The sequence below is a fragment of the Stegostoma tigrinum genome, chromosome 43 (assembly GCF_030684315.1).
Source record: "Stegostoma tigrinum isolate sSteTig4 chromosome 43, sSteTig4.hap1, whole genome shotgun sequence".
Lineage (NCBI taxonomy): Eukaryota > Metazoa > Chordata > Chondrichthyes > Orectolobiformes > Stegostomatidae > Stegostoma > Stegostoma tigrinum.
The window spans coordinates 5,597,594-5,669,682 of NC_081396.1; the positions used below are offsets into that span (position 1 = coordinate 5,597,594).

General features: G+C 40.1%; 1 protein-coding gene across 1 annotated transcript; it reads left to right on the forward strand.

The window, feature by feature from the left end:
* The first annotated feature begins 1,713 nt into the window (after positions 1-1,713).
* On the forward strand, positions 1,714-46,601 carry LOC125448912 (uncharacterized). The gene is given in 15 exon segments (XM_059641728.1): positions 1,714-1,756; positions 1,887-2,160; positions 2,938-3,005; positions 8,451-8,779; positions 17,476-17,588; positions 17,853-18,075; positions 21,729-21,912; positions 23,007-23,320; positions 26,583-26,724; positions 27,401-27,489; positions 33,408-33,651; positions 39,540-39,638; positions 39,770-40,076; positions 40,813-40,880; positions 46,195-46,601. Coding segments are annotated over 15 exon segments (2,904 nt in total).
* The last annotated feature ends 25,488 nt before the right edge of the window (positions 46,602-72,089 follow it).

Consider the following 72,089-nt stretch of genomic DNA (forward strand, 5'->3'; position numbering starts at 1 on the left):
ATACATGGATCTAAATCGAATTGTCATGTTGAGATTTTCTTATCTCTGGATTGTCAGAGATTGGACACAATGATCCCTATTTCCTGGAATGACCCGATGCTCTGATTATCTGTGCGTATCTGTGAAATTAGAACATCTGAAATGCAGATGCAATCTTCTTACAATCCGCCCAGGAAGCCTGTACTTCTGAGGTATCAATGAGTAAATATGCTATCGGCCTTTTAAAGTGAAACAGTTTAACAAATGCTCATTTGGTTCTTTTGGAATGTCTCGAATTCCATTTCGAGTTAACTGCTCATTCAAGCGCTGCTGTTCATCGATTACCCAAATTCTATTCATAGATTCACAATTTCTTAGTCTCAGGACAAGGCCATTCAGCAGCTTCGTGTCAATTTCATGAAATTTCCAGACACAACGTGTACATTTGTTCAAGGTATAATAGCCCAATGCCCTCCTGAATTAAGCCAGCCTCCAGCTCCTTCTAGGCTGTTCACCTCAAAATCGGACGATACTTGGGTGAAAAAGCATTTATCACATTTATCTCACATTTCCTTCGTTTGCAAAATACCTTATCCCTGTCGTGTGTAGCTCTCAAACTTTAATGATTGGGAACAGTTTCTCCACTTCTGTTGTGCCCAAACATTTCTCCAAAAGTGGCGATTTTATGCTTCAGTTATGCAGGTTTTTTGAGGGGGAGTGTTGTGTGAGCACAATTGGCGTTCTATGTGCGGTACTACACACGTTATTTAAGAAGATTGCGAATCTAATGAAAGCAGTTCTTCGAGTTCCTACTGAATGAAGGCCTCGAATGGAGGACAGATTATTGAGGTCAGAATGGACACTTGAGGCTTGTCCATTAGAGGCTATCAGAGGAAGACTCCATTTGACAGACACATATAATACTTTCAGGGGGAGTTTGATCCCAAGTACATGGTAATAATGTTCTCTTTTGTTGGTGAACCTTGAGCTCAGGATCCCAACTTGATGATGCGGAGTCGAACAATTAAGACACAGATAAAGACTACTTCTTTTTTTCAAAGAGACGATAGTGAGTCATTGGAACTCTGTTTCTCAAAAGGCGTTATAGAAAAGATTGGGATAATTTAAAGCAGAGTGAGATACATTGCTGATCATTAAAAAATAGCACGAGTAGAATTTGGAGTCAATGCGAAAGTGAAGGAGTCTGATTGGCCTCGATTGTTTTGAATGGTCGAGCAAACTTGAAGCATTGACTCGTGCTGTTAACCTATGACTTCATAAGAGACAACAAGAAGGTTCGAAGGTGTCTGCATGCTCTCTTCTGGGGTATTGACAATTCGACTGCGCTATCTCACATTTTAACGTGACTTTAAAAGGTTGCACTGATACTGGTTGATTGAGTCTGAGGAGACTTACCCCGATTGAAAGTTGGACCTGGTCGCATGTTTAGAGGAATATGAATGACTTTTTGGCAGTAATGGAATCCCAGCTCTTATCACTGAGTGCATGGTGGATAGAAGCCTCTGTTCATAGAACAGGTTCCAAACCCACCCACTGTACGTCAGACTGAGGTAGGAGGGGATTTCACATCGCATCAAGGACAGTGCCCTTTACAAATGATCGCAATCATTCTGCTGTATTTCAGTCCCGCTCTGAGACCCTGTCCGAGAGCAGCTTTCATCTTTCATGATTTATAGTTCATATAAATCATGTGTCGGACAAACCAATAGCAAAATGGGACTCGTGCTTATCTTCACACTCTGTGCCTATTTACACCGTAAGTAGAGATCAAGCAACATAACATTGCGGGCAGTTTGTATGAATCTCCTGTGTCCATTAAAACAGCAGGCGTTGTGTTTGGTCCAGGTCACTTAAAGCCCATTAATGTATCACTCTTTAATTTTCAGGATCTTTCAGTCAGTCAGTGGTACAGACACCGCCAACGGTAGCCACGAAAGAGTGCCAGTCTCTCATCATCAACTGTGTTTTCTACGGTGGCTTCTTCCGTCGTCCTTTAACTGAAGGGACTTTCTTCAAACAACGCCAGGCTGGATCAGAGTGGGAGCGGCTCTCGGCAGGGGGGAGATTTAATGTGAGGATAAATAAAGCAGAAAAGACATTTTCGCTGGAAATTCAGGATGTGAAAGTTGAAGACACCGCCACCTATTATTGCAAAGCAGAGTACGAATACAACACACAATGATGGGGCTCAGCTTCCCGTGACACAAAAAATCTCTGTCTGTAAATTATCACAGAAACATGTGAAAATCCCAAGTCTATCTGCCCTGAACACCCCATACTTTCACCTCTCAATGCCACCTCCGCAGTCCTGTTTATATTAGAACCGGAACATCACTGTTGCTATCTTCAGTATCATAAATGCTGAGTAGTCTGATGGTGATGTCTTCTGTGGGATCGTTGTCAGTGTATCAATGTTGGGAATAACTGATCCCAATCATTAGTCACTGATACTGGAAGGAATCCATTTCTGAAATTGGCACTGGAGCCACTGTTTAAACAAAGATTCCACATCTGAGTAATATACCAGCTGATTTGGTGCTGACTGGAAACATTGTGTGATTTGGGGAATTTCACAGTGAATGAGAGCTGATCAAGTATCATGTACAATTAAAATGCAGATTCTGTCGGCCTGTACCAAGTTGTGTGTTGGTAGAAATCCACACATTTGTTTAATTTTATTTATTTTTCTGACTTCTGTTACTGTTCGTTTACATTGTTCCCAATTTCTACAAAAAGGTCATCCCCTGCTCGTCTCCTTCGGTCATGTCGTGAAGATTTTAGAGTTTCTGCAAGAACAGCTTGAACTGATGAGTTATATCAAATTTGGGAATAGAGTATACTGACACAAATCTCCGCGATAACGAAGCAGAGTCGACTAGTGATTTTTTTTTCCCAGGAAATTGGAGCGTGAGTAGTTTTTGCATTCGGGTGTCTGAGAATGGTGTCACTGTGTTGGTACTATGACACTGCAGATGGGTCCGGTTCAGAGGTGACTGTTACAGCTGGTAAGTGACTCCAAACTCGAATGTATTCGACACTCTCCAGGAAACCGGGTGCTTTCACTGTATTCCTTTGATCTATAGTCCTTCAACACAATTTCAACAAAGCAGTTTTCTAAGGAAGGCTTTAATTGTAATTTTAGATTTGAGAGCAGAATTAGCAGCATTAGTCAGATCTGTGATTGAAACTAGAGACAAGACAGAACAGGCTGTGTGATCCGATCTTGGATATCCTTGGCCCAAAGGGGGCATCAGATGATAAAACCAGCATCCCAGTCCCTCACGGTCATTCAATTTGAATTGTTTTCAATGGACTCAGTTTATAAAACATCTAACTCGCACTCACACGAGTTGAGTTGGACTTTCCCGTGAAAAAAGGAGCGCAGTCAAAGTGTTCTCTCCTGTACAAAGGATTTTGGTCTGAGCAATCAATGGGAATGAGGCACTGGGAAAGGCAATTTTGCTCTGCAGTAATTGATATGTGATCTGGAGGGACACAAAGTCTAGAAAATGACAGTTGGGCTTCTGAGATGATGGTTGGAATTCTGGTGGAATTTCATTTTGGGGCAGTCAGTGACTGAATTTAGTTTTATTTATCCCAACAGTTCTTTCAATTGCTTTAATAAAAACAATCATTTCCTTCCCTCCCTCCTTTTGACCAAAACGTGCTACTGCAGATACGCGACCCCTCGTGAATATTAATGCTCGAGAGAATGGTGCTGACTTTTCTTCTGCTGGGTTCTCGAATTTTGTGACAAAGTACAAACAGCCAAATTAGAAACTCATACAACCACGCTTTTCTTTCATTAACTATTGAATTGCTATAAAGCATACAGGCAACACAATATCTAACCATAATCTAGATAGCTGTCGTGTGTGATGAACTGGTTAGTTTTAGTCCAACAGGTCTTAGTCTTCTCTGAGTTTCGAATTCTGGGTCGCTGTTTTGTGATGGTCAGTTTCAAGATGCTGCTGGATTTGTCACTGTAGGTACTTCTGCTGTGCTTTTTTATATGTTTCTTTTCTGGTCTTCCATGTGTTCGATTTCATGCCTTTTTTGAACAAGACTCTCAGAGCGGTATGCTCATTTTTCTGACAGTCAAGTAAACAGGAGATATATGTATCCATTGTTTGCCCGAACAGTCCAATTATGCAACTATGCAACTACAGATGCGCAATAAACGTGAACATGTATATATATATATCTATGTGTGTGTGTGTGTGTGTGTGTGTGTGTGTGTGTGTGTGTGTGTGTGTGTGTGTGTGTGCGTGTGTGTGTGTGTACATGTTCACGTTTATTGCGCATCTCTAGTTGCATAGTTGCATAATTGGTCTGAACAGGCAAACAATGGATAAATATGTTAACTTGACTGTCTCATAAATGAGATTACCGCTCTGAGAGTCTTGTTCAAAAAAGGCATGAAATCGAACACTCAGAAAGACTGGAAAAGAAACATATAAAAAAAGCACAGCAGAAGCACCTGCAGTGGCAAATCCAGCAGCATCCATATGAAACTCCACCAACCATTCCTTGATCCATCGAAACGTGTGATCACGGTCCCGTTGTGTTCTGACGTAAACTTTTTCTTTGTCTACTATATATGTACATACATATGTATGAAATGAATGCAGACACAGGAGGCCTGGATAGTAAGATGGGAGGTGACACTAAAATTGGTAATGTCGTAGACAAAGAAAAGGTTTACCTCAGAACACAACGGGACCATGATCACACGTTTCGATGGATCAAGGAATGGCTGGTGGAGTTTCATAAAGATAAAAGTGACATTCCGCATTTTGGTATGGCAAATCACAGCAGGCTTATGCACCTAATTCTGAAGTCCTGCAGAGTCCGGCTGAACAAAGAGAACTTCGAATGCAGTTCGTGCTTCCTTGAAATTGAAGTCGGAATTAGACAGTGCAGTGAAGAAGGTGTTTCATATGTTTGCAGTTTTTGGTCGGTGCATTAAGTCTGGGAATTGAGGGGTCACATTGCAGCTGTACATGATGTTGTTTCGGTCATTTTCGGAATACTGCGTTCAGCTATGCTCTCACTAATATAGAAAAGATGCTGTGAAATTTAAAAAGGTTCAGAAAAGACTTACATAGATGTTGCCAGGGTTGAGAGTTTGGAGTACAAGGAGAGGCTGAATAGGCTGAAGATAATTTCCATGGACCATCTGAGGTCGAAGGGCTACCAGACCGAGCTTTATAAAATCAAGAGAGGCATGGATAGGGTAAATAGTCAAGGTCTTATCCCCGGGGTAAGGGAGTGTAAAACCAGAGGATAAAGTTTGAAAGTAAGAGGGTAAAGATTTAGAAAGGACCTCAGGGACAAATGTTTCGCTCACAGGTTTAAACATGTGGGGAATGAACTGCCAGAATAAGTGGTGAAGCCTGGTGTGATGACAACATTGAAAAGGCATAAGGACGGCTGTATTAACAGGTAGAGTTGAGACGAATATGGGACAAATGGTGGAAATTAGTAAGAGATTAATTTTGGACACCTAGTCGGAATGGACGGGTTGGAACAGAGAGTCTGCTTCCATGCTGTACATCTCTATGACATCGAAGATCAACTGATCGGTGTGGGGTCACAGATATATAGAGGGGTACACTGGTTTGTATTACATAAATCAGAACTTAGAAAGAAAAACTACATTGACTTAATTAGAATGTGTGCAACACTTCAGGGATCTAATGAGGAATCCACACTCTTTGCTAGATGTTTGAATTTGAAGGAGGTCAATGTGTTTGGAAAGCGCACGGAGCACAATGTGGAGAAAGATCAGCAGCCCTGATATTCCTCAATTTTATGGCCCTTTTTCAGAGAGGTATGGCCTCTCTTGTTCAGTATTTTTATACACTTTTGCACCATCAGCTTTGATTTGTTTTTATACTACTCAATAAAGGGTTGCGCAGAATTAAACATCATTTAGAAGGTTTAACAGCTTCCTCTCGAAAGTCGGGCACTTTGAACAGCACCCATAGAAATCCTTGACCGTGGGCTAAAGGCCGAATGATATCAACGTGATGACATTGCTTCCTCCATATGTCGCTCTGGAATAAAGTGCTGTACAATACAAGTCAGCACCGACACAACTGACAGAAATATTCGGAGGAATGCATTTCTACACAAACAGGTCAGAATGTGGAGCTGCCTAACACGTGCAGTGTTTGGGCCAAGTGTCTGAATGTGGTGATGAAATCATTTCAAAATAGAGAAGGAAAAGTGGAAGGAAATAGAAGGAAACAGGAATGAGGTCTAAATGAGTTGGTTACGATTCAGAATGGAGGAGGCATTTGCAGAGGACAAGAACAGGTGCAGACAATTGCACTCAATGGACTGTACGTGAACTGCAGATTCCAAAAGATGCAAATCTCAGAGAACACTTTGCCAGAAAACATGGATAACAGTTCATCAATCCACCAAGGGACTTGAAATTTCAGACACCCTGACAACCTCGTTCTCCATAGCGGTGAAACCTCAGTGTAAATTGCACTGGCTGAGCCCAAACGCTAATTGTCTGGCTTCGGGATCAATTCACATAACGGAAAATAACAAAGAAATATCACAAAGTGTGAGGTATAGATTTTGAAACGAAAATACTTCAAAAGCACTCAGGAAAGTAAAATCGAGTGAGATTGCCTCCCTGATTTATGAAAAGGTACATAGTTGCAAAGGTAGACTGGAAGTACAGTGTGGTTATAAAAATGTCGAATCAGTGCATAAAATAGAATTAGTATCATGGAGGTTACAAAATAATGCATACTGTTTAGTAAATTTTATTAAGAGGGACATTGAGGCAAAACTCAAATAAATTGCATAAATCCGTAGAACATGCTTTGACCCCAGAGAGAATTTTTTTTCAGGCATGCACAACGTCCTTTGGGGCGAAAGTGAAGACACAGAAGAGCATGCAAAATCGACAAGAATGATTACACAGCCCACAGAGGTCGGAGAGAAAGAGCTGAGGCGAAGAAGTTGGGATTATTTTTCTTCAAGAATTGGAGTTTGAGAAAAAAAATGGACTCAGCATAAAGAATAATGCAGCAAAGGAACGGCCCCTCGGGTCCTCTAAGCTTCTGCTGATACGTTTTACGCTAACATACTAAAACTGCCTTCACGCACAGGATCTGTATCTCTTTATTTCCTTCTTATTCATGTATTTGTTCAGGTGCTTTTTGCAATTCTGCTACAGTGTCTGCTTTCACCATCTCCTCTGGTAGCGCAATCCAGGCATTCTCCACCCTTTTTATGAAAAACGTGCCACATACCTTCCATTCTATCCATGCTATTCATCATCTTAAAAAATTGTCTGTGAATTCGCACCGTAGCCTTCAATTTTCCAATGAAAACAAACCTAACCCAGCTAAACTTTCTCCATAACTAATATCCCGCATACAAGGCAACGACTTGGTATACTGTTTGTATACCTGCTCCAAAGAGTTCACATCCTTTCTACTTAATTACCATATTCAAAATCATGAGGAGTCTGAACAGAACAGATAAAGTGAAATTGCTGCCATTGGTGGAAAGATCGTGAGCCAAAATGTATTCATGAACAGAACTGGTAATGGCTACTTCAGAAAAAGGACTTTCAAGGTGAATGGTTGTGATCTCGCATGCATTTCCACATCATAACAGCCCAGCATAGAAAGGCAAACTCGATCAAGGTGTTCAAGAGGATATTGGAAAATTACTTTAGAATGAAGAGTATTTAAGGCTGCTGGTAGAGAGTAGTAAATGGTAGTTAATGAATTTCTCATTCAGAAAGGCAGCATGTACATACCAGGCTGAATAGCCTTCTTCTGTGTTGTTACTGTTCTTTGACTCTCTTCCCTGATACTCTGACGTGCAAACACATACACCCCATCCAGGTCGATTACTGCGGATGAGTTTTATGACGATTTGTTGGAACTTAGTGATGTAACACACCAGAGGTTTTCATCGGTAAAACAATTCTGGAAGCTGATCATCTTATTGAGGAGGAGAAAAACCGATTGAAATATTTTCCCAGATGTACATTTCACCAGAAATACACAAGAAGACTTTAACAAAATCAACGGAAGCAGACAGCACATCTGGTTATCACACTGTCCGTAGTGCAGTTGCAGATAATTAGAAAAGCAAGAAGTTTGTTTTCCGTTTCTGTTACGTTTGCCTGTTCCCATGGGTGTCATTCCCGGTTGTAGTGTGTTGCCAATTATGGTTTGAGTTTTAGGCTAGATTCTGAACTCTCCTAACCCCTTCTGACATTTCAGCAAAATCATGGCGACTCCATGTCAACAACAAGAAATTGCAACATTTCAACACTATTTCATTAATTGTGATAAAGACAATCCCAACACAGTCAAATTTACAAAAGTATCTTAGTATCAGAGGTGTTTACATGATTGCCAAGTTTCTGCTATAATCAGTACAAATAAACTTTTTTTTAAATTCCACAGATTCCCCTTCACTGGTGTCCCGCAGTCCGGCTGTACAAAGCTCTGTAACCGGAGACACTGTTACTTTAAGCTGTGAATATTCAGGATTCTGTCAGTACACAGTTTCCTGGTACAGGCAGTCCCCAGAAGAGGGTCTGAAATATTTGCTTCAGAGCTACACATCAGGAGATCAGAATAAAGAAAGTGCAGCTGGAGGCAGAATTTCTGCTGCTGTTGACTCCTCGACAAAAATCAGTCGATTAAAAATCTCCACAATACAACTGAGTGACTCTGCTGTTTATTACTGTGCACTGGGTCGGCGCTCAGCACACACAGTGATCGAGAACATGGTCAGAGCAGTACAAAAACAGAATGGGAATTGCATACCAAATGATACAGAACATGGACACAGCTATGAAAACACATGAACATACTGGCGATTATGGCATAGTAATTCAGAGCACAGACAGAGCCGTACAAAAACCTGAACAGAATGGGAATTAGAGATAAAATGATACAGAGCATGGAGGCAGCAGGACAAACACATGAATACATTGGCGATTACAACCCGGTAATGCAGAGCACGGAGAGAGCTGCACAAATACCTGAACAGAATGGGAATTGCAGGCAACATTATGCAGGACACGCACAGAATTGTATAAAACTATGAACACACTCGAAAGAGCCATACAAAAACCTTCACGGACTAAAGATTACAGATACGGCAAAGCAGAGAGCAGCGAGAGCAGTACGAAAAAAGAATGTGTGCAGTGGTTTGCAGGTGTACAATGTGGGAAATTTGAGAATCGAATCTGCACGATATAAATGGCACTAACTGTTTAGTAATGCATTATGTATAATGAAACAGTCTTTTCTTTCAATAAGCACTTTTGGTGTTTTGTGAAAATTAACTTCAATTATCACTTACTGAAATTTTGAACACTGTTATTGTAAAATTGGTCGACGAGACAGATGGTATTTTTTTCTGCACAGGGAGTGGGAGGAGAAAGCAGATACAATGAGCACTTGGAAAATTGTATTAAAACTTCAGACATAACGGATATTGACAACGTGACAGATGCATGAGCATTTGATTTTAAATTTTTATTTATGTTTTCTTGCGTACGAATAAGCTCAAGTTTAATTGCAGTTGGACAAATACTATCGAAGAAGCTTTTTTAATGCAAAAAGTATCTGAAAAGTGTTTCTCACTGCTCACATGGAGGTTTAGTAAAAACAATAGATTCAGTTCAGCTGAGCTTCAGTCATCAAGAATTAATCATTTCTATTTGCCAATTTGATGCATCATGGAAGCGATATTTTTCCATCAAGGATGTTGATTTTTCAACTTCGCCTCAGATTGAATTTACAAGGAGATTTTATTTTAACTGATTTTATTTCTGCAACTTATGTGGCGTGTTTGAGATTTGAGGTCATCGTGAGAACTTACCCTACGACTCGGAATTTTCAGTTAGTTTCAGTTTGTGTATATTCTGCTGTGGTTTTACTGTCACTCCCTGGGAAGTGCATCTGCTGTGTCCTGGCAACTTAAATTTCCTACAACCAATTGTTTGATTCGACCACATTTCCCTGAGCCGCTGAGGTTTACATTACGTAAAATATATAGGTCAGGGTTAATCAGCCATCAATTTGAGAATGCCAGACATGTGCGCTCCACACTACCCTGTCACCCCTCTCACAACAATAAACCCTTTCCACAAAAGCACTTTTCTCTTCTTTTCCATTTTCCCTCCTGCATTATTCCTGCTCCTGATAACTGCATCAAATCCACCAGTTCCATGCTCTAAATTTATCAATGAGTTCAATATTTTAAAAGAGTCCTCTTTTTAAAAAAATTAAATTCTTTCTCTATCTGCTACGTTTTTGAACTTGTGCATTGATAGTTTTTTATCCTGCAATCATCGACAATATAAAATTTTCTACCACCACCTCTTTGAACTCGTTCATTATTTAAAATATTTCGATGAAGTCTGCTCTTCATTCCGTCTGTTTCAGTGAAACGTGGACTAGTTTGTGTTCACTCTTCACACCAGTGTGCATTTCTGTTGATCGATCTCTTTTCTCAAGCACAGAGGCCAGTCATAGTTTGGAAGATGTGAATATCAGAAACAGACACAAGCAGGACATTCCACCTGAAAGCCTACTCGCAGTCAACTCTGAAGAACAAACATTTTACTTTATTATACATTCGTGGGTGCGTGAATCATTAGCTAGGCCTGCAGCTTTTGTGAAAAACTAATTGCTGTGGACTCGGAAGTGGGGCAACAACCTACTTCAGTCACAGCAGACCTCACGAATAAGAATACCCACAATTCTGGTGAAGAGAGAGTTCCAGAATTTTGGCTCACAGTAAGTGTGGAAATTGTTTCGGTGAGTCAAAGTTTTTGTGATGAATTTGTAATAATTAGTTGCTACTTATACTGAGGAAATATTGGAAATCTCGTGCTCTTGTTATAGGAACTAACGCCCCAGATTAAATTACCAGTGTCGACGTGGATTAATTATTCAAGAAATAAGGATTCAGGAATAAAGTTTATAAGTGGTGCAGTAAGAGTAGACTGAAAAGATGTATTCCCTTGTTTGAGACGTTAGTGAAACAGGTGCATTGTTTTAAAAGTTTTCCATAAAACATTGAGAGGAAAGAAGATAATGTTTTTAAGCTGGACCCTGTGTGTGGTCTGGAACTAGCTGGTTGAAATGACAGCAGACACATCACACTTGAACCCGCTTAGCAAAGGTACATATACCATACATTTTGAAACTTCATGCTTATTGCAAAAGGAAACGTAATTAAGGCAATACTGGGAAATTTAACGAGGTTTGATGGCTTTTTTCTCAGTCAGCGATGGTCAGAGTCGTTTATTTTTTGCTATGAAATTGTCGATATTTTATTACTGTTCTATATGTCAAAACATTTCAACGTTCTCTGACACAGGGGTTTCATATTATGCACTTTGCTGTTGATTGGAGCTGGAATGGATACATTGCCTTCTTCTGTGCTGCACTTGCCATTCAGATCTTTTTGAAATTTATGACTTCCGTGATAATCTGTAGGTGTTTCATTCGGCATCAGCCATCATTGCGTTGGCATGTGATCAATTATCAGATACTTCGACTTGTTCAGAGATTGCTGCACACTCCAGGAATAGGGACCACTTGAACCAGGATGTTTGGGCTCATATTTGACCGAGAACTCTTGGCTTCTTGTAAAATGTAGCAGTGATAATTACACAAGACATTCTCTGAAACAAGTGATTGTCTCAATTACTTCTTCAGTCACTTATCTTCTTGTTTATATTACTACACACATTCGTATTTCTTAGTGCTTAATACAGTACTCAGAAACCCAGACACATTCTGGTCGTGTTGCACGAAACAATGTCATTGTTCCTATTTCAAATGACTTTGCCTCGATTTTTGTTTCAGTCAACCCTACTTTTGATTCTGTTACTCCAGCTTCTTTCTCTGTTTATGTTGCAAGAAACTGTGCTGGTGTGAATACTCAGTTAGATAAAGTGCCTTTGTATGTTGCATTAAAATCAGTGCTTCCAAACTCTAATGTACCATTCTGTCTTGCTCTCAGTATGTCTGCTGTACTGATGGGCTACTCTGAACATGACGTCTGATTATTTTTCATGATTACCTAAGGGTAAAACACTGGGCTACATTATGTCTCTAATCTCTTCAGCCTGTGTTTTTGAACTGAGTAGGCAATTTGTGAATCTCCACAGTTCACCATGTTTGTTTTCATATTGCACTATGAGCTTTGTTAGCTTTTGGTGCAAGCGGTCATCTACTGTTAATGCCACCTGAGAGCTTGCAATGACCGATGTTACATAAATCTTGTAGCCATCACTCGTACATTTGATGCTACAGATCTAAGCCATACATCATATATGACGTCACGTAATACAAACCCTCTTTACACTGCACCAGGTATTTGTAAACTTTAATTCCATCTGATATCATGGTGCACATTCAATCATTTGCTGCACCTTCCGACATGTGTTGTTTAGAAGAAACAAAAACAGATCTGCAGTTCCCCTTGGTACAGAAGTTGCTTTCAATATTCTCATTTCGTACACCCTACTACGTATTGAATCATGATCGCAAATAGATGTGATTGTAACCTATTGAAATGCTTACGTGATGTTAATGCTGAAATATTAAAATAATTCAAAATAAACTAAAGTTACAAAGCTGTCTAAATGTCAAGGTCTTTAACCCATTGCCATTGTATACATGTGCCTTGCATAGTCATCAGCTTCCTACAATTTAGAACATGGAACAGATGGGAATGGACTGAATTAGGTTCGTGAGAAGATCTAATGTCTGCATCTAGAAAAAGCAATTACACTTGCTATTGGCTTAAAGACGTGGTTTATGGTGAGATTGAGACAGACAGCAGTTCAGCTACAAGTATAATAACATCATCCTCTTTACAATATTGAAAAAGAAAAGTACAGAACCGTGATTCAAACTGGGTGTTCGATAGATTGCAATCAAACTGCATTGTGCGTCTCACCAGGAATAAATGAGGGAAAACATGAATATTTGGCAGAGCCGAGCTGCACAACTTTGGGAAATACTTTCATTTCTGAAAGACAATGCACGGACAAGCTATTCTTCCCCTTTATGCCGTTTGCTATCCGATTATCATTGGCATTAGCATTCCTGAGAAGGAGTAGATCTCAAATAAGTTATTCACAGTGGTATGAAACGCTGGAAGTGATTTATCTCCCCTTTCAGGACCTGGGTGCATTGTTCTGACATACACCACTGTCTGAACATTAGGGATAGTAACCAATTACCAAGATATGTATGTGCCTTACATAATACTGAACTTGGTAATGATAAGCTACAGTACATCACTTAAGCTTATATTTCAATTTATTATGATATATTTATGAACATTCTGTTTATTGTATGGCTGAAATATGGAACTTCGTGTGTGGCTTAGCGATGTCAAATTGTTGTTGGACATTAGGTTCCACCCTAAGGTGGAATACTGCCGTTTTCTTTTAATTATTATTATAATTATGGGAAGTAATTGCATATCACAATGTGGCAGCTTACAATTTCTACCGTTGTCTTATCACAGTGTCGGAAATAGATTATGAGAGCTCAATGACGATATTAGCTGCAATTTAAGATAAAAATGCTTCTGTTGCTTACAAGAATATATAGCGCGAACATTGGATTGAAGTATTAATTATCGTATAGTTAGATCCAGCTGAGTTTCTTCATTGTTAATGCAGGCTTTGGAATTAAGAATTGAAACCTTTAAAAGATGAAATTGCAGTTGATAGATTTTAAGTCCATTGTGCATGTGGTCTTGATCAATGCATTTGTTCATTTTGGATAGCCATATTTTCAATCATTAGTGCAACGGGAGTCTCCCATGGTAATGTCAACCTTATTTGGCAATCTCCAGTGCTCCACATTAGTAGAGAGAGTTGTGCCAGCTGTAACACGAGGGCTGAAATTCTTACAGGAGATTAACCAAGCATAGCTTGCGCACAAATACATAATATTAAACGGAAACATCCTTGAGGTAGAAGTTAGATGATAAGTAATGTCCAAAACAAAGCAGGCATGTCATTGAGAAAGTAATCTCAAAAGACTCAGGCTTCAGCCGTTAAATGAATTAATGACACAGGGATTGATTTCAAAATCAGGAATGCAGAACAGAAAAGAATTAGAGGGACACTGAGATGCGAGAGGTATTTGGAGTAGGGCTGGGCTGGCATTGGGAAGATAAAGATAGCGTTTTAAAAGTCGAAAGATGAGCTCATTACTTCTTTCTTTCTTTTCGTCTTTCTTTCTCTCTTTCTGTCTTTCCCTCTTTCTCGCTTGTCTTCTTTCTTTCTCTCCCTTTTTATTTCTTCCATCTCTCTTCCTTTCTTTCTCAGTTTTGTTCTTTCGCTCTTTCTTTCTTTCTCTCTTCCTTCATTTCATCCTTTCATTCTTCTCTTTCTTTCACTCTTTATTTCGTTTTTCTTTCTCCCTCAATCTCACGCATTCTCTCATATTCAAAATCCCTCTCACATGCACAATCACTCTGTCAAAATCATCATATTCATGATAAACTCTCTCATTCCCAGTAATTCTCATACACATATACACTCTGTCACACTTTTTCTTACACACTACCATGCTTTCACTCACACACTGACACTGCCAAACCTGAGTTTCGGACGTACTCTTACTCACCGATATACTCACAAAAAGCGAAGGAAAAATGTTTCAACCTATAGTTTTCACTTTCTGCCATTTTCACTTACCAACCACTTAATCTGAACGATCCACATCTTTTCTCACAAGCATTCTTCAGCTCCCCACCCTCAACTCCCCAAACCATAGCATTAATGTTGGCCCATTCCAGACTTCACTTCATCTCTGATCGAGTGTCATGTGTACTACAGCTTTAGCTTGTTCCCTCTCTGCCGACACTGTCTGACTCACTGTAATCCCAATCATTTGTTGCTTCTGTGTCGATATCTACGTCACTTTTCCAATGAGACTTTAACAGATGGATCCTAATCTCCTCTTGAACATCTTACCTCATGATTTATCGAGATATTATAAAATTACTACTCCTTTGGTGCTCGTTTTGTGCTCGATATTTACCACAATTCATTGTGCCAGGACTGGACACTGATGTTAAAACTGCTATGAGGCCCACAATGTTGAATGTTGCCACCAATGTGTTGCACGAGAAAGTGCAGAACAAACAACATTGCAGACGACTCAGGCCATTATTGCTGTTGTTATTTTTATTATTATTAATAATAATAATCCTAATAATAATATTCACAAATTGTTTTAGCAGGTGTTTCAGTTGTACCTGTCAACAGCTGACAATGTACATTTGTTGAACATAGAACGTAGAACAATACAGCGCAGAACAGGCCATTCAGCCTTCGATGTTGCGCCGATCTGTAAACTAATCTAAGCCCCTACCCCTACACTATCCCATCATCAGCCATATGTTTGTGCAAGCATTGGTTAAATTACCCTCATGTGGCTGCGTTAGCTACATTGGCAGGCAGGGCGTACCATGCCTTTACCACTCTCTGAGTAAGGAAACTGCCTCTGACATCTGCCTTAAATCTATCACCCCTCAGTTTGCAGCTATGCCCCCTTGTACTAGCTGAAGTCATCATCCTTGGAAAAAGACTTTCACTGTCCACCCTATCTAATCCTCTGATCATCTTGTATGTATCAATTTAAATTGATACTACGTGGCAAACAATGTGGCAGAAGCTGACCATAACAGGATGAAATTCCCAGAGATGACAAATAGTAGAATAATAGATTTCCTTCGCATTTCCAACTCTGGGTTTCGTGCAATGCCTTCACTGCTCTGACTATACAGTTTCTTGCAGGCTCTGTTTGTCACCAAATTATGTAAAACAGTCCAAGAATTTATCAAGAGAATGAGGACGAGTGGAATTACAGGGCATAGAATGTGACGAAGGAACTCTATTGAACCCGAAATAGGAGGCTCAAGAATTCCAGTTATTCCACCACAAAGTCAAGGAATGTTCTCCAACCAATCCTCATCCATTAACACAAAATACCAGAAAATGGTTTTGATACAGTTCATTACAGTCACTGTAGCCAGAAGCATAACTGCTTTTCTCAACGTGCATGATTTACAGTTCAGCTTTTGACAAAAAATGACCACAAGTATATCAAAAGTGAAAGCGACAGTGAGCAAGACAGAACAAGAAGTGACTACATAAACCAGGACAACATGGATATTGCACACAGGGATAGAATACAGGAAAAGAAACAGTGATGTGGAAACGATTGGAATATTTCTCCACATCAGGTCAAGAGCTGTAATTGTAGATCTCCTGCAGCAACTGTCGAAAGGTATTGGATGCTGCATGTGGAGAATGCTTTTTTTTAACGAAACGATGCCAAAATAGTCAGAAAGAAATGCAAAGAAATGTAAGAAAAAAACAAACTTTGTGTTAACTTGGAAGCAAACTTACCAGCTTGATTGTGCATATTTTAAGATTGTCGATGCATTCATGTGGCCAGTGAAGGACTAAAATAATTTAAACTTTGAAAAAATTTTTCCTAGCAAACATAATTCATCTTTCAACAAAATCTGCCACTTTATACAAAATAGTATGAGCATGAAATAGCACAGAAGTAATATCACTTCAGGTAATGAAGCAAAATGGGTAATCTGCTTACAGCGTGCAGTAGAACAGAATTAATAGTTTCAGAAACAATCAGCATCAAACGATTTGAGCAATAGTATAAGAAGTTGTAATGAACTCAGTGAAGCAGTTCAGAAGAGGCTGGGTGGTTGTGATCTGAAATCAACTCAGTTAATGCACCTGATCATTATTCGTTGATTACCAGGGAATCAAACAGGCCTTGTTTACATAATTAATTGACTATGGATTATTTGTGAGACACCAATCCAAATCCTGCTTCTCCTCATTATCCATCACTTCCGGGTAAATTAGGAGAAATGAGACAGAGTGACAATTGCAATTTCCTCTGGAAATTTCACAGGGACTTTGGATTTATTATGGGATATGGACACAAGTCCTGCTTCTAATGCAGAATGTACAAATTTAATCCAATGCTTAAATCTAGGGTCAAATATGCATCTAATGGTGACAATGAAACAACTGTCAAAAAAACCCTATATTCACCCAGAGAGAGAGGTCGGAGGGAAGACCATGAGAGAGAGATGCGGAGAGAAAGCGTATGGTTTCAGATAGACCCCAGCAGAAAGATGTACTGTGATGAGCTTCAAGATCGTTATTGTTGTGGTAATGTTGCGCGTACGTAAATAGTTATTCATGTCACATGTGAAGAAGTACACAGGTTCCAAAGTACAAATCGATATTTCAGGATTAATGTGGGTACAGGACTCTTTTTAAGGAGAGTGGACACAGTGTGGCATAAGGCTTTGGCTACAAAGCGGACAGATACTATCCTTACATCATTGGATGATTGAAATGAAGTTGAAATGCAATGCGTCACCTGTTCATAGCTTTATACCCTGAAGGGCGACATTGAGCAGTCACCTGGAAACTGCAATCGAAGACGAGAATTTCCACCTTGCAGTTACATGTACGCACCACTAGAGTGTAGTGTGAATCTGCGGTAAGTGTTAAAAGTGAGAGCCAGGGAAGGAACGACCTTCCAGAAAGTTAAAACCAGTTGTCAGTGTGAAACACTTGTTATGGAAACACGCACTGGGCCATATCTTCTTCTGTAACTTCAACAAGAAGTTAGAAGTGAACAGAGCTTTGTCCTAGATGCTCATTCTTATAAATTGATTACTTCCATCGAGTTTCTCAACTGATATCAGCCACCAATTGTTTTCGCTGACTTTTCTTGCACTCTGATAATGTTCCAAATTTGCAGGGTTCTCTTACTGTTCCCGACTCTGATCTCCATAGGAGTGATTGCAGCAGTCGACATGATGAAACTTCCTCCGTGGATGGTTGTTAGTGAATTGGGAATGGTGTCCATGAACTGCTCCATTGCTGCCATTAAATGTACCCCTGTGCATTGGTCCAGACAGCTGCCAAATCAGCCACCCGAGCATTTAGTGATGACCAGAAGAGAAGCCAACCAGCCTACGAGGGTAACCACTTCAATCAGTGGAGACTACAAAACCAGTACACTGACTGTGAGAGAGACCAGAATTAGTGACACTGCCACCTACATTTGTGCCAGTCAGACAGTGTCACCAACAGATGGAGAGTCCACACAAAAACCTGAAGAGTGACAGTTCTGTTATGTTAATTTTGACACAAAGTGTCAGTAAAAACCGGGTTTGTGGGGAATGAGGGTAAAATACAACAGAAAATATGGTGCATCAAAATTTAAAGATGGTCAGGAGTGAATAAAACTGGAGATGCCAATGGAGATGTAGGAACAGTATATTTGCAAATGAGCAGCATTTGAGGAAGAAACAGAAAGTGGAGAAATACACTCATACTACTTTCAGAGAACAGAATGTGAAAAACTATTGAAGGAGAAATGCATGAAAGTGAAACCTACGATAGTGGTGCACAGAAATGAAAGCTCTGTTTAAATTATAAATAAATGAAACGTGAAGAAAAGGTGAAGGCCTTTCCTGAACATTGTTCATATTTCCATCATAGTTAAACGATTTAATCGTCAAAATAACTATTCCTGAAAACTCAGCTCCTGATAATGTCTCACCCACAAATAGTTATTTGTCGTGCACATTGCCTGGTGATTCCACTAGAGAATGCAATAATCAACCTCAATTAAACTCAATTAAATTATTATCTTCCTGTAGACTCTTCGAGTCAGCCTCACGACTTGCCTTGCCACTTCTTATTCTGTCATTTGTAAACTTGGCCACACAACGTTCGCTTCGGTCAGAATATGGGTGTCTTGTTCATGCGTGTCTGCCCTCACACCATTCCCATTTAGATTTTGATGGACTTTATCACAATGTCTTTTATTTTCTTTAAAAACAAATTCTTTTCCTTTTATTGGCGCCGCTGGCATTCATCTGTGATATTATGGTGGTGAGGCATTTTCTTGACGCGCTGCAGTGCACCTGTTAATGAGACAGGAGTCACATTTACAATGTCATAAAAGCAATATTTCGTTCTACAGTTTCATTTATTCAGAACTTGCTGCAAGATTTATTTAGTTCCAGATAGTAGGAACTGTCAACGCTGGAGAATCTGAGATAACAAGGTGTAGAGATGAATGAACGGAGCAGGCCAAACAGTATCAGAGGAGCGGGTAAGCTGACGTTTAAGGTCGTGATCCTAATTCAGAAGATTTTCCGATTCTTTTCATGTCTCTGAACGAAACATTTTCAGCTTCAACCAGCTCTGCTCATATTCACCTTGATCTCTTTGCAATCATGTCGCTGAGAGTTCTGTGTTTATTCTTTACTGCTGCAGGTTTTCCAACTGGGAAGTTCGCACCTTGTGGAACTCTACACCTCAGCTGTTCACGCGGATTACATTTAAACGAGCAGCTCAATAAATATAGAGGGAAGGCTGCACCCTCCCCGAATTGAAATAATCATCTGGACCTAGACTTGGCCCGACACCTGGCACTATGTGGGTGAAGTTAGTGAACATCCACGTGTGAAAAATGGCGGATTAGTTAAGCTGGGAATCCAAACAGGAAGGAGGACATTGAGATGATTTGACGGCAAGGCACGTTTTAAAACCATAGGACTGTTTGCAGATATTCCTTCAAATCGTAGGAGATGAAGTGGGAAATGACCTCATTAGAAGGCGTGGCCTGTATATTAAAGAACTCTTTTCTTCAGCTATAGAAGCCTTTTCCCTTCCCAGCAGTTGAGATGCACACAATGCATCCACGTTTATTTTCATTGCCATATTTAGCAGGCTATTGTTCTCGGTGATGAGCCAATTGTGGACAATAAGAATATGCGTTTTACGCAACTTACCGTTGCCGTTGACTCTTACTCGACAGTTTTGAGCAGATTCCATCTCACATACAACAGGAACATTAAAGTGAATGAGGGAGATGATGTCTAATTGTTCTGTAAATACACCACAACACAGTAATCCTTATTTGTTCTGGTACTGTAGAACCCCAGAAGAGCCATGGAGCAGGGAATGGTCAGGGAAGGAAGGGCAGGGTGGAAAGGACAGGAAAGACAGGGAGAAAGAAAGGCAGATGGAGAGAAAAAAGAGAGACAAAGAGGCAGATGGGTGCAAAGAGAGAGAGGGATAAAAAGAGAGAAGGACAGGGAGAGAAACTGTATGCAAAAGGGGCTGAAACATAGACACAAACAAAGAAAGAAACAGAGCAAGGGAGACAGAGAAAAGGAGTGGCTGCCAGTGAGAGAGAGAAGGAATGAAAAAAGAGGGAAGGAGATACAATCATATAAAGAGAAAAAGGCACAAAGAAAGAGAGAAAACGGGACAGCCTGAGAAAGCCGTACGATACAAGACAGAGAGAAAAGGGAGAACGTCGGTTAGAGACAAACAGGAGTTAAGTAAAGGCATGGAGTTAATATTCGATATTGCAGTGGGATTCAGCTCACTTGATGGTTTCTCATTCTCTTTCTCTCTGATGAAGGACAGTCCCTGCTCCAGTGGGGCTTTGTTCAGCCTGGTTGCTTCAGGGAAGGGGTGAACCTCATGAAACAAAACTAGCATTGAGATTCCCAGAACAGCCTCACATTCTCTCTCACACACACACAGACAAATAAAAGCCTCCGATTCTTATCTCCTGGTATGTTCACTTGGCAAAAGAAACTGTGGCTCCCCAGGCCTATTTTAAAACCCCTCACGCCTGACAATCAAATTCCTCTTTCGGCCCAATGTCACGTCATTCAGTCACCTGTCAGCTCTCTCCACCTGGAGCACACTTACTGGAGGTATGGAGAAAAGCAGAAGGGATCTTCGTTTTATTAGAGGCTGGAGGGAGGAAGGGAGTATGAAAGAAATCAAAATCTGTGTAATTTTTGGTTAGATTGCTTCAGCCAGTCCCTACACCAATCCACGTTTGTCAGCATCCACCACCATCATCACCCACAACACCAACATCACCAGCCCACAGCAATACCAGTCGAGGCTGAATGAATTATTATTTTAAACTTGCTACCCTTGCAGCAATAAATATTATAAGTGCACATTCCTCTGATAGTTAATACATAGTGGAGAATCTAATTGTGATTTTCTTTGCGGTTTTTTACGCAAACTAAACAGCAGTCTTCCCTTATCTCGAGGTAGTAGCACCGAGTTCGAAGTAAAAGAGCGATGAATCATGGCAAGAAAAAAAACAAGTAAGCCCGGAAAGAAATGCAAAGATCAGAGAGAGTCCTCAAGAAATGTTGATTGTTCAACAGCTGACCTCAGACTGGAGACATCAGACAGTCACATCATAAAGAGCCTGCTGTCAATTTCTGTGGAAATAAAGGCTGTCTCTGATATGGGCTCAGTCACTGGTAAAATACCAGAAATGTAAATACATTTTAGAACTGTGCTGATTATGACTGAAAAGGTGAAATGTGCTCCTGGCTTCTTTTCTCATATGAACAGTTCACATATCCAGTGAGACTCAATCAAAATTATCATTCTGTGTTTCACTGGTTACATTTCGTTGCATACCTTTGACACATTGTCCTAATTTATTATAGAAGAAAATGGTCAAGATTCTTTTTCGCACGAATTGCCTGAATGATTCTTTCAGAAAGGACAAACCAATGTATTAAATTGCAGTGAAACGGCAAACTACAGTGTACCAAGTTCCTTCTGATACATCCAGTGCCACAAGAAATCTCTGAAATATTTATTGAGGAAATTCGACTTGGAACATATTGATAGGTCTCCACACCTCTCAGATCGGTTTTCTACTAATTTGGATGAAGAAGAGAAAATGTTTCCTGTAAAAGTCAACTGTGCTCTTGTATCTGACTCTGAAATTCTTGACTGTGCGTTCGACTTCACATGTAATTAGAGGCATAATCAGCCTTTACAAAAATCCGCAGGGCACTCTCACCTCCCTTCTTTGAATCAGGTGTGTGATGTATATTGTTCATTGGTGCCATCATCAAAAACCAACAGAAGTAGGGTATACATTCTTTCGAGTCTGCTCCGCCATACAATTTCACTGATCCTCTATCTCAGTGCCATATTCCCACTTTCCATTGTCAGATTTTGATGTTTTTAATATCCACAAATATCAATCTCGGGATTGAATTTACTCAATGACCTGGCCACAACTGTGCAAAGAATGGATTCTCAAAAGCATTTCATTCTGGTGTTTCGAATATGTCTCATTCTAAATGAAATATTCTCACTGCAATTTTTGTTCATAACCACTGGGCAGGTATGTTCATCGAAGACTCTGGCACAGAAACAATAGCATTCAGTGTTATCCCTCACTGAAACTGATCAGAGGTTAACCTTGTTAAAGAGCCAAATCTGAATTTATCAGTATGTATATCAGGGAAAACCTTGTACTGTTCTTCACTTTGCTTCTCACGGATCGAGAATAACGTATCTAAACGGATTTGTGAATAATGCAGGAAGTTGCATGTGAGGCATATCATCAATTATTTCATTGAATAGAGCGGCAGTTTTGAAGGGTCAGGTGACTCCCCCCAGCTCCAGTTCTGTGTTCTTGCGTACAAATCTCTGCCGTAACCGACTAGAGAACAAGTAGTCTGCGAGCAGATTGGGTGTCTACGGGTGACTTCGACGAATAAACTAAACAGCAGTGATGTTAGATATGGCTCAACATCGGCTCTAATAACACAACTTCAGTTCCGCCTGTGGAATCACGCTGTCAGCATTCAGCTGGAACAATTTCGCTTTGTTCAAATCCACTATCTGTTCTAAAAACATGTCAGCTGTTACATTTTATGCATTAACCACAGCTGCAGTTCTCTTCACTGGTAATTTCACGAAGTCGCAAAACATTGACTTGTACATGCCATTTACGTAGTGAATTCACTTGCAAAATGTTTTCTTATCTTCATGACATTATTGAACAAAACGGTAATTTCATGCTCAGTTTGATTTTCTGTTTAATTTTCTGTAGATGTGAATTGTGCAGATTCGATCTCACAGCAGCCAGCTACAGCAAAACAGCTTGAAGGACTGTCGGTGAACATTAACTTTAGCTATTCGATCGAAACAGCTGTCTCATATTCCTTACAATTGTACCGGCAAGACCTGGGTAAATCACCAACATTATTGCTCTATATCCTTCAATACGGAACCGTTCACAGATCTGATGGCGTGGGAAATCGATTTTCTGCAGCTCTGGACACTTCAAAAAGTGAGGGGAGTTTCACCATTGGTGACCTACGACTGTCTGACAGCGCTGTGTATTACTGCGTGCTGAGAGACACAGTAACGGGAACCAGAGGGAGCCTCGTGCAAAAACATTGCTGTCATGGAACATGATGAACAGAATATGGTAGGGGGCAAGAACCGTGTGAACTGCACAGAAACCAAGACAAACGTTTTCTTGAACTGCATTGAATTGAAATATATCCAAATATTATCGACCAGGGAGTGATAGTTGTAGTATTAGCAAATTGTTTCTCTGTTCCAATTAAAATGAATATATTCTGAACATGATACAAGCCTGTGAATAAGGAATTTATGCCATGTTATAAATGAAAGCGTTAGGGCAGGATAGCTTGCCAAAATACCGAAATTGACTCTGTTTTCCAGGCGTTAATGGATGCTTAACTGAAACAAGGCAACAAAGTGGGATGGTACAGAGGAAAACATGTGTTTTTTTCATCACATGCTGCCTTATCCGGAGAATTCAGATTTCCAAAAGCAATTCTAATATTCGGTAGCATGTTTTTTTTTCAATTAGGCTTTTACATTAAATGCACTATCTGACCAAGTGTTACAAATACAAATCCCAGACTGCTCTGCCAGATTGTTCCCATAAATATCACTGCTCATTATGTTCTCATCACATCCTGAAAATATACCCCTTTTCCTTTGTTATGTTATGGAGACTTAGTCTTTAATATGCGTATATTTAATATTGGGAGAACTTCAATCATGTCACAGTAAGTATTAGGGATTTCCACAATTAGTGGGATGATGTCCATCATCCTGGAAATTCACATCGAAAATTATTTGTTCCATTTTGGTCCAAAACAGTGATGAACAGAAATGGTTCACGTGAGGATAGGTGCAGAGTTTGTACTGTCAATGAAAGTGAGTGGAGACTTTTCCGCGAGCCTCGAAAGGAACAGTAACAAATTCAATCCTCCCATAATCAATGCAACAATCAGAATCCAAGTTCGCTGTGAACAATTTTAAATGCTGATGTTGTCGACTGTCCCCGGAACTTTCCAATCTAGGAATGTACTGAAGCTTCATTGTGTGACCCGCTGTTGCAAGAACGCCTCTTCAGGCAGCAGCTGTGACCCAGAAACCGGCAGCTATTGTGTGAGAGTTTTGCGCAATCTCATGAATGTGAGAGTCATTGCACAGTGAGAGATCGCAGAGTCAGATGACATTAGCAACAAGATGGTAAGCCTGTACTACTTGTCCAGACTGTTTCAGAAAACGAGAGCTAAGCAAAAGCACCTTCATTACAACAGTAACCCTCACAAACCTTCTGACTGCGAGCTTTGGATTCATTCATCAAGTAAGAAAGAGAGTTTATAAAATGCAGGCAATAACCCAAGCGTGCTTTAATGCGGCTCAGATACTTGTCCAATATGAGGACTCTCTTTCACTAATTTATAGCTACAGAGATTAAATCCCCTTTTCAAAGTTTCAACCTCACGAATAATAGAAGCCACCCAACGAGGGAGAGAAAGGAAGGCCACGTCGCTTTTGCTCCTGGATAAAGGTGACATTTCTGTGCCCCCAAAAACCTGCAGAACATCAGAAAAGAAAAACCTGACAGCATTGTTTGCAAGTCACTTCCTGTAAACATGCAACAGGATAACCACAAGCCTACCTTGATGACAGAGAAGAGCGACATCAATGGTGCACTCGTTTTCTTGGAGAAAAAATAGATAAAAGCAAACAGGTTGTCATAGACTGAGAGGAGAGATAATTTGATCACTCACTGAATGTAGAAACAACTCGATCTCTCTCTGAACAGATAAATAGCCTTTTCCTCGAAGTTATCTGACAGAAATATTGAGTTCAAAATGACATGATGGACAGCTTGATCTAAAATTGGCTTAACAAAGACCTGCCCTTTTCAGAGCCTGACATATGTAGCTTCAGAGAAGGAAATATAGTTGTTGAACTGAGATTGAGAGATTCCTTTGTCTCTCCCAAGGACTCGTCGTTCTGAGCTTGCAGCGTTGTGTCTTGTACATGGCATAAAAGAGGGAAAGATTTTCTCTTGTCAGTATGAGCTAACAGCATCCAAACGGAGAGGGGAAAATGCCAATGAACAGCAGAAACAGGTAGTACAGCATGCATTATATGTTTGAATTAATAACTGCATTGTATTCTTCCTACTAATTCAACATTTTTAGATTTAATTTCAGTCTGAGAACTCACTCATTTATTCACAACTGATGGAAGCAGTCATGTGGAGGCATTGTCCAGTATCAGTGTGTTTGTTAAGTCCGAGTAATCAATGTACATCCACTCACTTCTCACACGGTCAATATTCGTAGAAAATTGAGGCTCCACACCCTTCGCACTGATAACAGCTCCATAGTTTAAAATGTACATCAAGAAGGTCGCAATCTTGTACAGATACTGGCAATGATGTTGCAAACAATTTGCAGTGGCTGTGATCGAATAACAGTAACTAATGGCCACTGCACTTTTTCTCATACCTCGTCTCTGAAACTGGCTCCTGGGAGACAGATTTTGCACCAACAACACTTGCAGAAATTTAAAGCATGAAAATTTCATTCTGTTATCATCATGCTACAGTATTTAATAACATCTGGCAGCTGAACATTTACGGAATGGGGAGAACGCACATTTAAAACGATATCATTGATGACTGCACATGGAAAAGTGTTTAGATTTTCAAATGAGTCACCAGTGACGAGAGCTCCAAATGTAAAGAATGAATATCAAGTAACAGACATGCTTGTAGGAGGTTAATGCGAATTTGGACAATGGAAACACAAGTTGAAATTGTTAAAGTCGAGAACTGAGTTTAATTTCGAATACCATTCGTCGTCTCTGCCGATCGGCGCATTGTTGACATCCAACAGCTCGCTGCTTGTTTTTTCTTCAGTGCCCAACATCGGAGAGGTAACAGTGAACGGAACAGGGACCAGTACAGAAATTAAATTGAGTGTTTTCCCTTCAAAATTTTCAGTCTGGGAGCTGGATGAAGGAACAGAATGCAATAGCTCATATTGTGCTTGTAACTTGACCGAAGATTTCCTTTAAATTATCTGTGCGGAATCCTCTGGATTCCCTACAGTGAAGATAGTGCGGGATGAAGGTGAACAATTCGATTATAATAGGTTAAACTCAGCGAAGCAGTCAAGAAGTTAAATGCCTCCTATTGTATGGATGAAGTTGCGAATGACTCACACATTCGAAAGGAATAGCAGTTCGTGAACAGCAGATGTGAACCTATAAACTGTGTGAGACAACAAAATCACATGTTGATATTCATAATAATTAAATTGTTCATCATAACACAAAATAGGTATGTGACGAGATTTCAATTAATGTTGCCTCCAATGGAAGCATTTGCTTCAAATTAGAGAGTGAAAAGCCTCTCCAAACAATTGCTACAAAGTGGAGTGAATCTGTTATCAAAACAAACAAGTCCCGACAGAAAATATCAGGTAAACTCAAAAGTGTTGAAGGTGTAATTTCGATCAGTGCAATTTTCTCTTTGTGGTTATGGCAGAGGAGGAATACTACTGCGGTGATACAAAAAAAAGACCATAAGTTTCGAGTCCAGTGTTGTGTTCGGACGAAGGGTATCTTGACTCGAAACTTTAACTCTCTTCGCACAAATGTTGCAAGACCTGCTGAATTTGCCCCCAGCAATTTTTACTTTTGTTCAAGGTTTCCAGTGTTCCAGTGTGGGCAGTTCTGGAAGAATTGATTTGATGGGATTGATTCGTATTTCCATTCGAAAAGATGATTTTCATGCGAAGAAACATTTACGTTCTTACCTTTTGATTAATCCAAATTGTTTACACGTTCATGTCACCTGCCCTGACGGAAAATTTCTCATTTAACCCCACCAAGGAAAAAAAAAGCTTCTCTATTGCTCGGTGTTTAACGGTGGGACACCGTATGAACATTTCACTTCTGATTACAATGGAGTCAATTTCACATCCAGCCAGAGAGGAGCACCATCTCCTCTCACTGTGATTGGGTACATTAGTTGGATGTGAGTCAGTCTTTGACCACTCACTCGAATGAAATAACGTTACAGTGCAGTGGGAAGAATATTCCGTGTATGTGCTTAACCTGAGCATATTAGGTTCTTGGTTTTATTCCTGTATGTAGAGAAACGCTGCAAATTAGTGAAGACTGTGCTTGAGTTTGGAGACAGATCTCCTGATGTCAAGTTTGTCCGGCCTGTTTATGCATCTGAGGTCAGATATACATAGATTATTTGCGCCAGCTACTCATTATTAACTGATATTTCCGTCTAAAAGTGTAACTCATGTTAAATTCTGGAATGCGATGATAAAGACAAACAATAATATTTCCATGCTTCGAAGAACAAAGATGGATCAGCGTGCCATCTGGTGGACAACGCGGCTAAATATAAACCCTGCAGCCCAATGGTATCAATGTGGACTTCACCAGCTTCAAAATCTCCCCTTCCCCCTCCGCATCCCATAACCAGCCGAGTTCGTCCCCTCCCCCCACTGCATCACACAACCAGCCCAGCTCATCCCCTCCCCCCACTGCATCCCAAAACCAGCCCAGCCTGTCTCTGCCTCCCTAACCTGTTCTTCCTCTCACCCATCCATTCGTCCCACCCCAAGCCGCACCTCCATTTGCTACCTACTAACCTCATCCCACCTCCTTGACCTGTCCGTCTTCCCTGGACTGACCTATCCCCTCCCTACCTCCCCACTTATACTCTCCTCTCCACCTATCTTCTTTTCTCTCCATCTTTGGCCCGCCTCCCGCCTCTCCCTATTCCAGAACCCTCGTCCCATCCGCCTCTCTGATGAAGGGTCTAGGCCAGAAACGTCAGCTTTTGTGCTCCTGAGATGCTGCTTGGCCTGCTGTGTTCATCCAGCTTCACACTTTATTATCCTAAATATTTGCTTTTGTCTGTGATATTTGCAGATGACTCCAATATAGATGAAATAAAGCTGTGAAAAGGATGAAAACATTTTAAGGAAGATAGTGTTCAGATAAGTAACAAGGAAAAAAATGTTGATAAATGGAGTATAACATGGGAAAATGTGACTATTTATTTTGGAAAGAACAAAAGAACATGCTATTATTCAAATGAATAAAAACTGAAGAAAATTGCAAAACAATTTTACACGGGGATACCTGTGTGCACAACATAGCATGCTAACCAGAAATCTGAAGGCCAGCAACACTAATATTTATGTCTACTGGTATGCTCAGTGCCTGGGCAGCCTCCACAGTACATGTTTATACTTACTGGGATTGGTGTGTACAAGGACAATGGCATCAGCCAACGATTTTGTTCTGCACTTAACAAAGCTGACAGGATCATCGAACTAATTAACACCAATGTTCACACCTCAGTCAGCACTGTGCATTTCTGTTCCATGGAGCTCAGAATGATGCAGAGATCTCGCGGATTCTGTACAAAAGCCCTCCTTTATATCTCTAGTCACTACTCACCAGACGGTGCTCTCACAAACAGAAACAGTTGGGTGGTTCCCATGAAAACTGTTGAAAGATGAAGAAGTGCAGAATACTGTATGGGAACATATGGGGTTTGCTTGTCTGGTTATTTTCAGTCTGTCAACTTTTTTCATGCCTACAACCACCTTTATAAATTGTTCTCTGTCACTTGTTGGTTTTAGACTTCTTTCGCTAAAGAATTGAACATATCAATCCCATCCTCACCCATCAATTGTAATTGTACAATTTCCTTCGCAGGGATATAATATCACTTCACAGTAAGCATTTTCGTCTCAGTGAGAATCTGTTCTTCTCTAACAGCAGTAACCAAAACATTTTCTCTGGATTGGTTTCGAGTTTCTTGAGTGTCCTTGGAGCTGCACTGTTTCAGCTGATTGGAAACTATTCGATACCAATCGTCACGTGTGTCTGGTGGATGGTGGGCAGTCTTTGGGAGTCTCGAGGTGAGCTATTCCCTGTGGAATGCTTTCTTTCTGATCTATTTCAGCAGCCACAACATTTATACGGCTGGTCCAGTGTCTGTTGAATAGAAGCCGTCAGGACGTTGATAGTGGGGTTTCAGTGATGACAATATGATTGAGTCAGGAATGATGTTTATATTACTTTCGTGTTGAAGACATTCACAACCTGGCACTTGCGTGATGTAAGTGTTACTCGATAATATTCAGGATATAAGTGACTGTTATCCATGCCTTTCTGAATAAGGAAATGAACAAAATTCACAAAATAAGTATTTTACAATTGTCTGCAAATATTTCTAATTTTTACATTCCAGGGTAAGTTAGTACCACAACATCCAATATCGGCAGTGACAGTTGTATCATTTTGTGGGTTACTTCAGATGCAAGTTTAAGCATCAGAAAGTAGCTTCTGTTGGTTTCACTGTTGTTTGTAAAGTGTAACATTTGGAACAGATTTATTCAGACAGCAGCCACTTTGTACCACACAAAGATTGTACAACCGAATCTATACTTTGTCACTTTGCATGCCTTCACACTGCAATACCTTCGCGTCTCTTAGGCCACATTTGCATCTGTTAAAATGACGTTGGACTGCTTCACTGGTTCATAGAACAGTGTGTTGTGTACTGTAGTTTGATTGCCCGTGTGTACGGTGTCAATAACTGTTGGTGCCCCTGACAATATTTCTCTGCACAAATCTATCGTATCTGCAGTACCATTGGACAGGTTACAATGCAGTTCAGCCTGCACCTTTCCAGAGACAGCATCTAGTCAAACCGTGGGCTCTGATCAACTCATTGAACTGCTGTAACATAAGAAACCACACTCAAACATCATAAGGTATTGAAGAATAAGTAAAACAAGGCTACTGATCACAATAATTAACACACAATTTCAAGAGAATTCGAGCTCCAAATTGCAAAAAGAGATTGCGAGACTTCTTTGTTCATGAGAATGAAGGGGGACAGAACATTAATCACTCAGTCTGTTGATTCCAAACCAGGATTCGTTGTCGATACAGGGCTTTCAATTATGGCAATGGAGGAGCTAAGGGGACAGTTTTACATTCCACTGATAGAGAAACACTGTTGGGCGATATTCTCATCAGATTATTAAAGAATGTTATTAATAGGCATCTTTTACTTTCACATTGGCTGTCTCAAAACATGGGCCACTTCAAACCAGAAAACAAAGGGATTGCCTTGACGGTCCGTGTCTATACATCTCCGACCCTCTCTCACTCTCTCTGTATCGCTCTCTAGCCCTTCACTGTCACCTTGCAGCACTGGGTTAAATACTTCATAAAGATTTGTTATTGGCCTTCTTACAACTGAAATTATTATTTGACATCATTACTTGCTTTTTTCCCTCAATCTTTGTCTCAGATTTCATAAATCATTTCCCTGATTTATCTTGAACCAACGTCTGCCTGATATATTCGTTCCATGCATGACTAGTTTAATTTTAGCGTGCTCTCGCTCTGACCTTTGATCATTATTGTTTCATCGGTTTTATACAAACCTAAATAACGTTCATGGATCAACTTTCGATCTGATGTCAAAGTGAAACCTCTACATGTTTTTGTCACTGCCTGCTGGTGGATTCTGGATTGTGTTTGTTCAACGTTGTCAAGCCAATTTTTCACTCCCACGGTTATTTATACAATTGTCATTTTACACGTATTTTACTGCACCTCGACTTCTATTTCCAGCAAAGATATTTTTGCCAGAGCAAACGAGATTGAGACACAGAGAAGAGACAAACCGATATTGAGACAATCAAAGAAATAATCAGAGGAATGTCAATAGCTGCTATTAATTGTTGTGTAGTTGCCATCAACACTGACAAACCAGCACACTGAGCATCAGGGTAACTCCCTACCTTCTCAGGCAGTGAAGTCGGATCATGATTTGCTTTACACTTTAATATCAGAAAGAGAATGCCAACATTCTGTTATTTTCCTGGTCACCTGTAAACAAGAAAGCACGTGTGCCTTTTCATCCTCACCGTAGATCATTGTCTTGTTGCCTGTTGAACTTGTTTTCAAATAGTTATTGCATATTCTAGTTACTGCAATTATTGCTCATCATTTGAAACATTTTGTATCTGTGTTTGAGGAATAAATTGCAAAAATTCAATCTGAAAAGATCAACTGAACGATTTGGAGCAAGAAAGCATAAATCTACACTGCCGTTCTTCGACAACCTTCGCCTCTCAAACCCTCTGCTGGCACATCCGGTATCACTGGGAAGCTCTAAAAAATTTACTGAAGATACATAGCACAGGGAGTGAACAGAAGTCTCCACTTGTACCAGAAAGGTGCTCTGTTAACTTTCCTAAAGCAAACAAACCGGTTGCATTCTTTATTGCTGCAGTTCTGTCCTGAAACACCATACATCTGTGTGCCATGAAGCCCACAAATCTGCAGAGTTGTGCAGAACCTTGGAGAAGAACACACGACGAGCATTACAGGCAGAGACCTCCAGAGGGCGCTCTCACGCCGATAAAAGAAAAAATTATTCAGAATAGAAAAATAGATCATACGAGAGAAACTGATGAAGTCTGGCACTAGCTAAAACGGAAGGACCATAGTTAACATGTTGAGTTTTCAGGGATGTCTTCGAAAACATTGAAGACTACTGTGCCCTGTCCCCTCCCCCGCCCATTTTCTGCCCTCATTTCATTCTGACGTTGGGCATATCTCGTCTGAACTCAGCGCCTTGCTAATTTTAAGTGTCAAGAGTCTATCCAGATCTTAATCCTTTTTAATTTGGAATACTTCCGGTGACAACGCTTCCTCCTCTTTCACCATAGCCGAGACAGGAATCTCCGCTTTTGTAAAGATAGATCCAAAGTATATTTTACACGAATCAGTTATACCTCCTAATGAAATCCCCTTTTTGGCCTCTGAGATTAGCTGTACCCCTCTTTTATAAAGTTACAGAGTTGTCCAGCATGTAAACAGATCCTTCGGGCAAACTTGTCTGCATCAACCAAATATTGTGATCTGACTTCATCCCAACAAATATCCCTTTTCAGTTTATACGATGAGACAATACCTTGAAATTTACTTTTTTCAAAGCTCCTCTTGGCATCGTTAATTCATGTGCACACGTCTGCATGAATATAGGTATGCTTCTGTGCTTGTGTGTTCATCTCTGTGCGTAATAACAGATATGTTGACTGTCGGTTGAATGAGTCAAGGTGCCAAAACCTCTCTCCCTGTTGCTTGCTCTTCTAGTTAAATGATACAATGAAACAATCTGCGTGTGAATCAACATTTATGCATAAAAGGTAGATTTGGAAAGGCAATATTGATTGACGCTCTTCTTGGCTTCTCTTTCTGAGGAGCTACATTTTGATTTTTGGTGGTTCCTTTCCATACCCATTGACTCCTTTATTTGGTGAATTACTCAGCAAGTAAAACTAAAGCAAGTATTTGATTGTTAGTTAATCAGTCCTCCATCCACGTTAACATCCGAACTGCAAGGCGGTACTTCTTGGTTTCATTCAACTGAGTAAAGTGTGGCACCTTATCAAACTTCGTCTGGAAATGCAAATATGTTACATCATCTCATTTCCTTTTATTTATAATGTTTCCACTTCGAATTCTTACAAATTGTCCCTCATGAATTCCCCACAATACACCCCCACAACCACCCGAATGAAGACATGCTGACTGCTTTATTCTGTTGCGCATTTCTAATGTTCTGCTATTAAATAAATTATAATAGCCTAGCTTTCCTTCCAATTAATCTAACTGGCCTCTGTTTTCCCTTTCTATCTCCTTCTGTTTTGAATAAATGTTGTGAGGCTGAGTGCAGAGACACAGGAAGAGGAGGGAAACGTGATCTTTGACATGGTTCAGTGTAAAATTCAGACTTACAAACACATTGTGACAGATAAATTTCTGAATGAATACCGTAGCACCGAGAAAAAATAACTTACGGCAAAATGCAAGGCTCTGAACTGATGTGAAGCCTGACGAGAGCGGCTAGCCATGTGGCTGCCTTCTATTTGTTTGCTGTTAGTTATCAGCTTTCATTCAGAACGTGGAGTATTTCCAGAAGAGTTTGGAATTGATTCAATCTTTAACAGATATGTTACAATGTTTTCTATGACTTCCAGTAAAACGGGTTCTGAGGAAAGTTCTCTAAAACTGCAATGTTAACCCCACTTTCTTTCCACAGGCGCTGCCAGTAAAAGCCACAAGCTCTCAAGCTTACCTTCTCTGGGGATTAAACTCAGAGCCTGCAGCTTCTGAAACTGATGCACAGCCTGCTGCGCCACCTCTATCATGGTCACACTGTCCCTGTGCGTCAGTTGATGCTGCTGTCAGTTTGGATGGTGTTGTGTCCTGCTGCCTTTCTTCTGACAGAATTCTGAATGATTTCTTTCCATTGTTTGTGCAGTGTTGTCTCTTCTCAGCAGAGGGTAATGTGTGAGAACTGAACAGTATTCAAGTTGCGAGGAACTGTAGACATCGTGGGAGAAACAAACACGTGTACAATCTTCAAGAGAGGCTGCACATCCATCCATGGATGATCGAGACAAAGTTACAAATACAAAGATCTCCAAACTGCCTGGTCAAAAGTTGCTGGGTATACCAATAATGCACAAATCCAATGAACAATGAAGGAGGCAACAGCGTAAGAGTATTATTGACAGCCGATTAATCCAGGATCGAATCCTCCATGACAGTTGGTGGAATTTTAATTCAGTAAAAAAATAATCTCGAGTCCAGCGTCTATTGAAGATCGAGAAACAAATTGTTCATAATTGGAAAAAAAAATTTGGTTCACTACCTGGTCCTAAATACACGTGACACCAAAACCATCACAATGTGGTTATCTCAGAACTGCTCTCTTGGATGGGCCAGAAACAACAATGAAACGCAAGCACTCATGTCTGCAAAAATCATTAGTGATTACCGCACCTCAACTTTGCGTCCTTTAGGATTTGTGGAATGCATAGACCAGTGCCAGTACAGGCAAGAATTGTGCTGATTCAAAAATGAAATGCCTTCAACATTCCTAAATTAACAGATTGGGTAAGGTTCTAAGAGAGCATGTGACTTGGAAAGGAATATCTGATCTGTTTTGGTCAATAAGATGAAACTTGCAATTTAACTTCGATTTATGTTCGATTTTATTCATTTCAATGCTTACACAATTTCATAAGGAGCCCCAATGGATATTTCAAACAATTTTTAACTCATCTCTGAACTTACTCTGGGTCCCAAAATAATTAAAAGGGTTGATGCAGGAACTCGTAAACCGAAGCAAGTGTCCACTTTACTGTAAAATAAACTCTGACTGACTTAAGTTGAAACCTGAGAAATAAGCTGCTCCTTAATTTGGGCATGGAATGTTGCTATGAAAATATAAAGAATATAACAGAATGAAGCTGCCTGAGTTGGCAAAAAGGGAAACCATAGACGTTTTACGCTTTTCCATTTCCAGCCCTCTCTGATTTTCTCCACTGGTCTGAGTTTGGAGTCTTCTGCTGGCTTTATCGGCCATCACAACTTATCTGACAGTGAGACAGTTGAGCAGCAAAATCAAAATGAATAGGAGACAAATGGTCAAAATGCTGCGAATCCAGCCATATTCTTCCCAGGTATCTGACGTATAAAATATTAATTCTATTTTGTAGAGCCGGGGTATATTATTAATTATGTTTATGGGTTAATTCATTTAAAAATAAGGGCATTTTTAAGCATCTGAGTGTTGTGACGAATCCAATAAGCGGCACCGCTTTCTGTACCATGCAGAAGTTCACCTTCTGTCAACAAATGGCCACAAGTCTATCAATGATGAAAGCAACCATTAACTGCACTGAACAATCAACAGCAGTGTAGATTACGGCATCATGGAGAGTGCATACTGGAGTAATGAGCAACAAACTTGATGGGAAGCAAATTCAAGCAATCTAGTTACAGAATACAGCACTTACCATGAGCAGATTGACCACTGCCATAGACACCAGGCAATAAATGTCGTGACTAGAAATATCAGGTTTTCTTCTGGAAATGATAACAATCGCTGTCAGGTGAGCTGTCATACAAACATACATACAGATATCTGAAAAGCAAAGAATAAATAATCTGAGACTTATAAATTATGAAAATTCTTCTACCGCATTTTGAATCAATTTGATACATTTGAGACGTGGACTTGAGTTAGAAATTATTGATTAACGTCCTGACTGTTTTTACTATGTGCGAAATGTTCATTTTAGGGGTCCACTGGCACAATGGCAAGTGTTGTTGCTTTATATGACCAGGGACCCAACTTTGATTCCAGCCTTGTCTGACAGCCTGCATTGAGTTTGGACATTCTCATTGCATATGTGTGGGTTTGTGCTGGGTGCTCCGTTTTCCTCCCATATATCAGATTAATTGGTCAGTCTAAACTGTCCGATAGGGTCAAGAGATGTTTCGGCGAGGTTGGTTAACAGTGATGAGTGTTGGGTTACAGGAATATGGTACGTGGTTCCTTGGAGGGCAAAAGAAACAGATTCAATGGCTCGAATGACCTCTATCTGCACTGCAAGTAATAAGAATACTAATTAATACAATGACACACAACAGAGAGCAAAATTCATTGAAATCTACATCAACGACTGGAAATAAAGGAGGGCAAGATATGATAATCGTCACATTGACAAAATATTATGGCAAAATACACATGCTGCGAAATAAGGAAATAATCCAAGTGAAATTGGAAATTTAACAGAAAACGGATCATATCTTTTTTTGAGAATCCAAAGTTGCCTCAGCTGACAAACTACTACAGAATTATTTGCTATTAGAAAGATTGATATCCAAATCGCGAAATGCTCAGCGAATCATAACTGAAATATTGAGATTGGGAAATCATGAATGTTTTCTGAAATCGTCCCTCTTGCACATCCGTGAGCAATTTAGTGCAAAATTGTATTCCTTCATTAAATCATATGCATTTTAAATTACAAACTTTATGCCTTTTGGTGTTTGACATTGATCATATTAATGCACGCAATCTTTTCTGCATACAATGTTTCATTCCCACCAGTTTGCAAGGAAGGCCCTGAAATCAATAAGAGATTAAAAGAAAAAAAATTCGTCAGACCAAACTGTTGATAGTTCCACCAGATAAGGCAAAAGGAAATTTCATCTATATAATAGATAAAAAACTGAATGGAAAATAAATTCCACAATGCAGTCTAATGCAGTTCATGACAATGATAGTGCCACCACCAGAAGGAAGCAAGCTGCTACTGATAAAGCTAGAAACATGGAGCACAATACAGAATTAGTTAAAGCAAAAAGAAAGAGCGAACAAGATTCTAAGAGAGCGACAGACAACAGCAAAGAGAGAGAGTGAATGAGAAATTTCTAGCTATATTAAATTAGAAGAGAACCGTTACTTGTTCAAACATACCAACATAATCCCACAACCATTCTGCAGGTTTCCGTGCAGATAGGAAAAGTGCATCCCATTTTCTCATAAGATTAACTGACGAGATCACTGTCACAGAAGAGAAATCAATTGAATGGCACATGTGTAAGACTAGCCTAACAATGTTCCATTCGCAAACTAAAACAATACCATTAACAACAGCAACATAATGCTGGAAATGCTCGTCAAATTCTGCACCTGAGATGAATGATTGATGAGACCTGCTTCTCCATTTGGCCAAAAATGTCTCACGATGAATGGTGAGTCTTTATTCTCCATAGAAGTATCTGGCTGCCTTTCAAGATGTTCCCCTACTGCACAAACAACTTTGTCATGTACTGGCAATGTTCTGACGTTCTTCTGGGAACATCTGAAGAAGCAGTAACGTGAATATTGTCAGAAGATTGCAAAATAGACTTTTGGACTGTTGTCTCATTGCTCCGTCATTGCTTACACATGAGTGTGCTTATTTTGTTTTTTAAGAGAATTACGAACAAATATTCACTGCCTATTTTACGAATAAATTTCAATACATGGATCTAAATCGAATTGCCAGGCTGAGATCGCCTTGTCTCTGGATTGTCAGACACTGGACATAATGACCCATATTTCCTGGAATGACCTGATACTCTGATTATCTGTGCATACCTGTGAGGTTACCACATCTGAAAGGCAGACTCTATCTTCTTACAATCCGCCCAAAAATTCTGTCCTTCTGAGTTATCAATGACGAAATATGCTATCGGTCTTTTAAAGTGTAACAACTGTACAAATACTCATTTAGTTCTTTTGCAATGTCACAAATTCCATTTCGAGTTAACTGCTCATTCAAAAGCTGCTGTTCATTGATTATTCATATTCTATTCAAGCAGTAGAGTTAAAAGCAATAGCCCATTTTTTAAAAAAGTAAGTCCCTACTTTATTAAAAAACTTCCTTTCAGTCCTTTCACTAACGTTCCTGGGTGATAGAGTCATGGTGGATAAAGGGACAAACAATGAGAGAAGATTTACGAGTGTGGTTTTCAAATCTTTGGCATATGCTTGAACAATGGCTTTCAGATTTGAGAGGGAAAGTTCCACACAGTGAGGCATTCTTAAACAGCGCCTCATAATTGGATCAAACAAAAACGGAGATGAAGGCATTGTTGCGGGAACTGAGTAATTGTAGCATGTTTATCTTCTCCAGAAGAATGTACTCTAGATTACTGACATACAGGCACGTGTGGTAACTCTCAGTGAGATATCAATGTAGACAAAACATTCGACGTAAGTGACAGACAAGAAAAGGAAGCAGGGTAATTTAATGAAGAGCAAGACGGTGGACAAGAGGAATCTAGATAAGTTCAGTAAGTGTGGAAAGATCTGGAAGATAGACCATCATGTGTAAATGCGTGAAATTGTCAGAGGTGGCACGAAGAATGAAAAAAAAACATTATCTAAAAGGCTAAGTATTGTAGAGTTGTGACATGCAGAAGGATGTCACAGCCAATGAAGCATGGTTGGTTAATAACTATATGCGGGAAATAATTAGAAAGGTTATTAGAACATTCTCATTTATCACTAACAGAATTGACACAACCATAGATTCGCAATTTGTTACTCTGCAGGAGGAGGCCATTCAGCAGCTTCGTGTCAATTTCATGAAATTTTCGTCCATAACCTGAACATTTGTTCAATGTGTAATAGCTCAAAGCCCTCCTGAATTAAGCCAGCCTCCAGCTGCTTCTAGGCTGTTACCCCAAAACCAGACAATACTTTGGGTCAAAAAAATTATCACATTTATCTCACATTTCCTTCGTTTGCAAAACACCTTATACTTGTTGTATGTAGCTCTCAAACTTTTTTATGAGTGGGAACAATTCCTCCACTTCTGTTGTGATCCAACATTTCGACAAAAGTTGTGACTTTATGCTTCAGTTATGCAGTTTTTTTGTGGGGGAGCGCAGTGTGAGCACAATTGGCGTTCTGTGTGCAGAACTACACACGTTATTTAAGAAGTGCGTGAATGTATTGAAAGCAGTTCTTCAAAATTCTACTGAATTAAGGCCTCGCATGGAGGATAGACTTGTGAGGTCAGAATGGACACTTGAGGCTTGTCCATTAGAGGCTATCAGAGCAAGAGACCGTTTGACTGACACAGATAAGACTGTCAGGGGTTTTGATCCGATGTACATGGAAAGAATGTTCTCTCTTGTTGGTGAACCTTGAACTCAGAATTCCAACTTGATGATGAGGAGTCAAATATTTAAGACAGATATAAAGACCACTTTGTTTTTTTTTCTCACAGAGGGTAGTGAGTCATTGGAACTCTGTTTCTCAAAAGGCATTATAAGCAAAGATTTGGATATTTTATGGCAGAGTGTGATACATTTCTGATCGTTCAAAAGAAATGCAGGAGTAGAAATTTGGAATAAATGCGAATGTGGAGGAGTATGATTAGTCTTGATTGTTTTGAATAGCCGAGCAGACTTGAGGCGCTGACTCGTGTTTTTAACCTGTGACTTCAATAGAGACAATACGAAGATTCGAAGGTGTCTGTATGCAATCTTCCAGGGCATTGACATTTCGACTGAGCTATCTCATATTTTAACATGACTTTCAGAGGTTGCACTGATACTGGTTGATTGAGTCTGAGGTGCCCTCCCCCGATTGAAGGTTGAACCAAAATCCTGGTAACAAGTTTAGAGGAATATGAATGACTTCTTGGCAGTAATGGAATCCCACGTCATCCCTCCGAGTGCATGGTGAACGGAAGCCACTATGCACAGAACAGGTTCCAATCCCGCCCACTGTACATCAGACTAAGATGGGAGGGGATTTCACATCACATCAAGGACAGTGCCTTTTCAAATTAACGCAATCATTCTGCTGTATTTCCAGAGCAGCTTCCATCTCACAGTGCAAATAAATCATGTGTCGGACCAGACAATAGAAAAATGAAACTCGTTCTTATCTTCACACTGTATGCCTATTTGCACCGTAAGTAGAAATCAAGCAATATAACATTGTGGGCATTTTGCATAAAACTCCCCGTGTCCATTAAAACAGCAGGCGTTGTGTCTGGCCCAGGTCATGTAAAACCCATTCATGTATCTCTCTTTAATTTCCAGGATCTTTCAGTCAGTCAGTGGTACAGACACCGCCAACGGTAGCCACGAAAGAGTGCCAGTCTCTCATCATTGACTGTGTTTTCTATGGTGGCTTCTACCGTCGTCCTTTAACTGAAGGGACTTTCTTCAAACAACACCAGACTGGATCATAGTGGGAGCGGCTCTCGGCAGGGAGGAGGTTTAATGTGAGGATAAATAAAACAGAAAAGACATTTTCGCTGGAAATTCAGGATGTGAAGGTTGAAGACACCGCCAGCTATTATTGCAAAGCATAGTTACAGCACACAATGATGGGGATCAGCTTCCCGTAACACAAAAAATCTCTCTCTGTAAATTATCACAGAAACATGTGAAAATCCCAAGTCTATCTGCCCTGAAAACCCCATACTTTCACCTCTCAATGACACCTCTACAATCCTGTTTATCTTAGAACTGGAATGTCACTGATATTATCTTCAATATCGTAAATGCTGAGTAGTCAGACGGTGATGTCTTTTGTGGGATCGTTGTTAGTGTATCAATGTTGGGAATAACTGATCCCAATCAGGAGTCACTGATACTGGAAGGAATCCAGTTCTGAAACTGGCAACTGGAGCCGCTGTTTAAACAAAGATTCCACACCTGAGTAATATACCAGGAGATTTGGTGCTGACTGGAAACACTGTGTGATTTTTTAGGATTTCACCGTGAATGAGAGGTGATCAAGTATCAAGTACAATTAAAAATCAGATTCTGTAGGCCCATACCAATTTGTGTATTGGTAAATATCCAAGCCTTTGTTTAATTCATTTAATGTTCTGACTTCTGTTACAGTTCTTTAACATTGTTCCCAATTTCTATTAAGATGTCATTCCTCCGTTCTTCTTCTTCGGTCATGTCATGAAGATTTCAGAGCTTCCTCAAGAACAGCTGAAATGATGTGTTGTATCAAATTAGGAATCGAGTATACTGATTCAAATCTCCTCGATAACAAAGCAGAGCCGACTAGTGATTTTTGCCCAGGAAATTGGAGTGTGAGTAGTTTTTGCATTGGAGTGTCTGAGAATGGTATCACTGTGGTTGCACCATGACACTGCAGATGGGTCTGGGACAGAGGTGACTGTTACAGCCAGTAAGTGGCTTCAAGCCCCAATGTATTCGACACTCTCCAGGATACTGGGTATTGTCACTGTATTCCTTTGATCTACAGTTCTTCAACACAATTTCATCAAAGCAAAGTTTTCTGAGGAAAGCTTTAATTGAAATTTTAGATTTGAGTGCAGAATTGGCAGCATTAGTCAGGTCTGGGAGTGAAACTGGAGACAAGGCAGAATAGGTTGTGTGACCCGATCTCGTATATCCTTGGCCCAAAGGGGACATCAGAGCAAAAAAACCGGCACCCCAGTCCCTCACAGTCATTCAATTTGAATTTTTTTAAATGGACTCGGGTTACAAAACCTCTAACTCACACTCACACTAGTTGAGTTCGACTTTCCTGTGAAAAATGGAGCGGAGTTAAAGTGTTCTGCCCTGTGCAAAGGATTTCTATCTGAACTATCAATGGGAATGAGGCGCCGGGAAAGGCAATTTTGCTCTGCAGTAATTGATATGAGATCTGGAGGAACACAAAGTCTAGGAAATGACAAATGGGCTTCAAAGACAACGGTTGTAATTCTGGTGCAATTTCATCTTGGGGTGGTCAGTGACTGAACTTAGTTTTGTTTTTTCCCAACATTTCTTTCAATTGCTTTAATATCAGCAAATATTTCCTTTCTTAAATCCTTTTGACCGAAATGTGCGACTGCAGACACACGTCTCATAGTCAATATTAATGCTCGAGAGAATGGTGTTGACCTTTCTTCTGCTGGGATCTCGAATTTTGTGACAAAGCACAAACAGCCAGATCAGAAACTCATACAACTACGCATTTTTTTGTTAACTCATTAATTGCTATAAAGCATATAGACAACACAATATATAACTATAATCTAGATCCCTGCCCGTGTGTGATGAACTGGCTAGTTTTAGTGCAACAAGTCTTAGCCTGCTCTGAGTTTCGAATTCTGGGTCTCTGCTTTGTGATGGTCAATTTCAAGGTGCTGCTGCATTTGTCACTACAGGTGTCTCTGATGTGCCTTTTTAATATGTTTCTTTTCCAGTCTTCCAAGGTCTTCGATTTCTGCCTTTTTGAACAAGATTGTCAGAGCTCTAAGCTCATTTATGTGACAGTCATATAAACAGAAGACGTTTTAACCATTGTTTTCCCGAACAGACAAATTGTGCAATTGTGCAACTATAGACGTGAAATAACCTTGAACATGAGTCATTTGCAAATATATTGTGTTTTGTATTAATTCTTCATTTCACAGCAAGCTGATCAGATATTCAGGTCAAAGGGCCAATGTGGACGCTTTCCTTTCAGTTTGTTTATTTGTGTATATATATATATATATATATATATATATATATATATATATATATATATACACACACACACATATATATATATATACGTTTATTTATATATCCACATACATATGTATGAATTGAATGTGGCACAGGAGGTCTGGGTAGTAAGATTGCAGGTGACACTGAAATTGGTAATGCAGTGGACAAAGTAAAAGGTTACCTCACAACACAACGTGACGGTGATCACACGGTTCGATTTATCAAGGAATGGCGGGTGGAGTTTATTATAGACAAAAGTGAGGTTCAACATTTTAGTACTGCAAATCACAGCAGACTTATGCACTTAATTGTAAAGTCCTGAGGAGTCCGGCTGAACAAACAGAACTTGGAGTGCAAGTTCATGCTTCTTTGAAATCCAAGTCGGAAGTAGGCAGAGGAGTGAAGAAGGCGTTTCATATGTTTGCCGTCTTTGGTCGGTGCATTAAGTCTGGAAATTGAGAGGCCACATTGCAGCTGTACACAATGTTGTTTCGGTCGGTTTTGGAAACCTGCGTTCAGTTATGCTGTCACTACTGTAAGAACGATGTTGTGAAATGTAACGGGGTTCAGAAAAGACTTAAAAGATGTTGCCAGGTTTGAGAGTCTGGAGTATAAGGAGAGGCTGAACAGGTTGAAGCTAATTTCCATGGACCTACTGAGGTTGAAGGGCTACCGTACAGAACTTTATAAAATCAAGAGAGGAATGGATAGGGTAAATAGTCAAGGTCTTATCCCCGGGGTAAGGGAGTCTAAAACAAGAGGACATGGTTTGAAAGTGAGGGGGGAAATATTTAGAAAGGACCTAAGGGACAATTTTTTCACTCACGGATTTAAGCATGTAGGGAATGAACTGCCAGAAGAAGTGGTGAAGGCTGGTGTGATTACAACATTTAAAAGGCTTCAGGACGGCTGTATTCACAGGTAGAGTTGAGAGGAATATGGGACAAATGCTGGAATATAGTAACTGATAAATTTAGGACACCTGGTCAGAATGGGCGAGTTGGAACAAAGAGTCACCTTCCACGCTGTACATCTCTATGACTCCATAAAGTCGAAGATCAACTGATCGGTGTCGGGTCTCAGATATGTATAGGGGTACGCTGGTTTGTGTTACATTAATCATAACTCAGAAACAATAGATTGACTTAATTAAAGTGTGTGCAGCACTTTAGAAATCTAACGAGTAACCCATACACTTTGCTAGGTGTTTGAATATGTAGGAGGTCAAAGTATTTGCAAAGACCACGGAGAACAATGTGAAGAAAGATCACTTTTATGGTCCTATTTAAGAGAGGTATGGCCTCAGTTGTTCAGTTTTTTATATACTTTTGCGCCATCAGCTTTGATTTGTTTTTTATACCACTGAATAAAGGGTTGAGCAGACTTAAAAATCATTTAGAAAGTTTAACAGTTTCCTCTCGAAATTCGGGCAGTATGAAAAGGCTCCATAGAAATCCTTGAACTTGGGCTAAAGGCCGAATGATATCAATGGGATGACATTGCTTCCTCCATATGTCGCTCTGGAATAAAGTGCTGTACAATACATGTCAGCACCGACACAGCAGACAGAAGTATTCGGAGAAATGCATTTCTACACAAACAGGTTAGAATGTGGAGCTGCCTAACATGTGAAGTGTTTGGGCCAAGTGTCTCAATGTGGTGATGGAACTCGTTTCAAAATAGAAAAGGGAAAGTGGAAGAAAATAGAAGGAAACAGGAATGAGGTATAAATGTGTCAGTTGTGATTCAGAATGGAGGAGGCATTTGCAGAGGACAAGAACAGATGCAGACAATTGCACCCAATGGACTGTACCTGATCTTCAGATTCCAAAAGATGCAAATCTCAGAAAACACTTTGCCAGAAAACATGGATAACAGGTGATCAATCCACCAAGGGACTTGAAATTGTCAGCCACCCGGAGAACCTAATTCTCCCTAGCGGTGAAACCAGTGTAAATTGCACTGGCTGAGCCCAAACGCTAATTGTAAGGCTTTGGGGCAAATTCACAAGATGGAAAATAACAAATAAATATCACAAAGTGAGAGGTATAGACTTTGAAACGAAAATACTTCAGCAGTACACAGGAACGTGAAATCGAGCGAGATTGTCTCCCTGATTTAAGAAAAGCCGCATAGTCGCAGAGGTAGACTGGAGCTACAGTGTGGTTACAAAAATGTTGCACCCTGCATAAAATAGTGTAAGTATCATGAGAGGTTACAAAATAATGCATACAGCTTCGTAGTTTTGTTAAAAGGGACTTTGGGGGATTTTGAAATTGTATAAATCTGTCGAAAATGCTTTGACTCCAGCGAGAATATTTTTTCAGGTTTGCACAACGTCCTTTGGGGCGAAAGTAAAGACACAAAAGAGCATGCAGAATCCACAAGAATAATTTCAGGGCCCACAGAGGACGGAGAGAGAGAGATGAGTTGAAGAAGTTGGGATTATCGTTCTTCAAGAATGGAAGTTTGAGAAAAAAAATCACTCAGCACAAAGAATAATACAGCAAAGGAACGGCCCCTTAGGCCCTCTAAGCTTGATACATTTTACCTTTCCACACTAAAACTGTCTTCACACACGGGATCTGTATCCCTTTATTCCCTTCGTATTCATGTACTTGTTCAGGTGCTTCTTCAATAGTCCTATTGTGTCTGCTTTCACCATCTGCTCTGGGAACGCAATCCAGGCATTCTCCAACCTTTGTGTGAAAAACCTGCATCGCAAGTCTTTTGTCAACTCACCACCAACCGCCCATGGCCCTCTTTCCCCCCGAGACCATCAACTTGTGACCCCTCGTAATTGATACCTTCACTCTGGGAAAAAGCCGCATACTTTCCACTCTATCCATGCTATTCATCATCTTAAAAAACCGTCTGTGAATTCGCACCTTAACCTTCTATGTTCCAATGAAAACAAACCCAGCCCAGCCAAACTTTCTTCATAACTGATATCCCGCATACAAGGCAACGACTTGGTATACTGTTTGTATACCTGCTCCAAGGAGTTCACATCCTTTCTACTTAATTACCATATTCGAAATCATGAGGAGTCTGAACAGAACAGATAAAGTGAAATTGCTGCCATTGGTGGAAGGCTCGGGAGCCAAAAAATATTCATGAACAGAACTGGTAATGGCTACTTCGGAAAAAGGAATTTCAAGGTGAATGGTTGTGATCTCGCATGTATTTCCAGATCATAACAGTTCAGCATGGAAAGGCAAACTCGATCAAGATGTTCAAGAGGATATTGGATAATTACTTTAGAATGAAGAGTGTTTAAGGCTGCTGGTAGAGAGTAGTAAATGGTAGTTAATGAATTTCTCATTCAGAAAGGCATCATGTACATGCCGGGCTGACAAGCCTTCTTCCGTGTTGTTACTGTTCTTTGACTCTCTTCACTGATACTCTGACGTGCAAATACATACCGCCCATCCAGGTCAATGATAGCGGATGAGTTTTATGACGATTTGTAGGAACTTAGTGATGTACCACAGAAGAGGTTTTCATCAGTAAAACAATTCTGAAAGCTGATCATCTTAGTGAGGAGGAGAAAAACCGATTCAAATATTTTTCCAGATGTACATTTCACCAGAAATATACAAGAAGACTTTAATAAAATCGATGGAAGCAGACAGCACATCCGGTTATCACACTCTCCGCTGTACAGGTGCAGATACTTAGAAAAGGCAACAAATTTGTTTTCTGATTCTGTGACTTTTGTCTGTTCTCATGAGGATCATTCCCTGTTGTAGTGCGTTTCCAATAATGGTTTGAGTGTTAGGCTACATTCTGAACTCTCCTAACCCATTCTGGCATTTCAGCCAAATCATGGTCAACAACAAGAAATTGCAACATTTCAAATTTATTTCTTAATTATGATAAAGACAATCCCAACACAGAGTCAAATTAAGAAAACTGTCTTAGTATCAGAGGTGTTTACATGATTGCCAAGTTTCTGCTCTAATGAGTGCAAATAAACTTCTTTTTTAATTCCACAGATTCCCCTTCGCTGGTGTCCCGCAGTCCATCTGTACAAAGCTCTGTTCCCGGAGACACTGTCACTTTAAGCTGTGAATATTCAGGATTCTGTCAGTACACAGTTTCCTGGTACACGCAGTCCCCAGGAGGGGGTCTGAAATATTTGCTTCAGAGCTACACATCGGGAGATCAGAATGAAGCAAGTACAGCGGGAGGCAGAATTTCTGCTGCTGTTGACTCCTCGACAAAAATCAGTCGATTAAAAATCTCCACAATACAACTGAGTGACTCTGCTGTGTATTACTGTGCACTGGGTCGGCGCTCAGCACACACAGTGATCGAGAACACAGTCACAGCAGTACAAAAACAGAATGGGAAATGCACGCAAAATGATACAGAGCATGGAGACAGCTGTAAAAACACATGAACATACTGGAGATTATGGCACAGTAATTCAGAGCACGGAGGAAGCTGTACAAAAACCTGAACAGAGTCGGAATTATGGAAAAAATTATGCAGAGCATGGAGACAGCTGTACAAACACATGAACACACTGGCGATTACAACACGGTAATGCAGAGCACGGAGAGAGCTGTATGAAAAGCTGAACAGAATGGGACTTGCAGACAAAGTTATACAGGACACGGACAGAGTTGTATAAAAAGATGAATACGCTCGAGATTACGATGCCGTAATAAAGAGCATTGATGAAAGAGCCATACAAAAACCTTCACGGACTGAGGATTACAGCTACGAAGATGCAAAGAGCAGAGAGAACAGTATGGAAAAAAAAATTGTGTGCAGTGGTTTGTAGATGTGCAATGTGGGGAATTTGGGAACCGGATCGGCACGATTTGAATGGCACTAACTGGTTGGTAATCCAATATATATAACGAAAACATGTTTTCTTTCAATGATTACATTTGGTATTTTGTGAAAATTAACTTCAATTATCATTTACTAAAATTTTGAACACTGTTATTGGAAAATTCGTCGACGAGACAGACGGTATGTTCACTTTTTTTACACAGGGGGTGGAAGAAGAAAGCAGATACAATGAGCACTTGGAAAATTTCACGACATAAACATACGGGCTAATCAAATGGAGCCCTGGGAAAATAGAGAGTCATGAGACTAATTGTATTAAAGCTTCCGGCATAAGGGATGTTGACAATGTGACAGATGCATGAATATTTGATTTTAAATTTTTATTTTTTTTTGTGTAAGAATAAACCCCAGTTTAATTGCAGTTGGACAAATATTATCAAAGAAGCTTTTTTATGCAAAAGCATCTAAAACGTGTTTCTCACTGCTCACATGGAGGTCAAGTAAAAACAATAGATTCAATTGAGCTGAGCTTCAGTCGTCAAGAATTAATCACTTCTATTTGCCACTTTGATGCATCATGGAAGCGATCTTGTTCCATTAAGGGTGTTGATTTTTCAACTTCCCCTCAGTTTGAAATTACAAGGAGATTTTATTTTTTCTGATTTTATTTCGCAACTAATGTGGCTTGTTTCAGATTTGATGCCATCGTGAGAACTTACTCTCCTACTCGGAATTTTCAGTTAGTTTCAGTTTGTGTATACTATGTTGTGGTTTTACTGTTACTCACTGGGAAGTGCTGTGTCCTGGCAACTTAAATTTCCTACAACCAATTGTTTGATTTGGCCGCATGTTCCCTGAGCCGCTGAACTTTACATTATGTAAAATATACAGGTCAGGGTTAATCAGCTGTCAATTGGAGAATGCCAAACATTTGTACTCTACACCACCCTGTCACCCCTCTCTCAACAATAAACCCTTTCCACCAAAGCACTTTTCTCTTCTTTTCCAATCTCCCTCCTGCATTATTCCTGCTCCTGATAACTGCATCAAATCCACCAGTTCCATGCTCTAAATTTATCAATGAGCTCTATATTCTAAATAAGTCCAGTTTTAAAAAAAAAATTCTTTCCTTATCCGTTGTTATTGAACTTGTGCATTGATAGTTGTTTTTCCTGCAATCATCGACAATATAAAATTTTCAACAACCACGTCTTTGAACTCGTTCATTATTTAAAACATTCCGCCTGTTTCAGTGGAACGTGGACCAGTTTGCATTCACTTTTCAGATCAGTCTGCATTGCTGTTGATCTCTTTTTTCAAGTACAGAGGCAAGTCATTGTTTGGAAGATGCGAACATCAGAAACAGAAACAAGCAGCACATTCCACCTGAAAGGATACTTCCAGTCAACTCTGAAGAATAAACATGTTACTTTCTTCCACATTTGTGGCTGCGTGAAACAATTTAATTAGCTCTTTTCTTAGTCAGCACTGGTCAGAGTAGTTTTTTTTGCTCTGAAATGGTCAATATTTTATGACTGTTGTATTTATCAAAACATTCCAATGTTCTCTGACACAAGGGTTTCAAATTATGCACATTGCTGCTGAGTGGAGCTGGAATGGACAAATTGCCTTCTTCTGTGCTGCACTTGCCATTCAGATCTTTTTGAAAATGGCATTAGCTTCTCCTTGGTTTAGTGCCTCAAGAAAATTTATGACTTCTATGATAATCTCCAAGTGTTTCATTCGGCATCAACCATCATTGCATTCGCACGTGATCAATTATTAAATGCCTCCAATTGTTCGGAGATTGCTGCACACTTCAGGAATACGGAGCACTTGAACTAGGCTGTCTGGGCTCACAGTCGACCAAGAACTTTTGGCTTCTTGTTAAGTGTAACAGTGATTATTAAACAAGACACTCTCTGAAACAAGTGACTATCTCAATTACGTCTTCAGTCACTCGTCTTTTTGTTTATATTACTCTACACATTCATATTTCTTACTGCTTAATACAGTACACAGGAAACCAGGCACAGTCTGGTCGTGTCGCACAAAACAATGTCATTGTTCCTATTTCAAATGACTTGGCCTCGATTTTTGTTTCACCCAACACTACTTTTGATTATGTTACTCCATCTTCTTTCTCTGTTTATATTGCAGTATACTGTGCTGGTGTGAATACTCAGCTTGATAAAGTGCCTTTGTAAATTGCATTAGAATCAATCTCAAGCCGCTTCCAAACTGTAATGTGCCATTCTGTATTGCTGTTAGCGTGTCGGCTTTACTGATGGGCTCCTCTCAATATGCCTTCTGATTATTTTTCATGATTTTCTCAGGGTAAATCACTGGGCTCCATTATGTCTCTCATGGAGTAAGCCTGTATTTTTTGATTTGAGTCAGCACTTTGCAAATCTCCACAGTTCACCATGTTTGTATTCATATTGCAATGTGAATTTTGTTAGCTATTGCTGCAAGCCGTCATCTACTGTTAATGCCACCTGAGAGCTTGCAGTGTCCGATGTTGCATTAATTTTGTCGCCATCACTCGTACTTTTGATGCTGCAGATCTAAGCCATACATCATATATGACGTCACGGAATACAAACACTCTTTACACTGCACCAGGCATTTGTAAACTATAATTCCATCTGATATCATGGTGCAGATTCAATCGTTTGCTGCCCCTTCCTGCATGTGTTGTTTAGCAGAAACAAAAACTGATCTGCAGTTCCCCTTGGTACAGAAGTTGCTTTCAATATTCTCAAATGTACACCCTACTACGGGTTGAATCATGATTGCAAATAGATGTGATTCCAATCTCTTGAAATGCTTACGTGATGTTAATGCTGAAATATTAAAATAATTCCAAATAAACTAACGTTACAAGGCTGTCTAAACATAAAGGTCTCTCACCCATTACCAATATATACATGTGCCTTCCTTAATCGTGAGCTTCCTCCAATTTAGAACATGGAAGAGATGGGAATGGACTGAATTAGGTCCGTGATAAAATTTAATCGCTGCATCTAGAAAAAATAGTTACATTTACTATTGGCTTAAAGACGTGATTTATGGTGAGAAGGAGACAGACAGCAGTTCAGCTACAAGTATAATAACATCATCCTCCTTACAATATCGAAAAAGAAATGTATAGAACCGTGATCCAAACTGTTTGCTCGGTAGGTTGCAAACAAATGGCAGTTTGAAACTTCATTGTCCGTCTAACCAGGAATAAATGAGGGAAAATATGAATATTTGGCAAAGCTGAGCTGCACAACTTGGGAAATACTTTCGTTTCTGAAAGGCATGGCATGGACAAGTTATTCTTCCACTTTATGACGTTTGCTATCCGATTCTCATACTTATTAACATTCCAGGGAAGGAGTAGATCTCAAATAAGTTATTCACAGTGGTATGAAACCCCGGAAATAATTTATCTCACCTTTCAGGACCTGGATGCATTCTTCTGACATACACCGCTGTATGACCATAAGGGATAGTAACCAATTACCAATATATGTAGTGCCTTACATAATACTGAACTTTGTAATGATAAGCTATAGTCCATCACTTAAGCTTATAGTTCAAATTATCATGATATATTTATGATCATTCTGTTCATTGTATGGCTGAAATATGGAACTTGGTGTGTGGCCTAGTGATGTCAATTTTTTTGTTTAGACATTAGGTTCCAACCTAAAGTAGCAAACTGCCTTTTTTATTATTGTTATTATCATTATGGGAAGTAATAGCATGTCACAATGTAGCAGCTTGCAATTTCTGCTGTGGTCCTATCGCAGTGCAGGAAATAGATTCTGAGAGGTCAATCACGATATTAGCTGCAATTTAAGATAAAAATGCTTCTGTTCCTTACACAAATATATAGCGCGAACATTGGAATGAAGTATTAATTATCGTATAGTTAGATCCAGCTGAGTTTCTTTATTATTAATGCAGGCTTTGGAATTAAGAATTGAAACCTGTAAAAGAGGAATTTGCAGTTGATAGACGTTAAGTCTACTGAGCATGTGGCCTTGCCCCAATGTATTGTTCATTTTGGATAGCTATATTTTCAGTCAGTAGTGGAATGGGAGTCTCCCATGGTAATGTCAACGTTATTTGGCAATCTCCAGTTTCCACATTATTGGAGTGAGCTGTGCCTGCCGCAACAGGAGTGATGAAATTCTTACAGGAGTTTATCCAAGCATAGCTTTTGCACAAAGATGCACAAATACACAATATTAAATGGAAAATATTTTTGAGGCAGAAGTTAGATTATAAGTAATGTCCGAAACAAAGAAGGCACGTCATTGAGAAGGTAATCTCAAATGACTCAGGCTCTAGCAGTTAAATGCATTAGTGACACTGGGATTGATTTCAAAATCAGGAATACAGGACGGAAAACAATTAGAGGGACACTGAGACGTAAGAGGTATTTGGAGTAGGACTAGGCTGGCATTGGGGAGATAACGATGGCGTTTTAAATGTCGCAAGATGAGCTTATTACTTCTTTCTTTCTTTTCATCTTTCTTTCTATCTATCTTCTTTCTCTCTTTCTTTCTCCCTTTCTGTTATCTTTCTTTCTTCCTCTCTCCCTTTCTTTCTGCCTTTCCCTCGTTCTCTCTTGTCCTCTTTTTTTCTCTTTCTTTCTCTCCCTTTTTATTTCTTTCTTCTCTCTTCCTTTCTTTCTCACTTCTGTTCTTTCTCTCTTGTCCTCTTTCTTTCTCTTTCTTTCTCTCCCTTTTTATTTCTTTCTTCTCTCTTCCTTTCTTTCTCACTTCTGTTCTTTCTCTCTTTCTTTCTCTCTTCCTTCATTTCCTCCCTTTCATTCTTCTTCTCTTTCTTTCACTCTTTATTTCTTCTTTCTTTCTCGCTCAAACTCAAGCATTCTCTCTTATTCAAAATCTCATTCACATGCACAATCACTCTGTCAAAATCATCATATTCATTAAGAACTCTCTTATTCCCAGTCATTCTCAAACGCACATTAACTCTGTCACCCAATTTTTTTTACACACTAGCATGCTTTCACACATGCACTGAAACTGTCAACTCTGAGTTTTGGACATCCTCTTACTCACCAATATACTCACAGAAAGCGACGGAAAAATGTTTCATCCTATAGTTTTCACTCTCTGGAAGAACGGTCGTCATATTCCAATTATGATCTCATCTTCAGACCAGGCGCTTTACAGGCTTTTGGACATAATATTGAGTTCAAAGCCTTCAAATTATCAATCAATTCCCACTTCAATTGGTTTTATTTGTTGCATTCTCCCATATCTTCCCTTTCTTTTAATTTCACTTGTTACATTCTCTGTCGCTATGTCCTCTCTCCCCTCCTGCCACTCTTGTGTGACTGTATTCCCCTTCAAGTCTGGCAGTTAGATAAACCATTTTTTTGCCATTCTCACATACCAACTACTTAATCTGAACTACCCACATCTTTTCTCTCAAGGATTCTTCACCCCCCCACCCCCAACACCCCAAACTATGGCATTAATGTTGCCCCCTTCCAGACTTCACTTCAGCTGTGATGAAGTGTCATGTGTACTAAAGCTTTGGCTTGTTCCCTCTCTGCCGATACTGTCTGACTTGCTGTAATCTTAATCATTTGATGTTTCTGTGTCGATTTCTACATCACTTTTCGAAGAAGACATTAAACTCATGGAATCTACTCTCCTCTTGAACATCTTAACTCATGATTTATCGAGATATTATCAAATTTCTATTCATTTGTTGTTCGCTTTGTGCTCGATATTTACCACAATTCTTTGTGCCAGGACTGGAAGCACACATCAAAAGTTTTCACGATGTTAAAACTGCTATGACGCCCACAATTATCAATGTCGCCACCACTGTGTTGCACGAGAAAGTGCACAGCAAACAACATTGTAGACCACTCAGGCCATTGTTGCTGTTGTTATTATTATTATTAACAATAAAAATAATACTAACATTATTATTCACAAATTGTTTAGCAGATGCTTCAGTTGTACCTCCACAGCTGACAATGCACATTTATATTGATACTATGCGGCAATCAATGTGGCAGAGGTTGTCCAGAACAGGATGAAATTCCCTGAGATGACATATAGTAGAATAATAGATTTCCTTCGCATTTCAAACTCTGGTTGCTTGCAATGCCTTCACTGCTCTGACTATGCAGTTTCTTGCAGGCTCTGTTTGTCACCAAGTCATGTATAATAGTTCAAGAATTGATCAAGAGAATGAGGACAAATGGAATTACAGGACTTGGAATGTGATGAAGGAACTCGATTGAACCCGAAATAGGAGGCTCAAGAATTCCAATTGTTCCACCGCAAAATCCAACTATTCCTCATCCATTAACACAAAATATCAGAAAGTGGTTTTGATACAGTTCAATACAGTCACTGTCACCAGAAGCACAACTGCTGTTCTCATTGCGCATGATTTACAATTCAACTTCCGACAAAAAAATGACCACAAGTATATCAAAAGTGAAAGCAACAGCGAACAAGACAGAACAAGAAGTGACTATGTAAACTACGACAACATGGATATTGCACACAGTGACAGAATACAGGAAAAGAAACACTGATGTGGAAACGATTGGAATATTTCTCCACTTTAGGTCAAGAACTATAATTGTAGATGCCCTGCAACCAGCGCCGAAAGGTACTGGATGCTACATTTGGAGAATGCTTTTTCAATGAAACGATGCTGAAATAGTCAGTAAGTTAACTGCAAAGAAATGTATGTAAAAACAAACTTTAAGTCAGCTTGGAAGCAAACTTACCAGCTTGATTGTGTATATGTTAAGATTATTTTTGCATTAATGTGGCCAGTGAAGGACTAAAATAATTTCAACTTTCACAACATTTATTCCTAGATAAAATAATTCATCTTTCAACAAAATCTGCCCCTTAATACAAAATAGTATGAGGATGAAATAGCACAGAATTAATAGCACTTCAGGTATTGAAGCAAATTGATAATCTGCTTACAGTGCGCAGTAGAAGAGAATTGAAAGTTTCAGAAACAATCAGCATCCAGCGAGTTGAGCAAAAGTATGAGAAGTTGGAAAGAACTCAGTTAAGCAGTTCAGAACAGGCTGGGTGGTTTTGATCGGAAATCAAATCAATCAACGCATCTGATCATTATTCATTGATTACCAGGGAATCAAGCAGGCCTTTTTTTTACATAATGAATTGACTGTGGATTATTTGTGAGACACCAATCCAAATCCTGCTTCTCATCATTATCTATCACTTACTTGTTAAGTGTGGCATAAAGCTTTGGCTACAAAGTGAACAGATAGTATACTTAAAACATTGGACGATGGAAATGAAGTTGAAATGCAATGCGTTACTAATTCATAGTTTTATACCCGGAAGGGTGACACTGAGCAGTCACCTGTGAACTGCAATCTGTGACGAGAATTTCCACCTTGCAATTACTTGTACATTCCACTAGAGTGAAGTGTGAATCTGTGGTTAGTGTTGAAAGTGAGAGCTCGAGAAGGAATGACCTTCCAGACAGTTAAAAACAGTAGTCAGTGTGAAACACCCTGGGCCATATCTTCTTCTGTAACTTCAACAAGAAGTTAGAAGTGAACAGAGCTTTGTACCAGATGCTCATTCTTATCAATTGAGCATCTAGTGATGGCCAGAAGAGAAGCCGACCAGCTTACGAGGGTAACCACTTCAATCAGTGGAGACTACAAAACCAGTACACTGACTGTGAGAGAGACCAGAATTAATGACACTGCCACCTACATTTGTGCCAGTGAGACACAGTGTCACCAACAGATGGAGAGTCCACACAAAAACCTGCAGAGTGGCAGTTCTGTTATGTTAATTTTGACATGACAGTGTTACTAATTCAGGGCTCCAAAAACCGCGTTTGTGGGGAACGAGGGTAAAATACAACAGGAAATATGGAGCATCAAAATTTAAAGATGGTCAGGAGTGAATAAAACTGGAGATGCCAATCGAGATGAAGGAACAGTATATTTGCAAACATTTAAGGAAGAAACAGAAAGCGGAGAAATACTCTAATACTACTTTCAGAGAACAGAATGTGAAAAACTATTGAATGAGAAATGCAAGAATGTGAAAACCTACGATTGTGATGCATGGAAATTAAAGCTCTGTTTAAATTATGAATAAATGAAACATGAAGAAAATTTGAAGGCCTTTCCTTGACATTGTTCATATTTCCATCATAGTTAAACGATTTAATCGTCTCAATAATGATTCCTGAAAACTCATCTACTGATAATGTCTCACCCATAAATAGTTATTCGTGGTGCACATTGCCTGGTGATTCCACCAGAGAATGCTATAATCAACCTCAAATAAACAGTCTACATCAGCTTCTTGTAGACTCTTTGAGTCATTCTCACGACTTGCCTTGCCACTTCTTTTCCTGTCATTTGTAAACTTGGCCACACAACGTTCGCTTCGGTCAGAATATGGATGTCTTGTTCATGTGTGTCTGCCTTCACACCATTCCCATTTAGACTTTGATGGACTTTATCACAATGTCTTTTATTTTCTTTAAAAACAATCTGTTATCTTTATTTGGCGCCGCTGGCATTCATCTGTGATATTATGGTGGTGAGCCATGTTTTGACGCGCTGCAGTGCATCTGTTAATGAGACAGGAGTCACATTTACAATGTTGCAAAAGCAATGTTTAGTTCTACAGTTCCATTTATTCAGAACTTGCTGGAGTATTTATTTATGTAGAGATAGTAGGAACTGCCGACGCTGGAGAATCTGAGATAACAAGGTGTACAGATGGATGAACGCAGCAGGCCAAGCAGCATCAGAGGAGCAGAAAAGCTGATGTTTCAGGTCTCGGCCCTTGTTCAGAAAATTTTCTGAATCTTTTCGTGTCTCTGAACGAAAACATTTTCAGCTTTGACCGGCTCGGCTTACATTCACTGTGATCTCTTTGCAGCCATGTCGCCAAGAGTTCTGTGTTTAATCTTTACAGTTATAGGTTTTCCAACTGGTAAGTTTGTACCTTGTGGAACTCGATACTTCAGCTGTTTGCAGGGATTGCATTTCAACGAGCAGCTCACCAAATATAGAGGGAAGGCTGCATTCTCCCCAAATTGAAATAATCGTCTGGACCCAGACTTGGCCCGACACCTAGCACTATGTGGGTGAATTTAACGAACATCCACAAGTGAAAAACAGTGGATTAGTTAAACTGGGAATACAAACAACAAGGAGGACATTGAGATGATTTAACGGAGAGGCAAGTTTTAAAACCACAGGACTGTTTGCGGATTTTCTTTCAAATCGCAGTAGATGAAGAGGGAAATGACCTCATTAGAAGGCGTGGTCTGTATATTTAAAAACTCTTTGCTTAAGCTATCGAAGCCTTTTTCCCTTTAGAGCTGTTGAGTTGCATCAAATGCATCCACATTCAATTTCGTTGCCATATTTAGCAGGCTATTGTTCTCGGTGATATGCCCATTCTGGATAATAAGAATATGGGTTTTATGCAATTTACTGTTACTGCTGACTCTTACTGGACAGTTGAGAGGAGATTCCATCTCACAGACAACACTTAATATCAAAGTGAATGAGGGAGATGATGTTCAATTGTTCTGTAATTACGCCTCAACAGAGAGTAAACCTTATTTGTTCTGGTACCGTCAGAACTCCAGCGGATCCATGGAGTATCTGCTACAGAGAAGCAAATATGCTGGGGACACCCAGGGATTTCCAGGAGGCCGGCTGTCCTCAGAGCTTGATCATGTGAATCGTACTATCCTGCTGATTGTACTTAAGATAGAACTGATAGATTCCGCGTTGTATTATTGTGCTCTGAAACCCACTGCAACTCCGAACTGGGCAGACCCTGCACAAAAACTATCAGAGCGACAGCGAAGGAAGGGCAGGGTGAAAAGGGCAGAAAATACAAGGAGAAATAAAGACAGATTGAAAGAAAAAAGAGAGACAAAGAGGCAGATGGGTGCAAAGAGAGAGAGGTACCCAGAGAGAGAGGGACGAAAGGTAACAGGGACAGGGAGAGAAATGGTGCGCAAAAGGGGCTAAAGCAGAGGCATCCAGTGATAGACACAAACAAAGAAAGAAAGAGAGCAAGGGACAGAGAGAAAAGGAATGGCTGCCAGTGAGAAAGAGAAGGAATGAAAGAAAGAGGGAAGGAGACACAATGAGAGAAAGAGGCAAAGACACAAAGAAAGAGAGAAAAGGGGACAGCACAAGAGAGAAATAGGGTGAAAGATAGAGCGAAAAGGGAGAACATCGATAAGAGACAAACATGAGTAAAGCAAAGGCATGGAGCTAATTTTTGACTTTGCAGCGGGACTCAGCTCGCTTGATGGTTTCTCATTCTATTTCCCTCCTATGAAGGACAGTCCCTGCTGCAGTGGGGTTTTGTTCACCCTGGCTATTTCAGGGAAGGGAGTGAACCTAATGAAACAAAACCGGCATTGAGATTCCAAGAATAGCCTCATATTCTCTCTCACACACACACAGACAAAAAACAACCTCTGATTCATATCTCCCGGTATGTTCACGTTACAAAAGAAACTATGGCCTCAGGGCCTAGTTTAAAGCCCCTCACGCCTGGCAATCAAATCCCTCTCTCTGCCCAGTGTCACCTCATTCAGGCATTCGTCAGTTCTCTCCACCTGGAGCACACCTACCGGAGGTATGGAGAAAAGCAGGAGGGAACTTCGTGTAATTAGAGGTTGGAGGGAGGATGGAAGTATGAGAGAAAGCAACAGCTGAATAGTTTCGGTTAGACTGCAACTGCCATTCGCTACACCACTCCATCTTCGTAAACACCCACCACCACCATCATCCACACTACCACCATCGCCAACCCACAAGAATACAGGTCGAAGTTGAATGAATTATTATTTTAACATTGCTACTCATGCAGCAATAAATATTATAAGTGCACATTACTTTGGTGGTTAATTCATAGTGAGAATCTAATTGTGATTTTCTTTGTGGTTTTTACGTAAACTAGACAGTAATGTTCCCCTATCTAGAGATGGAGTCATGGAGTTCGAAGGAAAAGAGCGATGAACCATGGGCAAAGATAAAACAGATAGGCACGGAAAGAACTGCACAGATCGGTGAGAGTCCTCAAGAATAGTTGATTGTTCAACAGCTGACCTCAGATTGGAGACATCAGCCAGTCACAGCGTAAAGAATCTGCTGTCAATTTCAATGGAAATAAAGCCTGTCTCTGATATGAGATAATAAAATGTGAGGCTGGATGAACACAGCAGGCCAAGCAGCATCTCAGGAGCACAAAAGCTGACGTTTCCGGCCTAGACCCTTCATCAGATGGCCCGCCTCCCGCCTCTCCCTATTCCAGAACCCTCGCCCCATCCCCCTCTCTGATGAAGGGTCTAGGCCCGAAACGTCAGCTTTTGTGCTCCTGAGATGCTGCTTGGCCTGCTGTGTTCATCCAGCCTCACATTTTATTATCTTGGATTCTCCAGCATCTGCAGTTCCCATTATGTCTGTCTCTGATATGAGTTCAGTCGCTGGTAAAATACTAGAAGAGTCAAAACATTTTAGAACTGTGCTGTTTATGACTGAACCAAATAAAATGTACTCCCCGGATTCTTTACTGATAACAACAATTGTGCTATTCAGTGAGACTTAATCAAAATTATCATCCTGTGTTTCAGTGATTACATTTGGTCGTATATCTTTGACACATTCGCCTTATATATTACAGAAGCAAATGTTAAAGATTCCTTTTAGCAGGACATACCTGAATGATTCATTGAAAATGGACAAACCGATGTATTAAGTTGCAGTGAAACGGCAAAATACAGTGTACCAAGTTCCTTGGGATACATCCAGTGCCCCAGGAATGCTCTGAACCATTTACTGAGGAAATTTTACTAGGGAACTGTTGCTAAGACTCCTCACTTCGCAGATCGGTTTTCCACTAATTTGGATGAAGAAGAGAAAATGGTTCCTGTAAAAGTCAACTGTGCTCTTGTATCTGACTCTGCCATTCATTACTGTGCATTCAGCTCCACACGGATTTAGAGGCGTGATCCGCCTTTACAAAAATCCGCAGGACACTCTCACCTCCTCTACTTAAAGCAATTGTGTGATGTATATTGTTCATTGGTGCCATCATCAAAAACCGACAGAAGTAGGGTAGACATTCTTTCGAGTCTGCTCCGCCATATAATTTGACTGATTCTCCATCTCAGTGACATATTCCCACTTTCTCTCCTCAGCTTTTGATGTTTTTAGGATCCACAAATATCAATCTTGGTGTTGAATTTACTCAATGACCCGAACACAACTGTGCAAAGACTAGATTGCCAAAAGAATTTCATTCCGGGGTTTCGAATATGTCTCATTCTGAATGGAATATTCGCACTGTGTTTTCTTGTTCATAATCATTGGCAGATATTTTCATCGAAGACTCTGGCACAGAAACAATAGCATTCAGTGTTATCCCTCACTGCAACTAATCTGAGGTCAACCTTGTTAAAGAGCCAAAGCTGAATTTATAAGTTTATATACCAGGGAAACCCTTGCACTGTTCTTCACTTTACTTCACATGGATTGAGAGTAACGTTTCTAAAGGGATTTGTGAATAATGCAGGAAGTTGTATGCGAGGCATATCGTCAATGATTTCATTGAATACAGCGGCAGGTTGGAAGTGTCAGATGGCTTCCTCCAGCTCCAGTTCTGTGTTCTTGCTTACATATCTCTGACGTAACCGTATGGAGAACAAATAGGTTGTGAGCAGGTTGGGTGTCTACGAGTGACCACTAGGAATAAATTAATCAGCAGTGATCTTAGATATGACTCAATATCAGCTGAAATAATTCAGCTTCAGTTCTATCTGTGGATACACACTTCAGCTTTCAGCTGAAACAATACAGCTTTGTTCAAATCCACTATCCATTCTAAAAACATGTCAGCTATTACATTTTATGCATTAACCACAGCTGCAGTTCTCTTCACTGGTAAGTTCACTAAGTCTCAAAACGTTGACTTGTACATGATATTTACGTAGTGACCTCGCATGCAAAATGTTTTCTTATCTCGATGACATTATTGAACAGAACGGTACTTTCAGACTCAGTTTGATTTTCTGTTTAATTTTATGCAGATGTGAATTGTGCAGATTCGATCTCACAGCAGCCAGCTACAGCAAAACATCTTGAAGGACAGTCGGTGAACATTCACTTTAGCTATTCGATCAAAATAGCTACTTCATATTCCTTACAATTGTACCGGCAAGACCTGGGTAAATCACCAACATTATTGCTCTACATCCTCCAATACGGAACCGTTCACAGATCTGACGGCGTGGGAAATCGATTTTCTGCAGTTCTGGACACTTCGAAAAGTGAGGGGAATTTCTCCATTGGCGACCTACGACTGTCTGACAGCGCTGTGTATTACTGCGTGCTGAGAGACACAGTAACTGGAACCAGAGGAAGCCTCGTGCAAAAACATTGCTGTAATGAACATGTTGAACAGAATATGGTAGGGGGTAAGAACTGTGCGAACTGCAGAGAAACCAAGACAAACGTTTTCTTGAACTGCATTGAATTGAAATATATCCAAATATTATCGACCAGGGAGGGATAGTTGTAGTATTAGCAAAATGTTTCTCTGTTCCAATTAAAATGAATATATTCTGAACATGATATAAGCATGTGAATAAGGAATTCATGCCATGTTAAAAATGAAAGCGTTAGGGCTGGATAGCTTGCCAAAATATCAAAACTGACTTTGTTTTCCAGCCAATAATAGATGTTTAACTGCAACAGGACAGTGCTATGGGCTGGTGCAAAGAAAAATGCATACTTTTCAGCACATACAGCCTTATGCAGTGAATTCAGATTTCCAAAAGCAATTCTAATATTCGGTAGCATGATTTTTTTTCAATTGGACTTTACATTAAATCAGCTATCTGACTAAGTGTTCCAAAAACAAATCCCAGACTGCTCTGCCAGATGGTTGCCTTGAATATCACTGCTCGTTATGTTCTCATCACATACTGAAAATATACACCTTTTCCTTTGTGAAATTATGGATTCTTAGTTCTTAATATGTGCATATTTAATACTGGGAGATTTTCAAACATGTCACAGCAAGTATTAGGGATTTCCTCAAGTAGTAGGCTGCTGTCCATAATCCTGGAGTTTCACATCGAAAATTGTTTTTACCACTTTTATCCAAAACAGCGATACACGGAAATGGTTTGTGTCAGGCCAGATGCAGAATTTGTATTGTCAATGAAAGTGAGTGGAAACTTTTCCGCAAGTCTCTAAAGGAACAGCAACAAACTTAATCCTCCCATAGCCAATGCAACAGTCAGAATCCACATTTGCTGTGAGCAATTTTAAATGCCGATGTTGTCAACTGTGCCCGGGATTTTCACGCCTCGGAATGTACCGAAGCTTCAGTGTGTGAACCGCTGCCTCAAGAAGGCCTCTTCAGGCAGCAGCTGTGACCCAGAAACCTGCAGTTATTGTAAGAGGTTTTTGTGTATTCTCGTGAGTGTGAGAGTCATTGCACAGTCATAGACCGCAGAGTCAGATGACAATAGCTGCAAGATGATACGTCTGTATTAATTGTCGGGACTGTTTCAGAAAACGGAAGCTAAGCAAAATCACCTTCATTACAGCAGTAACACCCACATAGCTGTTGACTGCGAGCTTTGGCTTCATTCATCAGGTAAGGAAGAGATATTTTTAAAAAGAGCAGGCAACAACCCAAGTGTGCTTTAATCCGGCTCGGATACTTGTCCAATATGAGGACTCTGTTTCACGATTTAATTCCGACAATGAATAAATCCCTTTTTCAAAGTTTCAAACTCACGAATAATAGAAGTCACCCACACGAGGGCGAGAAAGGAAAGCCACGTCGCTTTTGCTGCTGGATAAAAGTGATATTTCTATGCCCCCAAACATCTGCAGAACATCAGAAACGAAAAACCTGAAGGCAATGGTTGCATATGATTTAAAATCACTTCCTGGAGATATGCAATAGGATGACCACAAGTCTGTGTTGATGACAGAGAAGAATGACATTAATGGTGAACTCTTTTTATTAGAGAAAAACAAACAGGTTGAAATAAAGTGACTGGAGAGTTCTTTTGATTACACTGAATGTGGAAACAACATGATCTCTCTCTGAACTGATAAAGAGAATACCTTTTGCTCGAAATTATCTGACAGAAATCGTGAGTTCAAAATGACCTGATGGACAGCTTGATCCATAACTGGCCGAGCAAAGAGCTGTCCTTTTCAATGCCTGACATAAGTAGTTTCAGAGAAAGAAATACAGTTGTTGAACTCAGAATGAGAGATTCCTTTGTCTCTTCCAAGGACTCGTCGTTCGGAGTTTGCTGAGTTGTGCGTTGTACGTGGCATAAAAGATGGAAAGATTTTCTCTTGTCACTCTGAGCTAGCAGCATCCAGACAGAGAGGGGAAAATGCCAATGAACAGCAGAAACAGATAACACAGCATGCATTATCTGTTTGATTTAATAACTGCGTTGTGTTCTTCATACTAATTCACCACTGCGGATTCAATTTCAGTCTTAGATCTCGCTCATTTATTCACAAATGATGGAAGCAGTCATGAAGAGACAGTGTCCAGTAACAGTGTGTTTGTTAAGTCCTAGTAATTAATGTACATCCCCTCACTTCTCACACAGTCAATATTAGCAGAAAATCGAGGCTCCACACTCTTAGCTCTGATAACAGCTCCATAGTTAGAAATGTAGATCAAGAAGGTCGCAATCTTATCCCGATACTGACGATGAAGTTGGAACAAATTTGCTGTGGCTGTGGTCGAATAATTAATGGCCACTATACTTTTTTCAAACCTCATCTCTGAAGCCAGCTCCTGTGAGACAGATTTTTCACCACCAACATTTGCAGAAATGTAAAGCACAAAACTTCATTCTGTTATCATCATGCAATATTACTTAATGTCATCTGGCAACTGAACATTTCCGAAAACGGGAGAACGCACATTTAAAACGATATCATTGATGACTGCATATGGAAGAGTGTTTAGATTTTCAAATCAGTCACCAGTTATGAGAGCTCCAAATCTGAGGACTGAATATAGAGTAACAGAGATGCTTGTAGGAGGTTAATGCGGATTTGGACAATGGAAACACAAGTTGAAATTGTTAAAGTCGAGAACTGAGTTTAATTTGGAGTACCATCCGTTGTCTCTGCTGATTGGTGCGTTGTTGACATTCAACAGCTCACTGCTCGTTTCTTCTTCAGTGCTCGACATCAGAGAGGTAACAGTGAACGGAACAGGAAGCAGTACAGAAATTAAACCAAATGTTTTCCCAACAAAAATTTCAGCCTGGGAGCTGGATGAAGGAACAGAAATGCAATAGCTCATATTGTGCTTGTATCTTGACCGAAGATTTCCATTAAAATATCTGTGCAGAATCCTCTGGATTCCCTACAGTGAAGATAGTGCGGGATGAAGGTGAACAATTCGATTATAATAGGTTAAACTCAGTGATGCAGTCTAGAAGTTAAATGCCTCCTATTATATGAATGAAGTTGAGAATGACTCACAAGTTAGATAGATGAACAGCAGATGTGAAGCAATAAACTGTGGGACCTATTCAGTGACAACAAAATCACACGTTGATATTCACAATAACTAAATTGTTCATCATAACACACAATAGGTATGTTACAAGATTCCAATTGAGGGATGTTAGTTTGCTTGCAGAGCTGGAAGGTTAGTTTTCAGACGTTTCATCTCCATTCCGGGTAACATCATCAGTGAGCCTCCGGTGAAGCGCTGGTGTTATGACCCGCTTACTCTTTATCTGTTCAGATTTCTTTGGGTTTGTGATGTCATTTCCTGCGTTGGTGATGTCATTTCCTGTTCTTTTTCTTAGAGGATGGTAGATGGACTCCAAATCAATGTGTTTGTTGATGGAGTTCCGGTTGGAATGCTATGCTTCTAGGAATTCTCGTGTGTGTCTCTGTTTGGCTTGTCCCAGGATGGATGTGTTGTCCCAATCAAAGTGGTGACCTTCCTCAAGTGTATGTAAGGATACTAGTGATAGTGGATCATGTCTTTTTGTGGCTAGTTGATGTTTGTGTATCCTGGTGGCTAGCTTTCTGCCTGTTTGTCCAATGTAGTGTTTGTCACAGTGCTTGACATGATCCACTATCACTAGTATCCTTACATACAGCTGAGGAAGGACACCGCTTTGATGGGGACAACACATCCATCGCAGGACAAGCCAAACAGAGACACACACGAGAATTCCTAGAAGCATGGCATTCCAACCGGAACTCCATCACAAGCACATTGATTTGGACCCCATCTACCATCCGCTGAGAAAAAGAACAGGAAATGACATCACCAACGCAGGAAATGACAATCACCAACCCAAGGAAACCTAAACAGATAAATAGAAAGCGGGACATAACACCAGCGTTTCACCAGAGGCTCACTGATGCTGTTACCTAGAATAGTGACGAAAAGTCTGAAAACTAACCTTCCAGCTCAACAAGCAAACTCACATCCAGAACCTCAAACTGAGCTACAAATCATCTCAAAGCTCGCTATTTCAATTGATATTGTCTTCCATGGAAGCGTTTGCTTTGAATGAGAGGGTGATGAGCCTCGACAAACAGTTGCTACAAAGTGCAATGAATTTGTTTTTAAAACAAATACTACCAGACAGAAAATATCACGTAAAATAAAACGTGTTGAAGGTGCAATTTCAATCATTGCATTTTTCTCTTTGTGATTATGGCAGATGAGGAATAATACTGGGGAGATACAAAAAAAAGACAGTAAGTTTCAAGTCCAGTCTTGTGTTCTGACAAAAGGCATTTTGACTCGAAACGTTAGCTCTCTTTGCACAAATGTTTCCAGATCTGCTGAATTTGCCTGCAGCAATTTTGACTTTTGTTCGAGGCTCCCAGTACGGGAAGTTCTTTGATACTACAGAAGAATTGATTTGATGGGATTGAATCGAAATTACGATAGAAAGGGTGATCTTCGCACAAAGGAACATTTACATCCTTCCCTTTTGATTATTCCAAATTGTTTAAACGTTCTCCTGTCACCTGCCCTGGAGGCAAATTTCTCATTTAACCTCTCCAAGAAAAAAAAAGTCTTTCGGTGAATTACTGGTGGGACACCGTTTGAACACTTCACTTCTGATCATTCTGAGGTCAATTTCACCTCCAGCCAGAGAGGGGCATCATCTCCTGTCGCTGTGATTGGGTACATTAATTGGATGTGAGGCAGTCTTTGACCACTCACTCTATTTTAATAGCGTTACAGTGCAGTGGGAAGAACATTCCGTGTATCTGCTTGACCTGAGCATATTAGGTTCTTGGTTTTATTCCTGTATGTAGACAAGCTCTGTAAATCAGTGAAGACTGTACATGAATTTGGAAACAGGTCCCCTGATGTCAAGTTTGTAGGGCCTGTTGATGCATGTGAGGTCAGATATGCATAGATTCTTTGCGCTGGCTGCTCATTATTAACTGACGTTTCCTTATAAAAGTGTGACTCATGTTAAATTCTGGAATACAATGATAAAGACGTACACTAATATTTCCATGCTTCGAAAAAAAAATGGATCAGCGCGCCATCTGCTGGACAAAGCAGCTAAATATTTGATTTCATCTGGGATGAGATCACGGTCGATCCAGGCTGCGAATAGGGAGAAAGGTTGATGGCGACTCAGCAGACAAAAAGCTGATGGAATTGCGACGAGAAAAACAGTAGGAAAGGTAACAGTGGAAATGTGTGAAAAGACAGGGTGATTAACTAGCATGAAATGGAAAAGGACTCAGATGACCATCCAGTGAGAGAAGCATGAGTGGAACCATGGAGACTAAGAACTAAAGAGAAGCAACTGAACAAACAGTGAGTGAATCAGATGAGGAAGCAGGTAAAAGCATAAGGAATGTGACGAAAGAAACACGGATTTAAATATGAACAGGATTTCCAAGAAATTCCAGGACACACGGGAATGAGCTGAAACAAAATATATAATCTCATTGAAATAGTTATGTCATAATAGATTGTGATGCAGCTAATTGTTGCCTGTCTTTGTTTTCCCGTGTGTGAATTTTCCAAGTGCAAGCGAATTCCACGTTACAAATAGAACATGTGTCCTGAATCTGCCAGATTCACTCCAGCGAGAGGTTGCTTCCACTTAGAAGGACAATGGTGACAGATACATGGCAAAACTATGACATGCATGGCACCTTCAAGCAACTCATCACTCTGTATTGGAAGTATATGGCTATACTTTCTCTGTCGCTAGGTCTGAATCCTGGAATTCCGTCAGTAATGGCATCAGGCTGCACCTACGTTTAATAGTGCTCAACTGTTTAAGATGTAGCTCATCATCTCCATTCCTGGAGTAATTCAGAATGGGCAATAAACCCTATCTCAGTGAGCGACATCCATATCACAGGAATCAGATTTTAAAAATTGCAGTTTCTGATCAGGAACCTGTATTCTAGTCAAACAGAGTCAGCATAACTTCATTACAGGAAAATCGTGCCTGACTAATTTCCGAGAGTTACTTTTGAAGACGTCGCAACCAGAGTGGAGAGTGGAGAAACAGTAGATGTGTCGTTTTGGGTTTCAACAAGGTACCTCACAAAATCCTAAGTACAACGATAAGATCCCAATCTGTTGGAGGCAGCATATCGGCAAGAAATGAAAATTAGCTGAGTGCAGGCAACAACGAGTGGGGGGAAGAAAAGAGCTTTTTTTCAGTCTGCTGACCTGTGACCAGTGGGTTTCCACAGGGATCAGTGTTCCAATAATAAACCTTTCCAATGTATATTAATATCTTGAAGAAAGGTAGAAAATGTGCTCCAGGCTGTTTTGCAGATGATTCCAATATAGATGAAATGAAGCTGTGAAAAGGATGAAAACATTTTAAGACAGATAGTGGTAGGAAAGGAAGTTGGAAAAATGTTGATAAATGGAGTATAACATGGGAAAATGTGGCTTTTTCATTTTGGAAAGAACAAAAGAACATGTTATTATGTAAATGAATAAAAACTGAAGAAAATTGCAAAACAATTTTACTCAGTGATGCCTGTGTGCACAACATATCATGCTAACCAGAAATCTGAAGGCCAGCAGCACTAACATTTATGTCTACTGGTACGCTTAGTGGCCTGGATAGTCTCCACAGTACATGTTTATACTTGCTGAGAGTGGTGTGCACAGAGACAACGGCATCAGCCAACGATTTCGTTCTACAGTTTACAAAACTGACAGGAAGGTCAAACTAACTATCATCAATGTTTGCATCTCAGCCAGCACTGTGCATTTCTGTGCCATGGAACTCAGAATGATGCAGAGATCTCGTGGATTCTGTACAAAAGCCCTTCTTGATATTTCTAGTTACTGCTCACCAGACGGCGCTCTCACACCCGGAAACAGGAACAGTTGGGAGGTTCCCATGAAAACTGTTGAAAGATGAAGAAGTGCAGAACACTGTACAGGAACAGACGGGGTTTGCCTGTGCGGTTATTTTCTGTCTGTAAACTTTATTCATTCCAACAACTACCTTCATAAATTGTTCTCTGGCACTTCATGCTTTAAGACTTCTACAGCTAACGAATTGAACATATCAATCGCATCCTCACCCTTCAACTGTAATTGTAACAATTTCCTTCACAGGGAACTAATATCACTTCACAGTAAGCATCTTCATCTCAGTAAAAAAAACTGTTCTTCTCTGCTGTAGTAACGAAAACATTTTGTCCGGATTGGTCTCGACCTTCTTGAGTTCCCTTGGAGCTGCGCTTTTCCAGCTGAGCATAAAGTATTCGGTACCAAACATCACGTGTGTCTGGTGGATGCTGGGTAGCCTTTGGGAGTCGAGAGGTGAGTTATTCCCTGTGGATTTTTTTCTATCCGATGCACTCTAGCATCCACAGCATTAAAATATCTGGTCCAGTGTCTGGTGATTAGAAGACCTCAGGTCTTTGATAGTGGGGTTTCAGTGATGACAATATGATTGACAGTCAGGAATGATGGTTACGTTCCTTTAGTGTTGAAGACATTCACAACCTGGCACTTGTGTGACGTGAGTGTTACTTGATGATATTCAGGATACGCATGAATGTTTTCCATGTCTTTCTGAATAAGGAAATGAACAGTTTCAAAACCTGAAGACTCACAAAATACGTATTTTACAATTGTCAGCAAGTATGTCCACTTTTTACGTTCCAGGGTAAGTTAGTACCAAAACATACAATATCCGCAGTAACAGTTGTGACATTTTGTAGGTTAATCCAGATTCAAGTTTAAGCATCAGAAAGTAACTTCCTTTAGTCTCAGTTATTTGTAAAGCGTAACATTTGGAGCAGATTTATTGAGACAGCAGAAACATTGTACCACACGGAGATTGTACAATCGAATCTGTCATGGTCACTTTGCATGCCTTCTCACAGCAATACCTTCCGGCCTCCTAGGCCACATCTGCATCTTGAGAAATGATGTTGGACTTCTTCAGTCGGTCACAGAACAGTGCGTTGCGTCCTAAGATTTGATTGTCCTTGTATACGGAGTCAATAAATGTTGGAGCCCATGACAGTGTTTCTTTATACCAATATAACGTATCCGCAGTCCCATTGGACAGGTTACAATGCAGTTCAGCCTGCACCCTTCCAGACACAGCATCTAGTCATACCGTGGGCTGTGATCAACACACTGAACTGCTGCACGAAACGAAATCACATTCAAACATCATAAGGTATTGAAGAATAAGTAAAAGAAGGCGACTGATCAGAATAATTAACACACAATGTCAAGAAATTCGAGCTCCACATTGTAAAAAGAGATTGCGAGACTTTTCGTTCATGAGAATGAAGGGTGACAGAACATTAACCATTCAGTCTGTTGATTCCATACCAGGATTCTTTGTCGATACGAGGGCTTTCAATGATGGTGATCAAGGAGCAAAGAGGAGAGCTTTACATTCCCCTCATAGAGAAACACTGTTGGGCGATATTCACAACAGATTACTAAAGAATGTTATCAACAGGCATCATTCACTTTCAGAGTCAACGATTGGCTGTCTCAAAACATGGGCCTTTTCAAACCAGAAAACAAAGGGATTGCCTTGACTGTCTGTGTCTATTCGTTTCCATCCCTCTCGCCCTCTCTCTGTATCTCTCTCTAGCCCTTCACTATCACCTTGCAGCACTGGGTTAAGTAACTCGTGAAGATTTTTTTATTGGCCATGTTACAACTGAAATTATTTTCTGACATCTTTACTTGCTTTTTTTTCTCAATCTTTGTCTCAGAATTCATATATCATTTTGCTGCTTTATCTTTAACTGAAGTCTACCTGATATTCTCATTCCATGCATGACTAGTTTAATTTTAGGGTGCTGTCTCTACGACCTTTGATCATTATTGTTTCATGGGGCTTATACAAACCTAAATAATGTTTGTGGATCAACTTTCAATCTGATGTCAAAGTGAAATCTCTACATGTTTTTGTCACCGCCTGCTGGTGGATTCTGGTTTGTGTTTGTTCAACTTTGTCAAACGATTTGTTCACTCCCACGATTATTTATCCAATCTTCATTGCCATGTATTTTACTGCAGCTGGACTTCTACTTCAAGCAAAGATAGTTTCACCAGAGCAAACGAGATTGAGGCAAAGACAAGAGACATAGCGATGTTGAGAAATAATCAGAGGAATGTCAATAGCTGCTATTAATTGTTGCATAGTTGCCATCAACACTGACAGAGCAGCAAACTGAGCCTCCAGGAAACTCCCTATCTTCTCAAGCCAGCGAAGTCGGATCATGATTTGCTTTCCACTTTAACATCAGAATGAGGAAGGCCAACATTCAGTTATTTTTCTGGCCACCTGTAAACAAGAAACCACGTGCTCCTTTTCGTCCTCGCTGCAGATCATTGTCTTGCTGCCTGGTGAGCTTGTTTCCAAATACTGATTGCACATCCTAGGCATTGCAATTATTGCTCATCATTTGAAACACTTTGTAGCTGTGGTTGAGGACCGAATTGCAAAAATTCAATCTCAAAAGATCAACTTAACGATTCGGAGCAATAAAATATAAATCTAGACTGCGTTCTTCGATAACCTACTCCACTCAAACCCTCTTCTGGTACATCCGGTATCACTGTGCAGCTCTGAAATATTTACTGAAGATACATAGCACAGGGAATGAACAGATGTCTCCAGTAGTACCAGAAAGATGCTCTGTTAACTTGCCTGAAGCAATCAAACCGGTTGCTTTCAATATTGTTATAGTTCTGTCCTAAAACACCATGCATCTGTCTGCCATGAAGCCCACAAATCTGCAGAGTTGTGCAGAACATTGCAGAAGACATGCCGAGAATTCCAGTCAGTGTCCACCAGAGGGCGGTCTCACGCCGATAAAAGAAGCAATTATTCAGAAATTCAAAATAGATCATACTGGAGAAAGTGACGAAGTCTGGCACCATCTAAAAATGAAGGAACAAAGTTAACATGTTGAGCTTTCTGGCACGTCTTTATCGGCCACGCCAATATATCTGATAGTGAAAGCGTCGAGCAGTAAAACCAGAATGAATAGGAGACAAATGGTCAAAATGCTGCGACTCCAGTCATATTCTGCCCATGTCCCTGGAATATTATTCATCTAATTCATCTAATTTTGCAGAGCTGGTGTTGTGACGAATCCAATAAGCAGGGCCACTATCGATACCAAGCAGACGTTCACCTTCTGACAACAAATGGCCACAAGTCAATCAATGGTGAAAGCAACCGTTAACTATACTGAATGATCAACAGCAGTGTGCATTACAGCATCACGGACAGTGTATACTGAACTGATGAAAAACAAAATAAATGGGAAGCAAATTCCAACAATCTGGTTTCAAATTACAGCAGAATAACCACTGCCATGAACACCATATAATAAATAAGGAGACTAGAAAGATCGCGTTTTCTTCTGGAAAGGATAACAATAACTGTTAGGTGAGCTGCCATACAAACATACATACACATATCCAGAAGGCAGAGAACAAAGAATCTGAGACTTATAAATTATGAAAATCGTTCCACAGGCGTTTTCATCAATTTGGTACATTTGAGACGTGAACTTGAGTTAAAAATTACCGATTAACGTACTGACAGTTATTTCTACGTGCGAAGTGTTGATCTTAGGGGGACCATCAGCAGAGTGTCAAGTACTGCGGCTTCATATGACCAGGGACCCAAGTTTCTTTCCAGCCTTGGCTGACTGTATCGAGTTCGTACATTCTCGCTGTGTATGCGTGTGGGTTTCTTCTGGATGCTCCGGTTTCCTCCCTGAGGTCAGATTGATTGGCCATGCTAAACTGTCCGGTATTATCCAGGGATGTTTAGACTAGGTTGGTTAACGATGAATGATTGCGGGTTATCGGAATAGGGCACGTGGTTCTTCAAGGGAGCAAAACACAATCAATGGCTTGAATGACCACTACTGCACTGTAAGGCATAAGACTACAAATTAATATAATGACAAACAACAGAGACCAAAATTCATTAAAAACTACATCAACAACCCGAAATGAAGGAGAACAAGGTCTGACAGTGGTCGGATTGAGAAAATGCTATGGTAATATATTCTTGCTGAGAAATACAGAAATAATCCAAATGAAATCTGGAAACTGAAAAGAAAACGAATCATATATTTTTGGGGATCCAAAGTTGCCCCATCTGACAAAATACTGCAAAATGTTTTGTTACTAGATAGATATCATAGGATCCGTAGAAGCAGGCCCTTTGACCCCCACTGACCCTTGTCGCGTCCCACCCAGAACCATCCCCCTATAACACAATTTAACAATTTAGGGCAATTTACAATGGCTAATCCACCTGGACAGCAGGAGAAAACCGGAGCACGCAAAAGAAACTCATGCAGATACAGGGAGAATTTGCAAACTGCACACAGACAGTCACCTCAGGCTGGAATCGAGCCTGCATCGCTGGTAATGTGAGGCTGCAGTACTAACCACTTAGCCACTGAGCCTCTGTACCACCCCAAGGTTGTGATGATCAAAATCGTGAATTC